The sequence below is a fragment of the Aegilops tauschii genome, chromosome 3 (assembly GCF_002575655.3).
Source record: "Aegilops tauschii subsp. strangulata cultivar AL8/78 chromosome 3, Aet v6.0, whole genome shotgun sequence".
NCBI lineage: Eukaryota > Viridiplantae > Streptophyta > Magnoliopsida > Poales > Poaceae > Aegilops > Aegilops tauschii.
Genome location: NC_053037.3, coordinates 491,396,605 through 491,468,507, shown reverse-complemented (window position 1 = coordinate 491,468,507; position 71,903 = coordinate 491,396,605). Strand labels below are relative to the sequence as shown.

At 44.8% G+C, this 71,903-nt stretch overlaps 5 protein-coding genes across 9 annotated transcripts; 4 read left to right on the top strand and 1 right to left on the bottom strand.

The window, feature by feature from the left end:
• Window positions 1-14,303: 14,303 nt before the first annotated feature.
• LOC109743851 (serine/threonine-protein kinase Nek5) lies at window positions 14,304-20,720 on the top strand. 3 transcript variants are annotated; one of them, XM_020302929.4, is made up of 15 exons: window positions 14,304-14,659; window positions 14,990-15,202; window positions 15,280-15,346; window positions 15,436-15,501; window positions 15,585-15,631; window positions 15,729-15,774; window positions 15,862-15,942; window positions 16,022-16,064; window positions 16,166-16,215; window positions 16,318-16,399; window positions 16,522-16,571; window positions 17,569-17,642; window positions 18,124-18,175; window positions 18,270-18,926; window positions 19,007-20,720. In XM_020302929.4, exons 2-15 carry the CDS (start codon window positions 15,093-15,095, stop codon window positions 20,459-20,461), a joined length of 2,880 nt encoding a protein of 959 aa, XP_020158518.1. In that variant the 5' UTR covers window positions 14,304-14,659; window positions 14,990-15,092; the 3' UTR covers window positions 20,462-20,720. The 3 variants fall into 3 exon arrangements, with proteins under 3 accessions (XP_020158518.1, XP_020158519.1, XP_045090980.1); XM_020302930.4 differs by lacking the exon at window positions 14,304-14,659 and adding an exon at window positions 14,732-14,900; XM_045235045.2 differs by lacking the exon at window positions 14,304-14,659 and having other exon boundaries at window positions 15,585-15,621.
• Window positions 20,721-21,243: 523 nt separating this feature from the next.
• On the top strand, window positions 21,244-21,912 carry LOC109743855 (NDR1/HIN1-like protein 10). Its single transcript, XM_020302937.1, has one exon. The coding sequence runs from the start codon at window positions 21,244-21,246 to the stop codon at window positions 21,910-21,912; it is 669 nt and encodes a 222-aa protein (XP_020158526.1).
• Window positions 21,913-23,866: 1,954 nt separating this feature from the next.
• Window positions 23,867-27,521, bottom strand: LOC109743854 (uncharacterized). Of its 3 annotated transcripts, none has more exons than XM_020302936.4 (4): window positions 27,383-27,508; window positions 24,766-24,824; window positions 24,620-24,670; window positions 23,867-24,518 (listed from the first exon to the last, which is right to left on the bottom strand). In XM_020302936.4, exons 2-4 carry the CDS (start codon window positions 24,772-24,774, stop codon window positions 23,964-23,966), a joined length of 615 nt encoding a protein of 204 aa, XP_020158525.1. In that variant the 5' UTR covers window positions 24,775-24,824; window positions 27,383-27,508; the 3' UTR covers window positions 23,867-23,963. The 3 variants fall into 3 exon arrangements, 2 of the variants coding, with proteins under 2 accessions (XP_020158525.1, XP_020158524.1); XM_020302935.4 differs by lacking the exon at window positions 27,383-27,508 and adding an exon at window positions 24,921-25,169; XR_012205412.1 differs by lacking the exon at window positions 24,766-24,824 and having other exon boundaries at window positions 24,217-24,518; window positions 27,383-27,521.
• A 1,330-nt stretch (window positions 27,522-28,851) lies between these two features.
• LOC109743852 (acidic endochitinase) lies at window positions 28,852-30,202 on the top strand. Its single transcript, XM_020302933.4, has one exon. It carries the CDS (start codon window positions 29,066-29,068, stop codon window positions 29,987-29,989), a length of 924 nt encoding a protein of 307 aa, XP_020158522.1. The 5' UTR covers window positions 28,852-29,065; the 3' UTR covers window positions 29,990-30,202.
• A 5,022-nt stretch (window positions 30,203-35,224) lies between these two features.
• Window positions 35,225-36,251, top strand: LOC109743853 (NDR1/HIN1-like protein 10). The gene has a single exon (XM_020302934.4). It carries the CDS (start codon window positions 35,314-35,316, stop codon window positions 36,028-36,030), a length of 717 nt encoding a protein of 238 aa, XP_020158523.1. The 5' UTR covers window positions 35,225-35,313; the 3' UTR covers window positions 36,031-36,251.
• Window positions 36,252-71,903: the final 35,652 nt, after the last annotated feature.

The following is a 71,903-nucleotide window of genomic DNA, read 5'->3' as shown; positions in this document are numbered from 1 at the left end:
ACAAGCGGTTGTGCAACCCAGACATTCTGAGTATGTGCTCACTAACAGAACTGTTCTCCTCCATTTTACAGCTGAAGAACTTGTCGGAGACTTCATATCTCTCGACCCGGGCATGAGCTTGAAAAACCAGTTTCAGCTCCTCGAACATCTCATATGCTCCATGTTTCTCAAAACGCTTTTGGAGTCCCGGTTCTAAGCTGTAAAGCATGCCGCACTGAACGAGGGAGTAATCATCAGCACGCTGCTGCCAAGCGTTCATAACGTCTTGGTTCTCAGGGATTGGTGCTTCACCTAGCGGTGCTTCTAAGACATAATCTTTCTTGGCTACTATGAGGATGAGCCTCAGGTTCCGGACCCAGTCCATATAGTTGCTGCCATCATCTTTCAACTTGGTTTTCTCTAGGAACGCGTTGAAATTGAGGACAACGTTGGCCATTTGATCTACAATACATAGTGTAAAGATTTTAGACTAAGTTCATGATAATTAAGTTCATATAATCAAATTATTTAATGAACTCCCACTCAGATAGACATCCCTCTAGTCATCTAAGTGAAACATGATCCGAATTCAACTAGGCCGTGTCCGATCATCACGTGAGACGGACTAGTCAAGATCGGTGAACATCTCCATGTTGATCGTATCTTCTATACGACTCATGCTCGACCTTTCGGTCCTCCGTGTTCCGAGGCCATGTCTGTACATGCTAGGCTCGTCAAGTCAACCTAAGTGTATTGCGTGTGTTCCGAGGCCATGTCTGTACATGCTAGGCTCGTCAACACCCGTTGTATTCGAACGTTAGAATCTATCACACCCGATCATCACGTGGTGCTTCGAACAACGAACCTTCGCAACGGTGCACAGTTAGGGTGAACACTTTCTTGAAATTATTATAAGGGATCATCCTACTTGCTACCGTCGTTCTAAGCAAATAAGATGCTAAAACATGATAAACATCACATGCAATCAAATAGTGACATGATATGGCCAATATCATCATGCTCCTTTGATCTCCATCTTCGGGGCACCATGATCATCTTCGTCACCGGCATGACACCATGATCTCCATCATTGTGTCTTCATGAAGTCGTCACGCCAACGATTACTTCTACTTGTATGGCTAACGCGTTTAGCAACAAAGTAAAGTAAATTACATGGCGTTATTCAATGACACGCAGGTCATGCAAAATAATAAAGACAACTCCTATGGCTCCTACCGGTTGTCATACTCATCGACATGCAAGTCGTGATTCCTATTACAAGAATATGATCAATCTCATACATCACATATATCATTCATCACATCTTCTGGCCATATCACATCACATAGCACTTGCTGCAAAACAAGTTAGACGTCCTCTAATTGTTGTTGCAAGTTTTTACGTGGTTTGTAGGTTTCTAGCAAGAACGTTTTCTTACCTACGTATGACCACAACGTGATTTGCCAATTTCTATTTACCCTTCATAAGGACCCTTTTCATCGAATCCGTTCCGACTAAAGTAGGAGAGACAGACACCCGCTAGCCACCTTATGTAACTAGTGCATGTCAGTCGGTGGAACCTGTCTCACGTAAGCGTACGTGTAAGGTCGGTCCAGGCCGCTTCATCCTACAATGCCGCCGAAACAAGAAACGACTAGTAGCGGCAAGAAGAATTGGCAACATCAACGCCCACAACTTCTTTGTGTTCTACTCGTGCATAGTAACTACGCATAGCCTGGCTCTGATACCACTGTTGGGAATCGTAGCATAATTTTAAAATTTTCCTACGTTCACCAAGATGCATCTATGGAGTATACTAGCAACGAAGGGAAGGGAGTGCATCTACATACCCTTGTAGATCGCGAGCGGAAGCGTTCCAATGAACGTGGATGACGGAGTCGTACTCGCCGTGATCCAAATCACCGATGACCGAGTGCCGAACGGACGGCACCTCCGCGTTCAACACACGTACGGTGCAGCGACGTCTCCTCCTTCTTGATCCAGCAAGGGGGAAGGAGAGGTTGATGGAGATCCAGCAGCACGACGGCGTGGTGGTGGATGTAGCGGGTCTCCTGCAGGGCTTCGCCGAGCTTCTGCGAGAGAGAGAGAGAGGTGTTGCAGGGAAGGAGGGAGGCGCCCAAGGCTGTTGTGTTGCTGCCCTCCCTCCCCCCTTTATATAGGCCCCCTGGGGGGGCGCCGGCCCCAAGAGATGGGATCTCAAGGGGGGGCGGCGGCCACAAGGGGGGGAAGGGGTGCCTTGCCCCCCAAGGCAAGGGGGAACTCCCCCCTAGGGTTCCCAACCCTAGGCGCATGGGGGGAGGCCCAAGGGGGGCGCCCCAGCCCACTAAGGGCTGGTTCCCTTCCACTTTCAGCCCACGGGGCCCTCCGGGATAGGTGGCCCCACCCGGTGGACCCCCGGGACCCTTCCGGTGGTCCCGGTACAATACCGGTAACCCCCGAAACTTTCCCGGTGGCCGAAACTGGACTTCCTATATATAATTCTTCACCTCCGGACCATTCCGGAACCTCTCGTGACGTCCGGGATCTCATCCGGGACTCCGAACAACTTTCGGGTTTCCGCATACATATATCTCTACAACCCTAGCGTCACCGGACCTTAAGTGTGTAGACCCTACGGGTTCGGGAGACATGCAGACATGACCGAGACGCCTCTCCGGTCAATAACCAACAGCGGGATCTGGATACCCATGTTGGCTCCCACATGTTCCACGATGATCTCATCGGATGAACCACGGTGTCGAGGATTCAGTCAATCCCATATGCAATTCCCTTTGTCAATCGGTATGTTACTTGCCCGAGATTCGATCGTCGGTATCCCAATACCTTGTTCAATCTCGTTACCGGCAAGTCTCTTTACTCGTACCGCAATGCATGATCCCGTGACTAACGCCTTAGTCACATTGAGCTCATTATGATGATGCATCACCGAGTGGGCCCAGAGATACCTCTCCGTCACATGGAGTGACAAATCCCAGTCTCGATCCGTGCCAACCCAACAGACACTTTCGGAGATACCCGTAGTGCACCTTTATAGTCACCCAGTTACGTTGTGACGTTTGGCACACCCAAAGCACTCCTACGGTATCCGGGAGTTGCACGATCTCATGGTCTAAGGAAAAGATACTTGACATTGGAAAAGCTCTAGCAAATGAAACTACACGATCTTTTATGCTATGCTTAGGATTGGGTCTTGTCCATCACATCATTCTCCTAATGATGTGATCCCGTTATCAATGACATCCAATGTCCATAGTCAGGAAACCAGGACTATCTGTTGATTAACGAGCTAGTCAACTAGAGGCTTACTAGGGACAGGTTGTGGTCTATGTATTCACACATGTATTACGATTTCCGGACAATACAATTATAGCATGAACAATAGACGATTATCATGAACAAAGAAATATAATAATAACCTTTTATTATTGCCTCTAGGGCATATTTCCAACATACACCTCCAAGAGTTTTCCCCGTGGGATTCAAATGGGTTTTTGTTCGTAAAAGAAACGAGAACAACGAGGTGGTGAGATATAAAGCAAGGCTTGTAGCCCAAGGTTTCACGCAGAAACCCGGCATTGATTTCAATGAAACATATTCTCCAGTAATGAGTGCAACCACTTTCCGATATCTTATATCTTTGGCAGTGCAAAATCGTCTATCTATGCAGTTGATGGACGTAGTGACCGCTTACCTTTACGGTTCACTTGATTCACACATATACATGAAGGTTCCTGATGGAGTACCAATCCCGAATCCAAACGCAAAACGCAACGCATATTGTGTAAAACTAAATAAGTCTTTATACGGCTTAAAACAGTCGGGTCGCATGTGGTACAACCGACTCAGTGAGTTCCTTTTGAAAAAAGGATACTCTAATAATGATGATTGCCCATGTGTTTTCATAAAAAAGTCCGCAACTGGATTTTGCATTATTTTTGTGTATGTTGATGATCTGAACATCATTGGAACCACACAAGATATTGATGAAGCACGCAATCACCTAAAGACGGAATTTGAGATGAAGGATTTGGGTAAAACCAAATTTTGCTTAGGATTACAACTTGAGCACCTTCCCTCGGGTATTTTGGTTCATCAAACCGCCTATATCCAGAAAATATTAGAGAAATTCAATATGGACAAATCCTATCAATCCAAAACTCCTATGGTAGTTCGATCTCTAGACGTAGAGAAAGATCAATTTAGACCAATGGACAATGGAGAAGAGATATTAGGACCTGAAGTTCCATATCTCAGTGCCGTTGGAGCGCTCATGTATCTTGCAAATTGCACCAGGCCTGATATTGCATTTGCAGTCAATTTACTAGCTAGACATAGCGCAGCTCCTACTAAACGCCATTGGACGGGAGTTAAGAATATCTTTCGATATCTCCAAGGCACAAAGGATCTTGGCCTATTCTTTCAATTTCAGAGAAATTTGAACATTGATATGATTGGGTATGCTGATGCTGGCTACTTATCTTACCCCCCACAATGCCAGATCACAAACCGGTTTTGTGTTCCTACATGATGGGACAGCCATATCATGGAAGTCTTCCAAACAGACTCTAGTGGCTACATCCACCAATCATTCTGAAATAATCTCTTTATTTGAGGCAACACGTGAATGTGTATGGCTTCGCAGAATGATAAACCACATACAAAAATCATGTGGTAAAGGTTCTATCGAATCTCCAACCATTATCTATGAAGATAATGCAGCTTGTGTTGCTCAAATGCAAACAGGTTACATAAAGAGCAATATCACTAATCATATTTCTCCTAAATTATTTTTTCCCCATCAATTACAAAAGAAAGGGAAGATAAACATTTTGCAAGTCAAATCATGTGATAATCTAGCTGATCTATTCACAAAGTCACTCCCAGCTTCAACATTTGAAAAATATGTTCATGGGATTGGTATGCGACGACTTCGAGATTTGCAAAGATCAGGGGGAGAGTCTCTCTGAACCATAACCTGTTCAAACATTATATTGCACTCTTTTCCCTTTATGAGTTTACTCTCATGGTTCTCATCAAGGTTTTTAATGAGGTAATATCAACATAAGAATATATGTCATACATCCTATTTTTCCCCATCGTGGTTTTTAATGAGTGTATACAAGACATATTAATTGTCCTCTAAACTTACCAATGAGTTTTATCCTCAAGGTTTTCTCATATAAGTTATCAAAGAGACGATAACATATGTTGTAACATTTTTCTCCTTATTTTTCCTATTAGGTTTTAATGGAGTTTTAACAACATATCAAGTTCTATTCTCCTCATATTTTTCCCACGGGGTTTTTGGAGGAGTTATTCCAGATCATATACGCTTGTGATTAAGAGCAATATTCTCAAAGTTATACAAGGATGCAAGACATAGAAGAAGCAGCTTTATAAAGGGGAAGTGTTAAGAATAAAGCGACGTCATTAGCACTAAGAGTCGTACGTGTGTCCAAAGCGCCGTACGGACGCGAACGGGCGTCTTCTCGCGCCACAGGCGCCTATTGTAAACGGACGCCTCTCCGGAGTCGCCCCAACTCCTTGTATAAATAGGGCTTTGCCCAGAATCAATAAACACAAGTTTTCTTACAAATTCTTACAGTTTTATTTTGTGAGTAGGAAGGAGGTATTAATTTGTAGCACAACGGTACAATAGAACTTCTGGGCTGACCATGTTTTTGTGTCGGACATTAAAGGCCACATATAGAAAAACTACCGTATGGGCCATGAATATGGGCTAAAGTACACATTGTGGCTCGCTTTGAATTGGAAAATCGATTTTTCTTATCTCAAAATAAAATAAAAATTCCCTGAAAAAAAAGGATTTTGAAAGCTTGACCCGTAGCTTTGAATCTGCTGCGAAAAGTTTTTGTTTGAACACAGTACGGACACATTCGTCGAAAATCCTGAAATAAATCCACGAAAATTCAAGGACTTAAACCCTAATGGGCTGAGGATACCACTGCTCACTCAACCATCCAACCACAGGCTGATTCATGCTGCGAAGAGCTTTTGAGACGTTATGATAGTCTAAGCAGCAAGTTAAGAAAGCACAATTGCTTCATCTTTGCGGACGTCAACAGGGCAACACAACTAGCAAATCTAGCCTCCTTTTCTTTTGAAATCATCTGAGGTGTTTCGGGCGAAGGTCAAGTACAGGAGAGAATTCCTTATTTGGCCATTTCTTAAATTTTGCTTCCTTATTTGGCCTAAAATAAAATTTTCTTTCCTATTTGACACCTAAAGTAATTTTCATTCCTTATATGACACTTCCATCCATTTTAGGCACTAACGGGATTAAGTTTGACATGAAAAGACCATTTTGCCCCTAGTGCATTGTGTAACTATCTTGGATGTAGTTAAAAATCAATCAGTTCACCCATGTTTTAGGGATGTTAAACAGATGCTGCGCATGTATATGTATACTCCAATATTTTGTTTCTTAGATAAACTGTATGTGTGCCTAAAAGCCGTACAATACATCTATGATTACTTTTTTTTGTGTGGATAAATACAGTGCCATATAAGTACTTTCCGGCGAGATGCATGTGCTTTTGGACGATACGTAGCTTGTAATACAGCCGAGTACTTTCCGGCGAGATGCAGTACGAGCTAGCCGTGGCTGATTACTTTCCGTCCGCCTATCGGGAGACTCGCGTACAAGTACATAAGCAGCTGGATAGATTTGCACTAGAATGCACTTGAACGTACTAAGTACAAGTCGCCGACTAGTAGATCGATGGCACAACTCGAGACACAGGCACGCGAGAACAGGGGAGGACGCCTGATTGCCACGGGAGCGTGTCGCTCTCATTAATTTCTTAATTGCCTTTTTCTCACGGTATACAAGTTATCACATATATATACTAGCTTATATAGGATTTAGTTGTATGTGACTGTGTAATTCTATACTTTGCAACGTGTAATCAAATCCAGGACAAAGCGCTAATTGGATGATTTAGTGGTATGTGACTATGTGTAATACTGTGCTTTAGAACATGTTGAACTAATCAAAATATGGTACTGTACTGATCATAGATGTGCTAGTACAAATTCTATGGATGTTTTGTACGGCTTTTACACACACAGACCAGATTACCTAAGACAAAATAGTGGAGCATCCTTTAAACGTCCCTAAAACATGGGTGAACTAATTGCTCTTTTACTTCACCCAGGACAGTTACAAAATGTATTAGGGGCAAAATAGTCTTTTCATCTCACAGTTAACACCGTTAGTGACTAAAATGGACAAAAGTGTTATATAAAGAACAAAAATTACTTTACGTGTCAAATAAGGAAGAAAATTTATTTTGGGCCAAATAAAGAAGCAAATTTTAAGAAAGGACCCAATAAGGAATTCTCTCCAAGTACATTGCCTGCCGATGTGTGCATGCATCATGACTCATTCCTCAGGACTGGGCAAGAGCGTTCTCCTGCTGCGCACTCGAGAAGTCGAGAAGGAGAGTAGATCGATACTCAAGATACGTAGTACAAAGAGAAAACAGAAGAGAACATGGCCAGTTTCATCAGGGCGGCTGGCTTCCCCCACATGCCACAGCGTCGCCGATGATACCGATGCGTGCAGAAAATTTGTCCTCCGGCCACCTAACAGACTTCTTCCACTTGCCGATCGACGGGGAGCAATAACTAGGAGGGCGGGCCGCAGGACGGATGAACGAAGGTCGCTGCGCACGGGGACGGTGGGAGGGGGAGCCCTCGATCGCTGCCGCCGATCAACGAGCCGTGGACCACCGCACGTTTCCACGCCAACGATCGCCTCGCCGGTGGCCCAGCCAGCCCAATCATGGGCGCCGCGCCGTGCGGTGCGTGCGGCCGGTCGCTGGCTGGTCATCGACGTTTACAGTAAGAGAACGTACTCCAGCGACCGGCCGCGATCACCGGTGACTGCCGCTCAATCATGGAGTACGCGTCACCGCCGCCCGACGCTCTACCCGTCCTCCCTCCCTTGATCAAATCCCGAAGCCGCGTCTTCTTGGTTTTGCGGTGAAGACGACTAGACGAGACGCTACGCCACCGCGTGAACCGGGCGCGCGTCCCCGTCCGTCCTGGCGATGCCTGTGGACTGGGTGCCGGGCGCGCGCACATGGCGCCCCACACATGGCATGGCATGGCAGCCTGGCGCCATTGATGGATCCCCGCTGGCTCCGAGTTGGCTGGATACGGTACGGCGGGCGGAGGTATTGCGTGTATCCTTCTTGCGCTGGGGGCTGGGTGGGGCACATGGCGGACGGAGATGCTCCTCTGACCGGCGATGTAGTACGCTTGACCAGCAACCATTGGTTTGGTCCCGAACTAGCGGTAGCACTAGCACCAGCACTGCCTGCTCTCCCCGCGCATCATGGACTCCCATCGGAACCCACAATTTTTTTCTATTTCTGTTACAAGTTGCAACTACTGTAGATTGCACTGTACTGCAGAGAAAGTGGTTTAGAACTTTGGATTAGCGCAGAGGCTGCTGTCGATCGGAGTGGCCTTGCTACAGGATAGGCATGTACTACCAGCGATAACAATAGGTCAGGGAACTTAATTCAGACGTGCCAACAGTTGGGTAGACCGTAGCAGCTTACCTAAGCAGGGCCACATATTACGGTAGACGTACAACAGCTTGCACAGTGTGCCCCTTCAAGAAAACTACTCACTCCGTCATAAATATACGGTGTTCTAATTTTCTTTTTGAATCATATATAGGCACACACACACATTTTAGTTTGTCTTTGTTTACTCATCTTATATTTGTGAGCGGATGGAGTATTACAAATCTAGATCATTCATGTCACCAACTAGGGATGCAGAGCGGCTTCGTCTTAGACCTACTTATAATTTTTATTTTGGCCAAGAGTGTTCTTTCCTTGCGGGGAGGTCAGGAGTGTTTTTGTAAGGTTCAGATTTAGTTAGCATGACTTTTTCTGACTTCAAAAAAAGATTATTCATGTCATTCATTGTTAACTGATCGTTAAGATATGAACTGAATCACCCCATCGATCTCGCTGGGTTCATGTTTGCTCGTCCCTCTGTTTCTTGAACTTATAATAGTGGTCCACAGTGCAAGCTTTCTCATAGATGATTTTTCTTTTGAGGATAGTTGCTGCACCATCATTCTCTAACCTCGTTTTTTAAATGGGTGCCAAGTGTTCCGAGTTTCCGGTATGAAAGTGGGCAACTTACAAAAGAACCAGGCATCTACTTTTTTGTTAGATTTTTTTAAAAAGGAAATAAAATGATTTAGGCATCTTGCTTTCCTATCGACCCCGACGGTACACCTACCCTCAGATACGAATACGATTCGTACAGTATTCAATTCAAACTAGCATCAGCAAGTTAGTTCTGGAAATCCCTGCAAAAAAAAAGTTAGTTCTGGAAATGAGGACATTTGCAAAAAAGAAAAAAAATCTGATAATGAGGAGATCAGATACGGTTACTTTCTGGTCGGAACTGTAGTCTTCAAAAATCAAAAGATGGCCATCCTGATCATTGCACTGATACGAATTCTGTGCCACGGTACTTGTACAGCCATTAACTAAGATTATGGTGCTAGATGCTCAAGTAGTACTACCGGAGGCACCCTCATCAAGGGCCTCCGCTTTTCGGTTTGGAGAGAGGTCAGAACTCAGAAGCACTGGCACTAAATTCAACCTGTGGTGTCCGGAGACCTACGGCCATGATGACTCCAAGGACTAGGAAAACTTTGCTGGGGCCATGATTGTGTCTTCGACATCGATCATTTGTTTACGTTCAGTACAACATTCATGAGCACACTTTACAAAACTATAAAACTTACAATGACATCGTGATCAATTTTTGTTTAACATGGAGATGAAGGCAATGGAGTAATGGTCCCGATCTACCCACAATGGACATGAGTATTTGACAAAAAACTATCACTTTTAAGATTGGCGTCCCACAAAACTACTCCCTCCGTTTCTAAATATAAATCTTTTTAGAGATTTCGACATGGACTACATACGGATCAAAATGAGTGAATCTATTCTAAATTCAATATTTAGGAACAGACGAAGTACAACTTTCAAAATTTTGATAAAAAACTACCATTCTTTTGTAATTCTTCCCAAAAACTATAACTTTCGGTTGAAGACCGCTTTCGAGATTTTAACGCGTTTATGGCATATGGGACCCACTTGTCAGGGTTGACATGCCGGCAAGTCAACTCCGTTTATTTTGACCGTTATGTTTGCTGTTACGACAGGTGGGGCCTGCACCGCATCAGACCCGCGTCTGCGGCGTGCTCCAGGTACTTGACCAGCACTATGCAGCTATCCCACACCACGGCGCCCGTGACCCCCGACGCGCCCCTGAACTTGGCCAGCACCACGGCGTCTCGGGCTCGGGCTCGGCCTCGCAGTGCACAACGGCAGTGGCGGCGGCCTTCACAGAGCGGCGGTTGATGGCTAGCGCGGGCATGTCGTGGGGCGCCGGCGTTGGCCGAGCCAGGCACCAACAGCTACTGCGGCGGCTCGTGGCGGGAGCTCCCTGGTGCTGCTAGGCCCTGCCCGATTCGGTAGCCAGCGTAGCGAGTCGCCGGAACTCCCTTGCTTCCCATGCACATAATGTGTTCGAGAGAATGCCAAAGAGAAAGAGGGGAGGATGAGGAAGGAGGTTGCTGATGACATGTGGCTCCCACCTGTCATAATGGTCAATTTAACGGTCAAGATAAATGATGTTGACTTTTCTGCCACATCAGCCCTGATAAGTGGGTCCCGCTTGTCATAAATGTATTTAAATCCTCTAAAACGGTTATCAACCAAAAGTTGTAGTTTTTTAGGACGGATTACGAAAAAAATGATAGTTTTCAGTCAAAATTTTGAAAGTCATACTTCTGTGGGACGCCAACCTTAAAAGCGGTAGTTTTTTTTAATCAAATACTCAATGGAAAGTGGAAGAGTCCATTTGTATTGGTTTTGGAATGGGAAGTGAAGAGTATAGCTAAAACCTACTATGACAGCTCTCAGCAGTCAGTACTCGGTACTGTACTGCTGTCCCAACTTATCTGCTGTTCTTGTCCATCTTGGACTTATCCTGATGGACAACCTGCCACACCTGCCCCTAGCCACCGGGTCCCACTTGTCATCAACTTAGGTGGAGATCTCGAGAGCTACACAGCCGGTGGAAGCAGCTGAGCTATTTGCTTCTCCTGCCATTACTGTGCTGACGGCTCTTCTTCTCCATTGAATGGATATCACGCTCGTCGTCCATGGAAATTTAATCACAGAGCGTCAGGAGCAGCAGCTACCACTAGACTACTACCGTATTCATGTGAACTCTGAATGTGGTCAAGAAGTCAAGGAACAGAATCATGGCATATTCCCGTGTTTTTGTACTCGATCGCCGCCTCTAATTCAAGCTCGGGTGTCGGTGTGGCGCAGACGTATGGAGGAGAGCCATCAGCAGCAGTAACCAGCAGTTGCCATTGGGAAGACGGGTCCTACGGCCATTCAGTACTGGAGTACTACACACTAACCTGTTGGAGGACAGATGATTAAGAAAGGGGCGGTGCATTAGCCTGAACCTAACCAGGTTTTCCTATGGATAACTTAAAAAAAAAATGACCCCAGCCTATGCATACGAGAGATGCGTGCAGTCATTTTATTAATTATTCACAAAGACCTTACAAAGTAATACGTAAATATGTCTGAAGCCGCCGTCTTGGCAACATCTGTCGCTACTCCCATCCGTTGATGAAGGGGTGCAGAAAGTGTGAGCCGTATATACAGACTTCTGACCTAGCCTAACATCTAAAGCCGGAGGGCCGACCAAGCCACATGTCGGGTCTGGGGCACCAACCGATCCGACGCACTCTTAGGTCAATCCATCTTCAGAGCAGGTACTGACTCATCGACCTTACCAGGCTTGCCATCAACGCCCCCACGGCGCCAGACAGCCCTCCTCCTTGCGCGCGTTCATCATCACACATTCGTCGCCGAGACTTTGCTGCGCCTCGTCGCCGAGACTCCACGACGTCGATGCGTCACAAGGAACGCCGCTCCACCGCAGATGTCGTCCGTTGGTCCCTTGAAGCTATGCACACCTCCAAGAATGACGCCCTCAAGAGGGGTACGACACATGAGCGCCGCTGTCATCCGATAGGATTTCTCCCAGAGGTAGCGGATAGGGGGTCTAGAGCTTCTCCATGATGATGCCTTCAAGAAGGGGACGACGCGGAAAAACGCCGCCATCGCCGACCTTGGCAACGTGCCAAGAGTAGGGTTTTCACCTGGATCCACTCGAGGACCCTCCATCCAGCATCGTGTGCACGAGACCGCCACCGACCACCGACGCCGCGCATGGAAGATGCCACAGGCCTGATCAGATCTGATCGGAGACATGCACACCATGCCGCCACCGCAGTTTCCAGGTTAGATCGGATCTGGCCTGCCGCCGCCGTGGGCACGCAGCCAGCGTACAACGAGCCACCCCCACAACGTCACCGTCCCGATGAGGACGCCGCCGCTGCTGCGCAGCCGGTCCCCGCACCCGCCCGACTCCGCCACCTGGCGAGACCGCCCCGCACCGGCCCTCCCGAGGCACGAAGAACAGTACCCCGCCACCGGCCACCGCGAGGGGCTTTGCCCCAGCGGTGTGGGTGGGGGGAAGGTGGTGAGGAGGCGAGGGGAAGGAGATGGGCGCCGCCGCCCGAGTCGCCCCCGCGCCGGGGGGGGGGGGGTAGGTGAAGCTTACAAATGGGAAAGATTTTCACTTTCCGGCCTCTGCATCAAGTAGGGATGCATACAATCATTTTAATATGAGTACCAAGATAAAACATGGTCCTCGGAATTTTTTTAATGAGTATCAACATTTTTTTGAGCTTGATCCTCAATAAATGAGGAAAAACCCTTGTATATCACTTATCAATTCTAGGAATTGAAGTCAGGTTGTTAGACTGCACAACCATATGCCCAACCACTAAGCCAAGGCTCCTTTTGCCCCTATGGATAACTTGGGCGATGGCATAGAATAAATCCATTATCATCTCCACTGTTCTTTTGCGGGAAGGCAGAGAAGCTTTTGTTCCGAACAAAAAGGCAGTCAAGAACTGCTGAGCTATACAAGTAGACAATAGGAGAAGAATTAGAAGAAAATGTAATGGGGGTTACCTTTGAGCTGCAGTCTGCGACGCTGTACTGACTGATTAAGCAATGCGCTGGCGCTGCCGACACACCAGTGGCAGTACGTACGTCCCACTAGCCGTATCAGTGCGTCTGATTTGACTTGCCATAAACAAAACGCATCCACTAAAAGAGCATTAGAGTGCAAATGACTTGTACATAAACTATTAGCAACTGTCTAGAAGGAAGGAACTATATGTTTTATTACTATCAATGGGGAAGAAACAAACACTCAAATTCAAGCATAAGAATTTTTATTTCTTTCAAAAAAATGGATAACCGCGACACACACAACCATAATTCAAGCATAAGATAAGATCGCTTCGTCAGCATTCGTATACACCACCATGTATTTGATGGCAAGGAACAAAAGCTTGTTTGGAATCGTATAAAAGCCATAGTGCCGCAGACCGACCATACCAACCAACCAAGGGCGAAGACGTTGAACCATCACCTCACCATCCTCTTGCCATTAATAGGCCCTCTTTTTTGCTCGACTGCAACAGGATAAGTTTTATCAGCTGCTTTCGGATCGCCAAAGTGTTCCCGTGAAGCCAGAAAGCATCATTCACACACACGCGAAACTAAAGAAAGAAGAGAAAACCACCATAAAAATGTATGGGTGCTTTGGCTGCACATAGCAAGCGATACGCGCGGATTTATGAAATCATCGCGCACGGGCACGGGCACGGGCACGAAACGCATCGTGATGTGACCTCCAAATCTAATCATGCTCATCAAGCTCCCCAATTAATTTGCATCACTACGTGATGTGTACCAGTCTAGACCATAATTTGACGACGACGATTTAAAAATCGGGTGGAAATGAAGAATTGGGTGCGGGATGACGAAAACCCCTTTCGGTTTGGACATCAAATCAGTACGGATATTTGGAATTAATGCTGATGAGAGTGGTTATTTCGCTACTCAGTATATCGTCATTAGCACAAACATAAATATACTGTTGCAAATTAGGCGTACCACTATACTACTGTAGCAATAAGCTGTCGTAAATAAACATAAATAATCTACTCCCTCTGTAAACTAATATAAGAGTGTTTAGATAACTAAAATAGTGATCTAAACACTCTTATATTAGTTTACGGAGGGAGTAGTAATTAAGTTAATCCCTCCTCACTAATCACTACAGGCGGCCATGGCGTCGTATATAAGCAGGCGCCCCCACTTCCCCCATTTGACGATTTAAATAACCGAAAGCACGCCGCAACAAACAAACAAGGAGAGAGAGAAGCAAGAGCGAAACCAACAGGCAACAGTAATCAAAATCCCAAACCGGAGGGGGCAGCATAGCAGCCGAGGCCGCGGGGGCACCGGGACCTCGGGCGCGCCGCGGGAGAGCAGCAGAGGCGTCGGCGCCGTGACGAGACGCCGCCCCGCCCTATCCTCTCGCCCGCGAGTTCGGCCGGAATCGGAGCCCAGCCGCCGGGGAGCGGCCGCGGCGTGGCCGGAGCAGTCCCCGCCCGTGACGGCCAATGCCGGCGGAGCGAGCCGCGGTAAGGTCCCTGTCTGTCCCGGCCAGTGGCGGTTGGTGCCAACTGCGCGGTAGTACAGTTGCCCAACTTCTCGCTTTTCCGCGTGAAAATGGCTTTTTACTCTTTTTTCCTGTGCCAAGTACAGCCGCGAAACTCCGCCCACGGATTTGTGTGGCCATATGATATGCTAGTTGTTTACTGTTCTCGCCTGATTTTAGTTAGGTGCTTAGGATTTCCCCCGAAAAACTAATTAAACAAACAGGTGTTTAGGATTCTATTGGATGGAACAGGAGTAGGTTTGATTAAATTCGAATGCGAGGTTTTGATTTACGGCTGTATATGCTTTTGCAGAAATCACCTAGGGCGCGGAGCTGATCGGAACTGTGCTGCGTACAAGATATGGGAAGATTTGGGTATTAGGGATTGAATTTTGCTGTGGCAGTTGTGTACCAAGATGTTGGGCACCATGGAGTCACGGATGGATCAGTACGAGATTATGGAGCAGATTGGCCGCGGCGCCTTTGGTGCCGCCATTCTGGTGAACCACAAGACCGAGAAGAAAAAGTATGATGGCTTCCTCTATTTAGTTACGGAGTCTGTTTCCCCTCAAAGAAGGTGGTTGATATATGATTGGGTTGCAGGTATGTGCTGAAGAAGATCCGGCTCGCGAGGCAGACAGAGAGGTGCCGCAAGTCTGCTCATCAAGAGGTCAGTGAAGCATGAGAAACCATCAGGCTTTATTTGGTTCGTCTATTAGTATTGATTTCAGGAACTGACAGATGAAAGGAAAATTGCAGATGGCCCTTATTGCCCGCCTTCAACATCCTTACACTGTTGAATTCAAGGAGGCATGGGTTGAGAAGGTTTGTTCTCTAGGAGCATGCATCAGCATCTGCCTTTTGTTTTATTACATCTTTCCTCTGGCTTACTGTGTGAGTGACGGCAGGGTTGCTACGTTTGCATTGTGACGGGATACTGCGAAGGTGGCGATGTGTGAGTGTAATTTACGGGTTACGGGAGTCTGGGAGATTAGTTTTTGTTGTTGACTCACTGTTGACTCTGTTTTGTTTTGCTGTGCTCTTTCTGGTAGGGCTGAACTGATGAAAAAGGCAAATGGGACATACTTCCCGGAAGAGGTTATTGCAATTTTTTCAACTTCTTTTGTTTCATGCTTTAGGTAAACAATATTCAGAAGTGTGCTAACTGTTGTGAACAACCATCAGAAACTGCTGAGATGGTTTGCTCAATTGGCTCTAGCTGTTGACTACTTGCATTCGAACTATGTTTTGCACCGGGACCTCAAGGTAAGTGACAAAGAATGCTGCTGCTGTCATTTAGTTCATCAAGAACCAGTAATATAGTTTGCCCTTGTCCTCTCTGCAGTGCTCAAACATATTTCTCACAAAAGATCATGACATCCGTCTTGGTTAGTGCCTCACATTGACTCAAATAACTCTTATCTTGTGTTACGTCTGCACCCCGCAATGCTTCGTTGCTGGAGTTTAAATATCTCTAGTTTACTTGCAGGGGATTTTGGCCTTGCTAAGACCTTAAAGGCAGATGATCTAACATCTTCAGTAAGCTTCTCTGTGATGTCCTTCTGTCTCAGATACAGATACTGATTAATCATGTTCTTTTTTATTGCCTGAATCTTATGTGTTAGCATGATGCTTTCTTAGGTTGTGGGAACACCAAATTACATGTGCCCAGAGCTTCTTACTGACATTCCTTATGGATTCAAGTCAGACATATGGTCTCTTGGTAACTACCTACTGTTATGGAGATACTTTAGGAAATTTGTGCCATTTGGCTTTATTTATAAACCTTGTTTCTAAAAACCAATGTCATATAGCCTAGTTTTTAACTGGTATATGTCTGTACAGGATGTTGTATGTATGAGATGGCTGCTCATCGACCTGCTTTCAAGGCTTTTGTGAGTTCTTATCAGCTCATGTTCTTATATCACTACGATCTCCTACCTAACAGTAATTATATTTCCATGGAATCTACATAGCTTGTAATCAATGCGACATAGCTTGTATTTAGAAAGTGCCTGCCGACTCCCCATAGAAGGATAAGATTTACTAGAACACTTCAAAATAGTATGTAGGTTGCTATCAACAAACAGAATGGAAGATATAGAAAACCTCAAGTGCACTTTCTTGTGGAATTACAAATGGTCACGAACCCAATGTACGGACCATATGGCTTCCAGCCTCTTTTATTAGTAGGGAAAGAGTGATCATCGGCACCTTCCATTTGAGAGGTTGTGGCATTTGTATCTCCATCGAATAATTTGTTCTTCCACTTCTATTACATTCATTGAAGTTAGCTAAGGAAAACCACTCGACAATTAAGAAGCACTGATGTCTTCATTCTGTGTAGAACTCTTCGCAATATCGACTTTTGTGTGTATGTGCGCGCACGCGCACAATTTTCATGCACATGTCTAACATTGTGGTATAAGAGAAGGATGGGTTTCTTTTCCAGATTCATACCATACTGGAACATACTTATCCACGATCCATCCAGGAAATTCATTTCTGGATTTATGTGAATGATGCAGATCTTTTGTCTCGTTGACCTTCAAAAATATGTTTGAAGAGGTCTACTGCTCTCTCTTAAGTATGAATATTTTGCTTTTACGCAGATCCATGTTTACTTAAACTAACTCAAAGTCAAGATTTCTTTGGAAAAAATGATGCTGATTATTAGTTTCCCTGCACGTTATTTTTGTCGAATTGCTGGACTGTAGTATCTGTTCCATTTTCTCTCTTAAATGTTCATACTAGTGAATACAGTTTACCATTATGATGGCGTTATTGGTTTCTCTTAAATGTTCATACTAGAGGATGCAGTTTACCATTGTGATGGCGTTATTGGTTTCGAAATTGTAAAAGCTTACCTGTGCTTAAATTTGCTCCTTTCAGGATATGGCTGGACTGATAAGCAAAATAAATCGCTCCTCCATTGGCCCTATACCTACTTGCTACTCTCCATCTATGTAAGTGCACCTTCATGCTATATATACTCCCTCCGTTCCTAAATATAAGTCTTTTTAGAGATTCCAATATGAACTACATATGGATGTACATAGACATATTTTAGAGTGTAGATTCACTCATTTTGCTCCGTATGTAGTCCATATTGGAATCTCTAGAAACACTTATATTTAGGAACGGAGGGAGTAGTAGGCATGCATGGAAGTCTGGTTTTCCTTATCATTCTTGTTTAAAATAATTTCATTCTTCTATTGTCATATTTGTTGTTGTCATAGTATTATGGACCATTCTATCCTTTCTAAACCTACCATTTAATTCTTAGATACGTTGTCTTTCAACTTCTTCAAAGTCAAGCGATGTCTGCTGGAAAATGCAGCACTTTTTATCCCATTACAAAACATCACATTGTTCTATTGTCATATTCTGATGAGCTTCCTAGTCCATTGTTAGCTAAAAGGTTCCCGTTTTGGCTGTTGATTGCAGGAAAATGCTTATCAAAAGCATGTTGAGGAAGAATCCTGAACACCGGCCTACTGTAAGTTACTATGCGCATGGAAATCTCACTACAATACCTGTTTACCAAATTTACTCGATTCTGACATTAATTATTTATTACTATTTGTAAACAGGCATCTGATATTCTGAAAAATCCATACCTGCAACCTTATGTTGATCAGCACCGCGCATTTACCGCTGTACCGCATCCCATGCGATCACCAGGGAAATCCATTACCAGTTCACGGAGCAGTCGGAGGAGCATGTCTGGGAGCCAATGTAGCAGCATTTCTGGCACTGGCAGTGATTTGGACAGTATACAATCAAGTGAAAGAAACACGTCAGGGCTAGCTACAAGTTCAAACAACACCGCCATTGGTACTGAAGGTGCTGAAGCTACTGATGATGCGTCAGTTAAAACCTGTTCAACACCACGTGATCTTAAAAGCCATAAGGACATAGATAGTCCTGAACTGGAGAGACAAGACTCACCTAAATCCATACATGTTGATCAGCGTCCCAAATACGGGAGTAAGCAGCCAAAAATCATCAAGAAGATACTAACAACTCTAAGAGAGGAGACTAGTAAGCTCAGGGTAAACAATTCACCTTTGAGAGCTAGCCGTGTAAAGCTACATTCACCTAGTCACAGAGAGCTCTTGTCTGATGATTCAGAGCATAACAGTGTTTCCTCCAGTGTGAAATCTAGTGAAGTGACGCCACATGCACCAGCAAAGGTCAACCGCGATACTGTGAAACACATACAAGCATCTCCTCCCCTGAAGTATTTGGTGAGGAATGAGGATTAATCATTTTCTTGTGTTGAATCACCTTTTTTTTGCTAATTTTTTTTTCTGATCATGTCCTGCAGTCACCAATTGTTGAACATTCTCCAAAAGTTAAGATCAAAGTGGATGAGCCGCAGCAGCTAGACCCTACCAAGCAGACAATTGAAAATGTTGATGCCGCTGAAGGGAAAGTCAAGAATAGGGTTCTACCCAGTTTTAGTAGACGCCCTAGCTTCCCTCCCCGGAGGCAAGTGGGAGCAGAGAGTCCACAGCACACTGGGACAAAACGAGCTCACAGCAAGGTTACCACTGAGCATGCAAAAAGCCCTTCTCGACCTGTCCATAGTCCAAAAAATGCTTTCACTGAGCTTCCAGGTGTTCTAATGGCTCCTCCAAGCCCCCTGGGGGGTAATCAAATGAAAGTTGGCAATTCACAGGCGGAATGTGCTCCACCCAGAGATGTAGCAACCAAAGAAGTTAGCAGTGCTTGCTCCAGTTCCATGATTGATTATGCTGACAGCACCAAGCAGTCTGAACCATCTGAACCTGATTCACTAACCCACTTGGATTCATCTTGCAAATGCTCAACCCTGGACACAGCCATACAAAAGCATGATCAAACTGATATGCCAAGCTCAGAGCTCAACACCACCAATTTTCAGAAGAGTATGCCTAGTAATGATGATAGTAGTGTAAGCTCAGGCTTGGACCCATCTGTTGATACAAATGTGCAAGAATTTATTTGCAAGGATGATATTCCCTGCAGTAAGACGGTGCAGAGCACTCCCACTATCACTGTACAGAGTGAGGAGGATAAGTTCACAGTACAAGAACTGCTCTCATCAGTACCATATATTGCTCCTGATGATTCAGCAACAAAAACCATTGCACTAGACAAAGGATCCAATTCTATCCATCAGTCATCAGAGAAATCACCAGGTCCTCATTCGGGCCCTCCAGTTGAGGACATTATACATGTCATAAGGCCCAGCAGTTTCAGCGTCAGCGATGAGCAGGCAGTAACACGGAATGCTGAAATGGAAGCCCAGAGCACAGATGTTGGCGAACTTGGCGATGTTATAAAAGAAGAAGTGGATGTGAGAAGCATCACACCAAGTCTTATACCTTCCGGACTTGTTGGTTCTGCCACTGTGAAGCCCAACATTTCAGAAGATAATACCATCGGTCCGAAACTCGCCAATTCAGATGTGCTAAAATTGCCCGCTGTCCCAGAAGCAAATTCTACTTCTCCGGAGACCAACGGTGGGTTCAAGGAGGAGGCGACCCCAGCAAAGGAAATACCGGCAACCTCAGCAAAGGAAATGCTTGATGTTAAGTCCTTCAGGCAACGATCCGAGGCTCTTGAAGGGCTCTTGGAGCTTTCTGCTGATCTGCTGGAAAACAACAGGTTGGAGGAGCTTGCGGTGGTTCTGAGGCCGTTTGGGAAGGCGAAGGTGTCGCCGCGAGAAACGGCCATCTGGTTGGCCAGAAGTTTTCAAGGGATGATGAATGATGAAGCGAGTCGCAGCTCAACGTGAGTGCCCGTAACATTAACCTTTTATTTTTATTTTTTATTTATGCTCTGAAATCTCCAAATCTGTAAAGTTTGACCACCTCACGCCCCCCTCATTTCGTGTGCTATATGTATAGTAGTCCCATGCTTGTGTGGTGTATACGGTACATTCTGTAAATAGCCCAGACTTGTAAACAGAAATAAGACGTGTAAAAAATAATGTTAAATCTGCATACCAAGGTATGCATATTGAAGGTCCGCTATTTATCCATCTGTTTATCAAACTCGCCCGGATTCGGGAGGATGTGTTTATCATGCTTGCTGTCAAGTATATTCTGCTTGTGGACAACTCTTGTCACCCACACAGTAGCATTGTAAACTAATTATCCAGTTAGCAAACTTCAGCATCGCTGCATCTCATACTCTGATTCCTGATGTTATCACTTCTCATCGCTCTTATCAATTTCCAAGTGCTTCCACGGTTGTACTACTTTCTTATTTCCACCTTTGTACTCTTGCACTCGTGCTGCCGGAGTTTCTTAAGCGCCTCTTGTCGTCGTGTAATTGCGACACCTGTATTGAAGCTGCGAGCCTTGAAGGTCCCGCCAGATCTTTTCCGTACGTGTTGCACTGGCATTGCATTGTATCTAGCCTTGAAACAACGCCACAGCATCGTATCAGCCTTCTACAACGTCGTCCTCTCCTGTCAAAAAATAAATAAATTAAAATACAACGTCGTCCGCTATATATCTCTATCCATCGGTTCTTCGTGCGAGTCGTGTCACGTCACCTCAGCTGCCTCTGGCCATGCAGCAGCCGCCGCAGGAAATCCACGCCTACGGCTACAGCGCCGGCGCCGCGCCCGCCCACGGCGTCGGCGTCGTGCCAACGGCCGCCGACGCTTCCCCGCGCCCTGACCAGCCCCGGCCTCCTCCCCCGCGCCGTCGGCTGAGCCCATTCCGCATCTTCATCCTGGCCTTCGTCGGGGCGTGCGCGCTCGCCGGCGTCGTCGCGCTGCTCGTCTGGCTCATCTACCGCCCCAGCGTGGTCCAGGTGGCCGTGCACGCCGCGACGCTGTCCCTGCTCGTCGCGAACTCGACGGCGGCCCCGCCGGTGCTGTCGTTCACACTCACCGCCGGCCTGATCATCACCAACCCCAACAGGCGCGTGGCCGTCTACTACGACCTGCTGCACGCCGAGGGCATCTACCGCGGCCGGAGCTTCGACCGGATCTCCCTGCCGATGTCGTTCCAGGCCGCAAACTGCGCGGACCGCGTGCGGGCCGTGCTCCAAGGGACCTCGGCCGACGACCTGACGGCGGCGGTCTTCCCCGTCGACCTGTGGCTCGACGGGAAAGTGCGGTACAGGTACGGCGGGGCGGTGACGACCTCGGCGAGCACGCTGTCGGTGAAGTGCCCGCTGGTGCTGCAGCTCATGGTGCCGTCGAGGAGGGTCGAGTGTACCGTGAATCTGTGATCGGTTCGGTCGGGAATCTCGTTCATGTTAGTTGCTCACTGGCGCGCTGAGTGGAATCTTTGGATCATTTGCTTCGTTTAAATCCTCGCTTTGATTATCTCCCACCTTCTCCCCAGTCGTCCAATCTCTGTTGCGGCCGCTTGCAACATGACTCGTGTTGTGCTTGGGCGTTCACAACAAGAGCCATTGTTGCGCTCAGTCGAAGCGTTTTGTGCCTCCGTGTCCGTGGCGTGGCCTATGTTGCATCCACAACAAACCCCTTTGCAACGCTCAGCTGCCACTTGTTCTGAAGCCCCTTTGCAACATGGACGATGTTGCAAAGCCCCTTCACAACACATATGACATTGCGAACCCACTAACACCCCACCGTTAAGGAGATGAGGAACGGCGTGCGTGGGCCATGGGGCACACGTCACGCACACGAGGACCAACGAACAAAACAATGGGATCAATCGAATGAGTACACGTGTTTAGTCCTCGCTTTGAGTGGAATCTTTGAATCATTTGCTTTGTTTTAGTCCTCGCTTTGAGTATCTCCCACCTTCTCCCCCTCCTGTGAAACTTCCAAGTGGGGAGGGGCACCTTCCATGGAGATAACACAGATCAAATCATCAACAAATGCGACTCTAGCCGTTGGCCAGGTGATTATCGGTTCGGATCGGCCGCTTCGGCAACAGTTGGATGGCGTGCGTGACAGTTGCCCAATCTCTCTGTTGCGGCCGCTTGCAACACAACTCATTGTGCTCGGGTGTTCGCTACAGAAGCCATTGTTGCGCTCAATTGAAGCGTTTCGTACCTCCGCGACATGGCCTATGTTGCATCCACATCAAACCCCTTTTCAACGCTCAGTTGCCACTTGTTTTGAAGCCCCTTTGCAACATGGATGATGTTGCAAAGCCCCTTCACAACACATATGACATTGCGAAGCCACCAACACGCCACCTTTAAGGAGATGAGGAACGACGTGCGTGGGCCACGGGGCACATGTCACGCACACGAGGCGGTGAACAAAACAATGTGATCAATTGAATGAGTACACGTGTTTTCTCAAAATGAAATAGGGCAAATAATCCAACACCCGAGTTTTTTTCAATACAGTACAGATATAGATGCTCATACATATGCACATATACTCATCCCTATGAATGCACGCACGCAAACGCTATCCCTATGAGCACCTTCGAGAGACTGAGCCGATCCAACACCCTGAGTTGTTTTGGTCGTATGGGCGCAAACATGATAGGTATGTGCCTTTCACGGGCCTTGCATGCGGGTTTTCGATGAGCGAGGGATGATCTGGGTCCTGGGATTACGATGTTTATATCATTGACAGTCCTAATGGAATTATATTAATATACTAAAAACAATTAAAAAAGAAATGCATGGACCCAACCGCCCCTTTCTCAACCCTAGTGCCCGCCTAAGGTCTTCATGTTGCCGCCTCGGTCCCACTCTTCTCCCCTGACCGGTTGCCTCATCGATGGTCACAAGAATGGGGAACCTCGATCATGGCTGAGGTAGCTGCAACTTTTTCTTACAAAGGGTGGATTTTTTTAGGGACTGTCTATTTGACATTCGACTGATTTTCAATTAGACATCATTCAAATTCCCGCACCAATAAAAAGATGACACATGTCTATCCACAGAACACCCCGACAAACAGAAAAAAGTGCATGCCAAAAACAACAAAACGGGTCGGGCTATACCTGACCCGGTTCGCCAGGGCAACTAATCACGGCCAAGGTCCTGGAATTACAGTGTATTCGTGTGCAACATACAGTAGTAAAAACCTATGATTTACACTGTACAAATGCACATAATTACACTGTTTACACTGAAATTCTTAACAATGGTCCAATGTAAATAAGGTGTAATTTTCAGAAAACCGGGAATTACAGTGGATAAATGCATGAAAATACAGTGTAAAACACAAAAAGTCCCTCACCCGCAAAAAAAAACACAAAAAGTCCCTGGAATTATAATGTACTTATGTGCAGTGGTACTGCTGATTACAAATATTTTAATTTTTCTGTTTACTGACATTGCTCAATTTACACAAATTGCAGATCATAGCGACAAACAGACTGACAATCCCTAAAGATGTGCAGGTACTTTGGACTAGGGCTGAGGCTAGAGTTGGGGCAAAGAAAAGTGGAGAAAGCAACAATCGTGAAACAAATGAAGACATCCTCATCAGGCAACTGGAGATCAACATCCTTGAGCTTCTTGGCGAAAAAGGACACAGGAGGAGTGCTGGTATGATTGAAATGTGATAAGATAAAATCACGACCAGACTCAGGGTCACAAACAAGTGGCTCACCATCTACTGGAAGGCCAAGGATATCATGTATGTCGTACTTAGTAAGGGGGATAAACTTCATTTTTAACTGTAACTCAGAAGCGAGAACATCAAACCTAGATGCAAGCCACTTAACAAGCCTAAGTGGGACCTCAGTACTCACAAACCTAAGAAGACAATGCATGCCATAATTCTCAATGACACCCTTATACCTAGGACACAAACCATCAACAACAGCTGAGAAGAATTTCCCAGAATATCTAGTGAAGGTTGAACAAACGGGGAAATCAGAAGATCGTTTCTGCCTCTACAAAAAACAAAAAGGAGAAACACATTAAACCTGAGAACCCATGAGTTGGGAACCCAAAAAACAGGATATCCGAAAATAAAAGTAAAAAAGAGACTAACCACATTCCTTCCTGCAGCACAGGATAACTTCCTCTTCAGGTGTTTTACTTTCTGAAAAAAACACACAAGAATCAGTCACAACTAGAAAAATAACACAGAAAGATTGATATAGTACAACACGTAAAAATCAGAACTAGAATACAGACATGGTTCATATAGAACTGGAATAGAGCTTTGTCAAGTACTCCATCATCACTCGTAGCCTCTTGAAAAGATAATAAATAACACAAAAAATTTAAAAACTAAAAAGAGGAGAATAAAGGAGAAAATAAAGCTAATGAATAAAGACATAAATAACTACCAAAGACATAACATTAGCACCATCTTCCGCAAAGTCATTGGGCACAAAGGGATCTTGCAAAAAATCAAACTCTCAATAGAAGAAGCTTCTGGAACATCCTTGTGAGAGACTTTCCGTAGCCTCCCCATAGATAATGAAGCTTAAAACTAAAGAGGACTAAACTATTAATACTGGTCCAAATTAGACCATCAAGGCAGGAAGTAGAAAAAACTAGAGCAAATTACACTATACTAGTGACCAAAATTACAGAGTAATCAACGCAGTTAGCAATTACACTAAAAATAACTGAATCAAATTACACACGGGGATTACAGTTGTAATACTGGTGCAGATTACACTATAGAACTTACGCATATTAGACTGAAAAGACTGGGAAATTACACTGTAATACTAACCCAACTTACAGAGTAATCAATGCATCAATTACACTGAAAAGACTATGGGAAATTACACTGTAATACTGGTGCAGATTACACTGTAGAACTTATACAAATTACACTGAAAAAGATACGGAAAATTACACTGTAATACTAACCAACTTACAGGGTAATCAATGCATCAAATTACACTCAAAGACACTGGAAAATTACAGTGTAAATACTGGTGCAAATTACACTATAGAACATATGCAAATTACACTCAAAGACTTTGGAAAATGACACTGTAATACTAATCCAACTTACAAAGTAATCAATGCATCAATTACACTGAAAGACTACGGAAAATTACACTGTAATACTGGTGCAAATTACACTATAGAACTTATGGAAATTACACTGAAAGATTATGGAAAATTACATTGTAATACTAACCCAACTTACAGAGTAATTTGCGACAATTACCTGAAATACTATGGAAAATTACACTGTAATACTGGTGCAAATTACACTATAAAACTAATGCAAATTGGACAGTAACATCAAGGCAGGAATTTAAAAAAATTTGAAGCAAATTACAGTATATTGCTGATCAAAATTACAGAGTAATCAGAGCAGTAATTACACTGAAGAACTGAAACAAACTACACACATTACTTACGCTATAATACTGATCCAACTTACACTATAAAATTCAGGCAAATTACAGTAAAAGAATATGGAAAATTACACCGTAATACTGGTCCAAATTACACTGGAGGGGCATTACACACCAAATAAGGCTGGATGCAAAATTACAGTAAAAAAACTGAGGAGATTACACTATAATACTGATGCAAATTACAAAGTAATAAAAAAGGCATGAATGACACTGCAAATGCTGATACAATTTACACCCAAAAACTGTGGGACTTACACTATAAATACTGATGCAAATTACATAACACAACTGGCGTATTAGACTGTAATTTAGAGATGCAGATAACATTACAGTGAAATTCAGAAAAAATTAGAGATACATTAGACTGTAGTTCTGGCGCATTACAGTGTACTTCAGAGATAATTTACGTAATAACAACTTGATGGATTACAAGTGAAATTCAGATACACATTACAGAGTAATTTCAGAGATACAGTATAACACAACTGGGGCCATTGCAGTCAAATTCAGAGACACAATACAGACTAAAAAAACAAAAGTAGAACTAGTTGAACTACATTGTAGATCAGAGTTACAAATACAGAGTGAATTCAGAGCTAGTCCAATGCTACAGGACCAATGCTACTAACACACCAATGCCAGCTGTAAATTCAGAGCTATATCAGTGCTACTGGACCAAACAATCAACAAGAAAAAGGAATCCTCATGCAATCAACACTGAAACTATGGCAAAAACACTGAAAAGCATGAGGTTGCAGTGAAGCTATACATGACAAGGTACAATGAAGCTATACTGCAGCTAATAGGGTACAATACAATACTAGGTAAATCTCAGTGTAACATACACTCTTATTATGGGGGAACACTGAAAAAAGAAGCATAAAATTCAGGTAGGTACAGAGAATGGAACGTCGAAACAGAGAAATTCAGTAACCAGCGGGATAAAACAACATGGAACAAAAACATGAGTAAAATCAGGGGCTACAACTACAACTACAACCCAATACAGAACAACCAGAACTCGATCTTCAGAAGTCAAGCCACGGGATCCACCGCTGAAAACTAATGCCTACACGCCTACCTACACATCAACAACAGAGAGCTTACGTCTACGCGTACGTCCAAATCAACAGCAGAACACTGCCCAGGGAAATGGCCTACGGAATCCAAACCGGGCGGGAATTGGCCTACGTCCGCAACAAAAAACACAAGACCACGGCATGGAGGACTATGGCGCGCTGCAAGCTCCTACAAAAACTCAGGCGCACAACCATGGCGGACTAGAACACCACGGCAGCAACATGCACCTCGCCGCGGATAAAAAAGTTCACCTACCACTGATCCGCGAAACCAAAAATCACCTAGATCTGGGACTACACAGCCACGAGAGCACGAGCAAAACGCGAGAGACAAGGACAACCAACCAGGGGAGCTGGGGGACGAAGAAGAAAAGGAGAAGAAATCAAAATCCTGTGGTGGATGAGCTTAGAATCGCCATGAACAGACGGAATCGCCCTCCCCCTCCGCCGCTCGAGCTCTCTCTATCTGCCTTATCGAAATGAGAAAGGGGAATGACACCCCGCTCCTAAATTCAAAGACGACAAAAACCTACAGTCCCCGGCCGGGGCGGAGGAAAACGGGCTGAAGCAGAAAACCGCGCCCGGTAAAAAAACCAACCCGAAAACTAGCACAAAGCCAACAGGACCGAGCGCGAATCTCAGGGCGAGATCAAACGGCCAACAATTTGAATGAAAGCGAATTGAAAATCAGTCAGCTGAAAAATAGCAAATCCGTTTTATTATCTTAAAATGAAGCATCAAGAAGATACAAACACCATGAGCACACACCCAGCCCCTGCATAACTAAGATGCACACAGGCAAGACCAACACACACAAAAAATACGCCGACAACTAGCAAAATCATATAAGACCAAAGCTATGTGCAGACGGAGAAAAAGAAAAAGTCCCAAAGCAATTTGATCTGCGATCGACAAACTATAGAAATGACCATATTCACACCAACTATTTCATGACACCACATGAACGACGAAGTTCTTCAACATCAACGCCTTTAGAAAGGGAGTGACGTTCACACGCCGCCGTCATCGGATCCAACAACTAAGGTTAGAGTCAGGGTTTTCACCCTGAAGAATCAGTCTGAGATAATCCAAGCAATGCCTTCAATAAGGTAACAACGCAAAACAACGTCGCCATTGCAGGTATAACCAACTCGGGCAGACCTAGGATTTCACCCTGAATCTCGAGACTGGGTGCCCGTAGGACACCATCACAGTCACTCGTGTAGTCGCCACCACTTTTTCGCGATCTCAGCAACTACTCGTCGCCGCTGCACAACCATCCCTCTGCGTCAAGTCTTTGTCCATAGTTTGCATCTCACCGCCGAAGTCCATCATCAGATCTGGAGAGATGAACCCTCCCCTGAATCTTTCAGTGATCATCCTTGTCGTGGAGCCACAGGAGATCGCTGCAGCATTCTGCAGCCTCCACCATCCGGGCCGATCAGATCTGGATGACATCCATCGAGCCATTCAGACATGAATCAGCAAACCACGCTCGGGTCGATCGTAGACGACGCCGATACTGAATACTCCAGCCAGGTACTCTCTCCGTCCGAAATTACTTGTTGTAGAAATTGATGGAGGGAGTACTTTGCATCCGTTCAAAAGGGGGATCGGTTGCAGCGAGCCGCCGCCTACGCTTTTGAACGAACAATTAGGTCAACCTCGCACGGCTCGTGGAAATGTGCTAGTGGGGGCGCATTGTGGCCTTAACTGAAGTGCACCCCTATCTCGCGCACTGAACCTTTCTGCAAATCAAAGCAAAGTTCAGATGGTATTCGGGGAAGTGGTCCTCGCAGACGTTATTTGGCGTCGAGCGAAGTGGAAGCTGCTCTCAACACGACGATAAGCTCAGAATACTCGCCACTCACTCATGCCCGGCGGCGCCGCAGAACGGTCGCAGACTCTGCAGACCTCTCTCTGGATTCACCTACATATAGAGTTACGGAGAGTCGGAGACCATGAACCTTCGTCCGCATAGCTCTTCACGTTCGGCTATCATCGCTTCATCGGCATCGCCGAGAAATCATGATGGCGAGCGAGCTGCTTCCGGCGGTGCTGCTGATCTCCGTGGCGTCATTGGCCGGACTGGCCGCCGGAGCTGCGCGCGCAGGCGGCGTCGCCATCTACTGGGGCCAGAACGGCAACGAAGGCACGCTGGCGCAGACGTGCGCGAGCGGCAACTACAGGTTCGTCAACGTGGCCTTCCTGTACACCTTCGGCAAGGGCCAGACGCCGCTGCTGAACCTGGCGGGCCACTGCGACCCGGCGTCCAACGGCTGCACGGGCGTGGGCGCCGACGTCAGGTCCTGCCAGCGCCTCGGCATCAAGGTCATGCTCTCCATCGGCGGGGCCGTCGGCAGCTATGGCCTCTCGTCCCGCGCGGACGCCAGGCAGGTCGCGAGGCACCTCTGGGAGAACTACCTCGGCGGCACGTCGCCGTCGAGGCCCCTCGGCGACGCGGTGCTCGACGGCGTCGACTTCGACATCGAGAGCGGCGGGAGCGCGCACTGGGACGAGCTGGCGCGGGAGCTCAAGAAGTACTCGGGGAAGGGGCGCGAGCGCAGGAGGGTGTACCTGGCGGCGGCGCCGCAGTGCCCGTTCCCGGACGCGTCGCTCGGCGGGCTCGGCGGCGCGCTCGGCACGGGCCTGTTCGACTACGTCTGGGTGCAGTTCTATAACAACCCGCCGTGCCAGTACACCACGGACGGCGGGGTGGGCAACCTGGCGCGCGCGTGGGAGCAGTGGACGGCCATACCGGCGAAGCAGGTGTTCCTGGGGCTCCCGGCGGCGCCCGAGGCCGCCGGCACCGGGTTCGTGGAGGCGACAGACCTGGTGTCTAAGGTGCTGCCGGTGGTGAAGAAGTCGAAGAAGTACGGTGGTATCATGCTGTGGTCGAGGTTCTACGATGGGAAGACAGGGTACAGCGACAAGGTCAAGCCCAGCCTGTGAGCTGGTATTAACGGCTACTAAGCTCGGGTCAGGGATCAAGAGCAAGTGCCATTAACATGTCCTCTATCACGTGTCAAGCCTGATACTGAGCAAAGACAAATAACAGGACAGAAATGTACTGTATGATCGTATTCATCACCAAGAACCACTTTCCTCTATCACAGTGCATGTTCGTTTTGTTCTAAGTGAAACTTTGTAAAATTCGATCAGGTTTTTGAAAATCGACATAAAACACTATATGTCATCAAGCTTGCGGAAGATGGGGCTCGTGGGCGGATAGACCTGGTCCGGCTACATTGTGGTGATGGGGGAGCTCCGGCGAGTCGTGTCGTTGCCGGCGAGCTCGAGGCAACAAGATCACCCTTCAAATTTCTGGTTGTAGTTTTGCTTAGATATTTCGATGTTTTTTTCTTCTGAAACACTTTGATTTTTTTTATGTTGCATAGGTTGTTTTCACAACCTTCATCCTCGTGTATGTTCTGCCACAGTACACATGGACGTCATGTCGCAATTATTCTGGCTCATTGCAATGCTGTGTCCACACAACAAAGTTTTTAGTGTTGTCGACCTGTAATTGATGTCGGTTCTATGTTGCTCATAGTGTAATGACTTTTCTTATTGGTTTGCTGCGATCAACCGGGATTTATTGCATATAGAAAAATGGTTTTATAGGTATGCTTGGCATGTTCCAACATTTCTGCATGTTTATGAAATACTGAGAAAACATATTGTGTTGATGTTCCATAAGTAGAAGAAACATGTTGTAGTATGGATAGACTGGGCGTACCCTCCATTCGAACAACGTCTATTGTCTAGTCTTCTTTTGGCGCGAACGTCGTTAGCTAGAGTAGATAATTGATAGACTCATGGTATAATTCCTTCACACGAACCGTTTTAAAAGGCTCAACTTTAAGAAAATCTTATATTTATGTTTTATTTCATAGAAGGTTAAATGCCACATATTAAGTAGCACAAACCATAAATACACACTTACGGAAATTGAAAATATATCTAAATACTTTGGGGTGCTGAAGTCTTCTTCCACCTTCACCCACCTGCAACACGTGGTGAAACAAACTTGTTGTCGCCTCTGGACCTCCATCTCGGCGGAGCAAATTTCTTGAAACCATGAGTTTTGTAGAAGCAATGGCCATGAATTCGTTGTTGTACAGCAGAAAACGTCAACGACCATGATCTACATAGTATTATCGTCGTTCGGAGAAAACAAACGATGAATTGGAGCTATAGAACCCGCGAGGTCCAACTGTTGGGAAATGCAGTAATTTTAAAAAATTCCTACGATCACGCAAGATCTATCTAGGAGATGCATAGCAACGAGAGGGGAGAGTGTGTCCACGTACCCTCGTAGACTGAAAGCGGAAGCGTTTAGTAACGCGGTTGATGTAGTCGAACTTCTTCGCGATCCAACCGATCCAAGTACCGAACGTACGGCACCTCCGTGTTCAACTCACGTTCAGCTCGATGACGTCCCTCGTGCTCTTGATCCAGTTGAGGACGAGGGTGAGTTCCGTCAGCACGGCGGCGTGGCGACGATGATGATGATATTACCGGTGCAGGGCTTCGCCTAAGCACTACGGCGATATGATCGAGGTGTGTAACTGTGGAGGGGGGCACCGCACACGGTTAAGAGAAACTTGTGTGTGTTCTAGGGTGCCCCCTGCCCCCGTATATAAAGGAGGGAGGGGGAGGCCGGCCGGCCCTAGGGGCGCGCCCAAGGAGAGGGAGTCCTACTAGGACTACTAGTCCTAGTAGGATTCCCCCACAAGGAAGAGAGAGGGAAGGAAGGAGAGGGAAGGGGAGTAGGAAAGGGCCCCCCCTTCCCTTGTCCAATTCGGACTGCTAGGGGGGGGGGGCTGCCCTGGCGGCCCACCTCTCTCTCCAATAAGGCCCATGGTGGCCGATTAGTTCCCCCGGGGGGTTCTGGTAACACCTCCGGCACTCCGTTTTTATTCGAAACTATCCGGAACACTTCCGGTGTTCGAATAACATGGTCCAATATACCAACCTTTATGTCTCGACCATTTAGAGACTCCTCGTCACGTCCGTGATCTCATCCGGGACTCCGAACAAACTTCGGTCATCAAAACACATAACTCATAATACAAATCGTCATCGAACGTTAAGCGTGCGGACCCTACGGGTTTGAGAACTATGTAGACATGACCGAGACACATCTCCGGTCAATAACCACTAGCGGAACCTGGATGCTCATATTGGCTCCTACATATTCTACAAAGATCTTTATCGGTCAAACCGCATAACAACATACGTTGTTCCCTTCGTCATCGGTATATTATTTGCCCTAGATTCGATCGTCGGTATCATCATACCTAGTTCAATCTCGTTCCCGGCAAGTATCTTTACTCGTTCCGTAATACTTCATCCCGCAACTAACTCATTAGTCACATTGCTTGCAAGGCTTATAATGATGAGCATTACCGAGAGGGCCCAGAGATACCTCTCGAAACACGGAGTGACAAATCCTAATCTCGATCTATGCCAACCCAACAAATACCTTCGGAGACACCTGTAGAGCATCTTTATAATCACCCATTTACGCTGTGACGTTTGATAGCACACAAAGTGTTCCTCCGGTATTCGGGAGTTGCATAATCTCATAGTCTGAGGAACATGTATAAGTCATGAAGAAAGCAGTAGCAATGAAACTGTAACGATCATAATGCTAAGCTAACGAATGGGTCTTGTCCATCACATCATTCTTCTAATGATGTGATCACGTTCATCAAATGACAACACATGTATATGGTTAGGAAACATAACCATCTTTGATAAACGAGGTAGTCAAGTAGAGGCATACTAGGGACACTTATGTTTTGTCTATGTATTCACACATGTACTAAGTTTCCGGTTAATACAATTCTAGTATGAATAATAAACATTTATCATGAAATAAGGAAATAAATAATAACTTTATTATTGCCTCTAGGGCATATTTCCTTCACCAGCCAGACAGAGTCGGAGAAAGAAGTCTCCCACACTCCTCGACTAGGCTGGATCGAAACTGAAATGGAAGAAGCACCACCGAAACAAGGGCGAGACTAAGAAAATTTATTCCATGCTAACACCAACATCATTGTCTCAACACCGCCGACCAAAGATAAAATCTCAATTTATTTTTAACCCTACCACCACGGAACCGAAGCCCCCGGGGTCCCCACCAATGAGCGACAGAAAAAGTGACAGGTGGTCTGCTGTCTCACTGATGAGGCGTGTAGATCAGCCACCGCAGCCCTTGCCGCCTTGGGCACGGGAGAGGAGGAAGAAAGCAATTCATAATTAAAACATCTGATACTTATGTTAATCAAGTCAACATTTAAATAATGACCCATAGATATGAATCTTTGGATGAGGATCCTCTGACGTATGGCACTGCTGTTCTGCGACTGACATGTGAGCCCACGTGTCAGTGGCCCAACGACACATAGTGCACGGTAGAGGAGCCGCTTACTAAATATTTACCTCTAGAAAATGTCCCCTTTCCTCTTTAATTTGATACTAAGTGAGAATTGACTTGACCAGAAGCCACTTGTTTTCACTGTGTAAGTTATTGTGGGCTTTCTGACTAAGATTTGGCATGATCCTGTAGGTGCGAAAGGACATTGCAGCAACGATGTGTACACTACTACCAGTGCAACCATCTACGGTCAACTTCTGTTACGCGTGACGCTCAACCAAATATAGTAGAAGACATCGGTCTACTTCGGTGAACTTCAACCTCCAAGATGACCTATAGTGCAAACATCTATGGTCAACTTCGGTCTACCAGTGCAAACATCTACCGAACAACATCAACGACTGTGATCTACGTACCAACTCCCCCCCCCCCCCCCCCCCGGCTCGGAGAGTAAACGTCCAAGATGACCTACTGAGCACCGCTAAGTCCGACCAGACAGAGTCGGGGAACCAAATCTCGTACGCTCCCCAAATGAGGCTGTCCAATCTTCATCGGTCGGAACTGGAGGTGGGAGACCAAGACATACAACCAAGTTGTTCCCTCCGCAGGCAACCATCAAGACAAAGCCGTAGAAGAAAAGGTCAGACCGGGAGAACTATATCTCGGGATGGACCATCCTCCACAAGTCACTGCCGAAACAAAGGGCGAGTCAGAGAGACCTTATTCCACGCTGACGGTTACGACATCGTCTCACCCTCGTCGATCGGAGACAAAATCTAAATTTATTTGTAACTCTACTACCATGGGACTGAAGCCCTTGGGTCCATGCCCCCTCTCATTGTTGGAGCGGCGGAGGGAGGGAGAGGGGGCATGCTGCCTCGTAGATGAGCCGTGTAGACCAGTCACCGCCGCTAATGTTGCCTTGGGCACGAGAGAGAAGGAAGACTTCTAAAGTACTTACTAGTAAATGTGTACGTGCAATGCACGTTGATATTAGGCTGGTATTAATTGCACAGATATATTAGATAGGATATTATTTGCACATTAATTATGTGATTAGCGGTGACATCAATATTTGTTATGTAATTAATTGCATGATAAACATGTTGAGCTCTCACCATTTGAAGCAATATAGATTGTTGGATTGACCTGAATTGACGGCTGATATTAGTTGGATCTACCATTTTGAATCTTTTCGTATCTGTGTAAATATAGACATATATTTTAAGTAGGGCTTTATTTAGAAGAAGACCCTCTAAAAAAATGTTCTCTCAACTTAGAAACTTTACATGTTTTTTTGAGGAATAAAATATTCTCTTTACAAAAGTCATCTTTTTTCACCGCGTAAGTTATTGTGGGCTTTTTTTTACACAAGATTTGGCATGATCCTGCGGGTGCGACAGGACGTCAGCAGCAACGATGTGTACACTACGACCAGTGCAAACAATTACGGTCAAACTTCTGATACGCGTGACGCTCAACCAAATATAGTACTAGTAGTACTAAAATAACTGAGTCATTTTCTTAAGAGCGAAGAAAGATCGGTTTTATAAATGGAAAACATTCATAGTGGAGCTAATGAGCAACCAATCAAAACCATCCTCACAAACCGTAAAGATCCCCTGCTTCCGCGAAGTACCCTACTGCCTTCTCTCCGATCAAATCGTCTCTCTCCATCCCGTTGCTCGTAAGTCGCAACCCGCGAAATTTCAACACCAAAAAATCAGGCGAGCCTGCCCAAAGCAAACGCGTCCAGAACGGCCAGGACGCGTCAAGAACGCCGTATAAATACCATCACGAGCACCATCGTTGGTCCATCAGTCACCTATCTCACCAACACATCCGTCGCCTTCTCGAGCAGATCACCAGTTCAGTTCAGGACGCGCAGATGGCCTCCTACGAGAAGCAGCAGCCGCCGCCGCAGCCGCCGGCGAACGCGGCGCCCTACTACGCGTACCCGGCCCCGCAGCAGCCGTACTACGCGCCCCCGCCTCCCCCTCCGCCCGCCCCGCGCCGGAGCGGCCCCGGCTGCCTCCTCTGCTTCGTCTTCAAGGTCATCGCCCTAGTCATCATCGCGCTGGGCGCCGCCACCCTCGTGCTCTGGCTCATCCTGCGCCCGGGCGCCGTCAGGGCCACCGCCGTCTCCGCCACGCTCTCCCGCTTCGACCTGGCCGAAGGCGTACGCGGCGGCGAGGGGGTCCTCCAGTACAACCTCACCGTGGACGTCCGCGTCCGCAACCCCAACCGCTACCGCATCCACTACGAGTACGCCGAGGCGCAGGCGTCCTACGACGGCGAGCGCTTCGGGTACGACCCCGTGGAGCCCTTCTACCTGGAGAGGAAGGGCGAGCGCACCGTCACGGCCGCGTTCGCCGGGTCGTCCGTCGTCGACGACCGCGGCGCGCTGCGCTCGTACCGGAGGGAGAGGGGCGACGGCTTCTACTACGTCAAGGTGAGGCTGTACGCCGACCTCGGGTTCAAGGTCAGGGTCTTCAACGCGCGCCGCAAGAGCAAGATCAGCTGCACGCTGCGCCTGCCGGTGCCGAACGCGAGCGCGACGCCGGTGCCGACGATGCTGGGGACGAGGTGCGCCGTGGACTTCTGATCCGCCCCGGTTCGTCATAACGGGATATGCTTCCGCCGGCTGCCGTGGCAAAGATTATATTTTGTTTGACGCTGGTAGTAGTATGTGTTTGTCATTTTGAAACCATGCATTAGAGAGGGTGGCCGTGATTAAATTATTCTTGTACGCGCGTCTAGATTCTTTCGTCTACATTCGATGTGCATATATTTATGAATAAATCGACATCTCGAATCCGTTTGTTATATTCTTATTACGTGATATTGCGACTGGGTCACTAATAATGTTGGCATTTGTTCCATTTTATTTCAGTTCATCTTTTCTTAACACAATATAGACACAGACGCTCATGTATACGCGTATACACTCATCCCTATGAATACTGGCTGAGGACGCCATGCCTTGCTTGGGTGGAATAAAATTTTTATACGTACACATCTACTGCTATCGCTCGATATCCTCGCTGCCGTGCAGAAAGGTTGCTACGAGAGCGAGAGGTCGTTCGCTGATAACTGGGCCACGCAGACGCAGCCCACGAACAAACCGATCACCCCAGACCCCCCTGAAGCCAGTACACTATGCACGAACCAGCCATAGCGTTGACGCACGAAGCCACTAACCAACTACACACCCACGAAGCAAGGTTTTTAGGGAGATGAAAATCTATCTCCAAAATTTCCAGGGATTCAAGCTTCAATGGGTCAAGAGAGGAGTGAATGGGCTGCTCATGCATGCGCTTAGGACGCGCTTAATATTGCTGTTAGCTCTTTTTCTCTTGATGTAATCCCTGTTTTTTATTTACATTGTACAATCGGATGCAAATCCGCCTAATACTTAAATAAATTGCCGCGAGGGCGGTTCTCAAAACAAAACTACACTCGCACGCAGCGGCAATCCTAGACAGCACGGCGGCGGCTGGCCAGGATGAGGCGGATGACGGGACGGGCGGATGGCCGACAACGGCCGTGGGCAGGCGTGGCCGTCGAGCAAGTGTGTGCATAAAAAACAACGACTTAAGAATTCGCCACACCTTAATTTTTTTCGTCCTTTGCCTCTGCCTATGAAAACACACGCACAGCCTATCCCTGTGAGCACATTCGAGAGACCGAGCCGACATATTATCTTGAGTCGTCGATGGGAACGTCTCCTCCCACTAAAAGCACATCGCCGGAAATCCTGAAATAAATTCAGGAATAATACGAGTATCAGGACTTGAACCCTGACGAGTTGAGGATAGCATTGTCCCACTAACCATCCAACCACATGTTGGTTCGCTCAGGTCATCTTCTTTATATGGTCTCAGTGACGACAACATAAAAGATCCCACAAACAAAGATGACAACATAAAAGAAGAGAGGCTCCCTATGGTCGGACCCCACCTAAAATCAAAATATGAAATACCAATGCTTGCATCATGAAAACACTATGCACAACATTTTCTTACAAGGTTGTAAAAACATACAAATAAAGATATGGTCTCAGTGATGACAACATAAAAGATCCCGCAAAAAAAAGATGACAACATAAAAGAAGAGAGGCTCCCTATGGTCGGACCCCACCTAAAATCAAAATGTGAAATACCATTTCTTGCATCATGAAAACACTATGCGCAACATTTTCTTACAAGGTTGCAAAGACATACAAATAAACGAGGCAACATTTCAAATAAGGTCATGCGGCAAAAAAATCGTGTGCAACAAATCCCTTGGCCATAGGAAATCTCCGAGGGAAAACATTCACGTGTACGCAACAAAAAGTCACCGCTTGCGGAAACGCAAAAACACTTGCAACTAACAACATTTTTGGTACACATCCAAAGTCACCGCAGCATGTCCCCGGCGTGTTTGTTGTCAAACACACATAAGCTTGCAACGTGTCAAAATAACACTGACAAAATAAAAAATAACATAAATCTCTAACCTCATACCATCATCCTCACCTACCTGTCTCCCGGGCCATGAATTCAACTCGTTGGAGCTCTGCAGAAGCCGCATCGGATGACCCTAAATCCCTACCTTGCGACCACGTAGACCTGCACTTCGAACACCACTCTCCAGTCATCCATGGTGGTGAGCTCCCAGACCTGTCAACCTTCAAAGGGGAGATAATTATGTCGAGGAGGGGCCCATATAGGAGAACGACGCAGGAGGAGAAGCCCCATCAAGGCGCTGGAGCAAAATGGTCGGATGCATGAGGAGAGGAACGTATCAGCAGTGAGCGAGAGCGCCCAATCAATCCATATCTGAAAATAACGTCAGCATCCCGGGATCGACACTATGTAAATTTAACAACATCTGCTAGTCTTCACATAATATATATCCCAAGACTCCACCTTCACACAACGTACATGTTAAAATGGGTGTCCCAAGACTCCACCTCCACATTTTCATACCCTTGTTTTGTTAGAGACATACAAAAGCACGATACCGATGGTATTCGATACCCAAATATACTACCATGAATTCATTTTCAAATATTAATAGGTCATATGGCATTGCGAGTATATACTTCATTTATAGACAATAACTGAGATGAGGTACACTACATCCACTAATAATTTTACGTATTAATATATACATTACCTAGAAAAGGTATTAATACATACCCGCACTTCTATGCTGGTTGAGGGTATCTAAGACTCGCAACTTAGAACATTGAAGAGAAGGTATGCACATTAACAACACAATTAATTGGGCCACATACCCCGATTAATGTACATTTCAGTAATTCTCAAGCTGCATTTGCCTCATTAGTAACTTTTTTTTCAATGTTGTATGTCATTTCAGTAACATCACTTTTTGTAGCATTGCCTCATTTGCGACCAGTGTTAAAACTAAGAGGCAACTTAATGTTTGAGAATATAAAAATAATTATGAGTTAATTAGTTTGAGATATTGATCCTGGGTGGTGTTGATTAGAAACTAACTTGATCTACATGATCCTCGGTAGTGTCGATTAGAAACTAACTTGATCTATATGGTCTGGGTAAGGTTAATCACTTGCACATGAATTCAGATTTACAAGCCAAAAGAGGGACTCTAAGGCAAAATAAATCTAAGGAGCATCCTATTGTTCTCTAATCATATATGGAATCATTTTCTAGAAATAGTATAACATATGTCACTGTTATAGCTTGAAGAGTCATGTACGGTCTTTTTGTCCCTTCGTTATCCAATTGAAATGACTATCATGTAGTTGTGTTGTTGTAAATTAAGCACCATTTACCATGATATCGTGTTAAATGAATTCATATAAGTAGTTATTTAAAAAATAAATCTAAGGAGCATCCTATTGTTCTCTGATTATAAATGGAATCATTTTCCAGAAATAGTATAACATATGTCACTGTTATAGCTTGAAGAGTCATGTACGGTCTTTCTATCCCTTCGTTATCCAATTGAAATGACTATCATGTAGTTGTGTTGTTGTAAATTAAGCACCATTTACCATGCTATCGTGTTAAATGAATTCATATAAGTAGTTATTTAAAATTTACCAGACTCTAGTCTCTATCGATTGACATTTTGGATTCGGTTCCCTCGTGTGATCTCTACTACTTACTATTTTTGGGTCGTGGCGATTGTTGGATATACCATGAAAATACAGTGACCAAATATAACACTGGGACTAAGGGTCAAATTGGTAATTTTTCTGCCCGAAACCAAATTGGAAGAAATTTACAGGGATCTTAACCTGGAAAATGCGAGCGAGGACCCCGATGTGCCTGTGGAAGAGCAGGAGGCTCATTCCATGGGATCCCCTGAAAGCACAAAAGCAAACGATGGGGCGAACGAGGCAGGCCCGTCTTCTTTGCGGAAGAGTAAAAAGTTTTTTGATGATTCGGGGTCCAAAGATGATGATTCAACCGATCATCACTTGCATAAAAAAGCCCCTTTTCCACTAGGGAAATACAGTTACTCAATTCATTCGATTTTGAAATAGTGTTCTGGTCATCTGTTGGTAGTAAAAGGTGTTTGCACCAGCTGAAACTTATTGTACAATATGTGATGAACTTAAGAAAATCATTATATAATCTATGAAGAATTTATTTATTTTTAAAGAATTTTCTGTGTTGGCAACATCTTCAGTATAGTCGCCCATCGCTTTTTTAACTGTTATTTAAAAGAAGTGTCTTTCATACACTTCTTCTTTTTAAATGATTCATTACATTGACATGTGTATCTATACATTTGTTCAGGTGGGACCGTGGGAGGAGTACCCAATGCAGCTTGAGAGGTGTAGAGTTGGTCCAGCCCTAAAATAATTAAATTGCAAAATTATGAACTGGTCTTCTATTGGTTTGTGGCATGCTCTGTTGCGCTTGGAGTATTGTTGCTCTCTACATTGTGCTCATAGAAGCAAGTTAGAATTGAAATAATTTGCATTATTTTTTTCTGTATCTTTCTTGTGCTAGTCTTATTGCTTATGTGCTTGCCAATTTCTTGTGCAAGTAATTTGTGGTGGTTGGTAGAAAATCTTGATCCGTGTAATAATGTATGATATTTAAGCTTTGTTTACCAATGCAAATGGTACACAGAATTTAACCAAATGGGCGATGTTAGTAGGAATCTCTTAGGGAAACTCCAATGACGTTCACGAAACATCCGCGATGCCATTCTCGAAATCTCACAAACCTGAAGCAAAGCTAGGAGAGTTTCACGGGTGTCTGGACCTCCGCCATGTAGGCCTCTGAGACCCCCGACTATCGAAAAACCCGGAGCTTCGAATTTCACACTCCATCCCTCCCTCTTGCCCAACATCCGCGTAGTCCAGGAACAACGCCGCCACTGTACTGCACACTCCGCCTTCAAACCTTGTGATGACCGATATTTTTGCACTTATTCCACTATTGTTTAGACTGAATAATCCCAGAGTTTCTGAGAGAACTACTTCGATATTGCCACTAATGACTAATTTTAATGTGTTTCCACATGAAATGGGCTAAAACATGGAAGAATATTGTCACATAGAAGGAAATACAAAGTGTGGTAAATAAGGCAAGTCAACAGGAGGCGCCACATGAAATCTAGAGCACAAGACGATGCATCACTGGTAGAGAAATGACTAGCCACAACATTAGTTGGTGGCACCCCATTTTCATTCAACGCCAGCACTATATTTTCTAAATAGTGCTGGTGTTGTCATATTTGGTACGGCAACTTTATAAGGTGCCGACGTTGATTTTTTCTAACACACCACAAATTCCTGGGCCCGACTGTACTGACCAGTTGGTAGATAGTGCTGGCGTTGGATTTGTATGAACGCCATAGGTAATTAGTCTAGTGGTCGCATTCATTGAATTTGAACGCCATCACTAAGTTTTGCCAATATATATGGGAGTGTTGGCAACACTTGTTTCTCAAACAATTTAACTTCCTTTCTCCACAAAAATCTTCTCCCTTGTTTTGCCTATATAGGAGTCTTTTCTTTTTGAGACTTTTGGTTGTTAAATTAAGAATGTTTATTTTGAACTTATTATTACTTTAATACTTTTTTTGAAACATTTAGTTATTAAAGTAAAAATAGTTATTTTAAGTATATTATTATTGTAAGCCTTTTCAATGAATTTTGAGGCTTTTAGTTATCAAAATAAGAATATTTATTTTGATTTTAGTATTTTGAGACTTTTTTTTAATATTTTGAAACATTTATTTATTCAATTAAAATATTTATTTTGAGATTATTATTATTTTGAGCCTTTAGAATATTTTTGAGACTTTTAGCTATTAAAGTTAGAATATTTATTTTGAATTTTTACTATTTTGAGAGTTTTGTTATTTTATAAATATTTAGTTATTAAACTAAAAATAGTTAATTTGTATCTTTTTACTCTTTTTGGGTTCTTTTTATTGATTTTTGTGTCTTGTATATTTTTTGTATCTTTTTACTATTTTCTGACACTCGCCTATTAGGCCTAGCCCAACATTGCGTCGCACGCTTTCCAGGCAAAACCAAAGGGGCCACGGCCCCCTCGCCCCCCTCGCCCACTCTACTCGTTCCCCTTCGAAGTCGCCGCCCTCCTCTCGATCCCCTTTCTACTTGAAAGGATCGAGAAGAGGTGTCTAGAGGGGGGGGGGGGGGGTGATTAGACCCTCAACAAGCAAAAGTAGCAGTTTTTAAATTCTTCATGTTGAGGTGGAGATTTAGCACAAGTTTAATCATTCGCAATACATTTCAAGCAAGCATGGCAAGAGTATATGAGCAGCAGAAAGTAAAGCATGCAAGTGCAAGAAAGTAAAGGGGTGGGATTGGAGTGTGAAAACGCAATTGGAGACACGGAGATTTTTGGCGTGGTTCCGATAGGTGGTGCTATCGTACGTCCATGTTGGTGGAGACTTCAACCCATGAAAGGTAATGGTTGTGCGAGTCCACGAAGGGCTCCATCCACGAAGGGTCCACGAAGAAGAAACCTTGTCTATCTCACCATGGCCGTCGCCCATGAAGGACTTGCCTCACTTGGGTAGATCTTCACGAAGTAGGCGATCTCCTTGCCCTTACAAACTCCTTGGTTCAACTCCAAAATCTTGTCGGAGGCTCCCAAGTGACACCTAACCAATCTAGGAGACACCACTCTCCAAAAGGTAATAGATGGTGTGATGATGATGAACTCCTTGCTCTTGTGCTTCAAATGATAGTCTCCCCAACACTCAACTCTCTCTCACAGATTTGGCTATGGTGGAAAGATGATTTGAGCGGAAAGCAACTTGGGGAAGGCTAGAGATCAAGATTCTTGTGGTTGGATTGGAATGTCTTGGTCTCAACACATGTGTAGGTGGCTCTCTCTCAGAAAATGAGTAGTGTAAGTGTAGGCACGTTCTGATGGCTCTCTCTTGAATAGACAAGGGGTGGAGGGGTATATATAGCCTCCACACAAAATCTAACCGTTACACACATTTGACCCAACTCGGTCAGACCAAACAGGTGAACTCGGTGAGACCGATTCAGTTCAAAATGTGAAAATTAGGATTCTCGGTGGGGCCGACATGATCAACTCGGTGGGACCGATGTGCTAGGGTTAGGGGAAAAACCTCATCTCGGTGTGACCAATTGCATGAACTCGGTGGGACAGATTTCAACAATGAGCAAACCAGAGAGTTGGTCAGGCAAACTCGATGGGACCGATTGCTTATTTCGGTGAGACTGAAATAATTGCAACAAGCAACAGAGAGTTTGCAAGGCCATCTCGGTGAGACCGAGATCCCTATCGGTGAGACTGAATTGATTAAGGTTTCTGGCAGTGGCTATGTCAAGTGAACTCGGTGGCGCCAGATGGATCGAATCGGTGGGGCCGAGTTTGACTTTGGGTTTTGGACATATTTGGAATTGAGAAAGTGGTTGAGGGCTTTGGAGCATATCACTAAGCACTTTGAGCAAGTAGGCCATTAAGCAACACCTCATCCCCTTTTAATAGTATTGGCTTTTCCTATGGACTCAATGTGATCTTGGATCACTAAAATAGAAATGAAGAGTCTTGAGCTTTTGCCAATCTTTGTCCTTAGCATCTTCAAGGGGTTCCTCATCCTCTTGTCCATGCCACGCCATTGTTGAACTTTCTGAAATATACTAGATGAAATTAGTCCAACAAGAGATATGTTGACATTAATTACCAAAATCACCCAGGGAGCACTTATGCTTTCAATCTCCCCCTTTTTGGTAATTGATGACAACATACATCAAAGCTTTAGATAAGGATATGAAGAGTAATAAGTAAAGCTTTAGAAAGACATGTAACATGCATTGGCTCCCCGTACATGTATGCAATCATGCAAAGATAGAACATGAGAGCATGTGAATGCATAGGCATACCAGAGCAAGCAATGAGCTATACGTATCTTGGCTATATGCATAAGAGTAAATCAGTAGATAAATTAATTGTTCCTTCATGTTCATGAGTCCTTCTTGCAAACAATATGTACATCAACAAGAGATCATCATGTACATGAGTGTGACGCATATACTTACCTTGTGGTCTTGAGCTGGCTTTGAAAGAGGTGAACTTGAGAAAATAGGGTTAGATAACACAAGGACACCTACTAATCAAGGCAAGTTTAGAAAAACCACAAGAGTACCAAGACTGGGATGACATGTAGTGAGTGAGTACTTAGTACTCTATTTGGATATAGACATGTCCCCAAGGATTAAAGATATGCAATGAATTCCAAAGATTTTCTTCCCTTAGATATGAACTCTTTCACCCCCTGAATCTGATATTTGATAATGGGAGAAGGTAGGGTAAGAGAAAATTAGAGTAAAGGAAAATCAGTGCAAGGAAAACATAACATACACTAACATGTCTTTCCCCTCTTAAATACATGTGACTTCTCTCCTCTATTGTTAATAAGCATCTGGAGAAGCTAAGATGTGCTTTCTCTCTTATGTGATAAGCTTTGATGTGCTCTCTCTCCCCCTTTGACATCAATTTCCAAGAAGGGATCTTCTGGAGAATGATTCAAATAGGTTTGGTCCTTGAGTCACATTACAAAGCAACATGTAATTTAAGATGCGAGTAGAGGATAAGAATCATCGAGTGGAGCTGGAGAAGAAATGACAATTGTAATGGCAAAATGTTTTCTCAGTAGTGAAATCGGTAACGCCGATCCAGTTTCATCGGCGACACCGAGTTGGCAGTGTCATAGATGGTGCATATCGGTCAGACCGGGTTCGTCGTTGTCGGTTGTACCGATGAACAGTCTACAAGGTACTTTGTAGTTCTGTCTAGCCGATAGGCAGAAATCGGTGAGGCCGAGTTCAATACAGAGGAATTTTTTTGTCACCTCAGCTCACTTGGCAATTAAGATCTCACAAAGATTTGCAAGGAATTAACTGAAGGATTTGCAATGAATTAGATGCAGAGAATAACATACTAAAAGAGAAGAAATCTAGATGAAGTTTTTTTGAAAAGGGGAACAAAGAAGCAAGAAACATAAAGAAACACTTGAGAACTTCATCTAGAATGGGTCGGCGACAAAGTCACCTATGTTAGAGTATATTGATTGAGGAGTCAAGTGATAACACTTGATCGTAGGTCATACCCATCGTTTAAGCTCAAAATGGGTTACCATTTTTCGTTTAAGCATTTTGATGTATTCACATCTTGTTGAGCTGCTTTGACCTATGACTTGGGGTAAAGCTGCTCTAAGATGGAATAACATACCTTAGGTGGTGGTGTTGATCTTGATCATGTAGTCGAACTTGTGTTGGATGCTCAAGGTTGATGTGGTTCATCAAGAGTTGGGAGCACCACTTGTAGTTTGAGTTCATTTTCCTACGTGGGTTAGTCTTGCAAGGAAGAGCACTTGTGTGTCCAAAATGACAATCATGATACTTGATACCAAATGAAATTTGATATACAGAAATTGTAAAGGATATGTTGAGTGAATTCATGCTTCCTTGTCTTCAACCACCATATTGTAGAAACTTGGTGATGTAGAGATTGCTCAAGATGTGAGGGAGTTGCAATCTCATAGATTTGGGCTCATCCAAGTACCTACAAGGGTTAGATAACATGCAAGGGTACAAGTACATATCCAAGACATATGATCATCATCATAAGAGAAATATCAAGGATTAGTCAAAAGGCTCATGCCTTGCATGTATCCAAATGGAGTTTCTACTCCAAGTTTGAGGCATCAATGATGTTCAACTCACCTCTCAAGCGGCAAAATACTTTCTCGTCAAGCGGTTTGGTGAATATATCCGCCAATTGCTTATCGGTACGAACATGCTTAAGATTGATGTCTCCTTTAGCAACATGATCTCGAATGAAATGATGACGAACTTCAATATGCTTAGTTCAAGAATGTTGCCTGGGATTGTGAGCAATCTTAATAGCACTTTCATTATCACAAAGCAATGGAACATGTTTCACATATATCCCATAATCCTTAAGAGTTTGGGTCATCCAAAGTAATTGAGAACAACATGATCCGGCGGCAATGTATTCCGCTTCGGCGGTGGATAAGGATACCGAGTTTTGTTTCTTGGAGGACCAAGACACAAGAGATCTACCAAGAAATTGACAAGTACCCGAAGTGGATTTTCTATCAACCTTGTCACCAGCATAGTCCGAGTCGGAGTAGCCAGCAAGATCAAAAGAAGACCTCTTAGGATACCAAATGCCAAAGTTTGGTGTATGAATTAAGTATCTCACTATCCTTTTCACAACCTTAAGATGACATTCTTTAGGGTCCGCTTGATATCGTGCACACATGCACACACTTAGCATAACATCGGGATGGGAGGCACATAGATATAACAATGAACCAATCATAGAGCGGTAAACCTTTTGGTCAACCGGTTTGTCATCCTTAGTCAAGTCAAGATGTCCACTAGTAGGCATGGGTGTTTTCATACCTTTGCTTTCTTGCATGTTGAACTTCTTGAATAATTCCTTGGTATACTTTGTTCGGGAAACAAAGGTACCCTCCTTAGTTTGCTTGATTTGCAAACCAAGAAAGAATTTGAGTTCACTCATCATAGACATCTCAAACTTCTCCGACATTAGCCTTCCAAACTTTTCATTAAAATAAGGGTTAGTTGAACCAAATATGATATCATCCACGTAAATTTGGCACACAAATAATTCACCATTAACCCTTTTAGTAAAAAGTGTAGAATCAATTTTCCCAATTTCAAAGCCTTTTTCAATAAGAAATTTGGTGAAGCATTTATACCACGCTCTAGGAGCTTGTTTAAGACCATAAAGAGCTTTGTGAAGTTTGTAAACATGATCAGCTTTCTTAGGATTAACAAAGCAGGGAGGTTGTTTAACATAGACTTCCTCCTCGATTTCACCATTTAGAAAAGCACTTTTAATGTCCATTTGGTATAACGTGATATCATGGTGATTGGCATAAGCAAGTAAGATGCGTATGGACTCAAGTCTAGCAACATGGGCATATGTCTCACCATAGTCCATACCTTCGACTTGAGTGCAGCCTTGGGCGACGAGACGAGCCTTGTTGCGTACAACTTGTCCATATTTATCTTGCTTATTCCAAAACACCCACTTGGTTCCAATGACATTTGGTTGTTGTCCGGCTTTTCTACCAATGTCCACACTTGGTTACTCTCGAAATTGTGTAGCTCTTCATGCATGGCATTCACCCAATCCGGATCATCAAGAGCTTCTTCAACCTTCATAGGTTCAGTGCTAGAAATGAAATGAATAATGTTCACAAAAGTTAGCCAAACAAGTTTTAGAGCGAGTAATTCTCCCGGTTTGAATATCATCAAAGATTTGTTCGACGGGATGATCTCTTGAAACTCTTGCTCTAACTCGTGAGAGCTTTTGTTTGGGTTAGGGTGGAACATCATCTTCATCATCTTGTTCTTCCTCCTGTACTTCTTCATTGTTGGTGTTGTTGTTCTCTTGTGGAGGTGGAGAAGGAGGTTGATGAGGTTCATCTTGTTGTACTTCCTCGTTTCCTTCATCTTGGCAAGTTCCACTTGTGGATGCCTCCAAGTCAACTTGTGGTTCACCTTGTCATGAAGTTGAGGCTTCCACTTGAACGGACGAGGTACTCTCCTTCACCTCCGTTGGGCGAATCTTGCCAATAGATAAGTCTTGAATTGCTTCCGAAGGGTCTTTATCTCCTACATCAATTGGCAATTGCTCTACATGCGAGCCGTTAGATTCATCAAACTTCACATCTACCGTCTCTTCAACCGTTCGGGTGAAATTGTTGTAGACATGGTAAGTGTGATAGTTTGATCCATAACCGAGTAGGAAACCTTCATGAGATTTAGGAGCAAATTTTGAACGACGATGCTTATCAAGAATGTAGCACTTTGAGCCAAATACTTGAAAATATCCAACTTGGGGTTTGTTACCGGTGAGAAGCGCTTATGCCGTCTTGTCGAGAAGCTTGTGAAGATATAGACGGTTTGTTGGATGACAAGCTATCTCAACCGCTTCCGCCCAAAAGTGTTTTGGCGTCTTGTATTCATCAAGCATCATTCTCGCCATCTCAATGAGTGTCCGGTTCTTCCTCTCAACAACTCCATTTTGGTGAGGTGTGTACGTAGCCAAGAACTCATGTGAAATCCCTTCTTCGTCAAGAAAGGTATCCACATTGGCGTTCTTGAACTCCGTTCCATTGTCGCTGCGAACCTTCTTGATCTTCACTTCAAATTGATTTTGGGCCTTCCTAGCGAAGTTCTTGAAGATCTTTTGGACCTGCGATTTATCATCAAGAAAGAACACCCACATAAATCTTGAAAAGTCACCGACAATGACTAAACCGAACGAGTTACCACCGAGACTTTTGTAGGCGTTGGGACCAAAAAGATCCATATGAAGTAGCTCGAGCGGTATTCTTGTGGTCATAATGTTTTTCACAGGATGACTTCCTCCAACCTGTTTTCCTGCTTGACAAGCACTACAAAGTCTATCCTTTTCAAATATAACATCTTTAACACCAAGGATATGATCACCTTTAATAAGCTTATCAAGATTTCGCATGCCCACGCCACCTAGCCTTCTATGCCACAACCAACCTTTAGATGATTTAGCAATTAGGCAAGTTCTAGGTTGAGCCTTTTTATTGAAATCAACAATGTATAGATCACCTCTACGTATACCGGTAAAGACCATATTATGATTATCTCTCCGAAACACTTGGCAATCTACTTCAGTAAATAAGACGTTGAAACCGAAGTCGGCTAGTCTAGATACGGAAAGCAAATTATAGCCAAGAGATTAAAAGGGCATAGCATTTTGGATGGAGCTGTCATGTGAGATGGCCACCTTACCAAGGCCAACCACCCTACCCTTTGAGTTAACACCAAAAGTGACATACTTTCGAGGGTCGTCGTTTTCAGCAAGCTCACGAAACATATCCTTGTCTCCGGTCATGTTATCGGTACATCCACTATCAAGAGCCCATTCCTTTCCTCCAGCCATGTAGCCGCGAAGGTTAGCCATAAGATCAAAGTGTCTCATAGACATGTCGAGATCAAAGTCACTATCATCATCCTCATCATAGTATCCATGTTCAACATTGTCTTGTGATTGATCATCACCTAGAGAGAGTGATTCATTAGATGTATGACCATGACAATGTGCATATTTATGAATTATAATGACTTGAGAGATAATGATACTAATGACTCCAACATCTCCTTTGGCACGCATGAGGTCACGAAGCTCAAATAGACAATCATCAAATTTATGGTCACTAGGTTTCATTCTATGAAAAGCTATGGACTTTTGAAGAATCTCATCTAGATTTTTCAAGGAATAGTTTGGAAAACATTCCTCAAGAAATCTCCATATGGTGTAAGCACATTCAAGAGTAGGTAAGCAAACAATCAAATTTCTAGGCAATCCTCTTATGATAAGATTAATAGTTCTAAGATTGCGGATCATGTCAAGAGACTCATCGGGGGTAGGATGCAAGGGATCATAGGAGGCACACAAGGGCTATCAATATACTTGTTCAAGTGATATTCATTGAAAATCTCAAGCATCTCATTTTCCAAGCACTATAGAACTCTCAATCAAGCATAGTCACTCTATGTCTAAAACTCCCAATCGTAGAGTCATCCATCTTCCTCCAATGGTGATTAAACCAAAGCAATGGAGACCAAAGCTATAATACCAATTGAAAGGATCGAGAAGAGGTGTCTAGAGGGGGCAGGGTGATTAGACCCTCAACAAGCAAAATTAGCAGTTTTTAAATTCTTCACGTTGAGGTGCAGTTTTAGAACAAGTTTAAGCATTCACAATACATTTCAAGCAAGCATGAAAAGAGTATATGAGCAGCGGAAAGTAAAGCATGCAAGTTGCAAGAAAGTAAAGGGATGGGATCGGAGTGTGCAATCACAATTGGAGACACGGGGATTTTTGGCGTGGTTCCGATAGGTGGTGCTATCGTACGTCCACGTTGGTGGAGACTTCAACCCACGAAGGGTAACAGTTGCGCGAGTCCACGGAGGGCTCCACCCACGAAGGGTCCACGAAGAAGAAACCTTGTCTATCCCACCATGGCCATCGCCCACGAAGGACACTACAAAAGAAGACACATCCGTGACATTTTGGGCCGAACGAAAATCTTTTCTGTCATACTTATGACACTTCTATGACGATAATTGTGACAAAACCTGGTATCATCATAGATGTGGTGGGGTCCTACTTCTATGACAAAAAATCATGACAGAAAATGGGCTTTTCATCCTGGGCGGGCCGGAGACGCGGCTGCATGACATTCTTTGGGCCGTCCATGATGGAAAAAACCGTGGTAGAAGCGAGGGCGAGGAAAATATCGGGGTGTTTCTGGTTAGGGTGGGTGGTCGGGGCCGAGCGATGCACGTTTCTCTCATACACGCACGCGCGTGGGTGCGAGGCATTGGGCTCTAACTGAACCCGAGCGAGGCGTTGGGCTATAACTGAACCCGAGCGATTGCACTGCAGGCTACGCGTTACTGAACCCGAGCGATCGATCGATGGCTGTTAACTGAACCCGATCGAGCGATTCCTTCGCTACTGCTGCTAACTGGAGCCGACCGATGCTGCCTCTGGATGAACAGTGAGCTTTGCTGGGGGGGGGGGGTTGGATGAACAGTTCCCGGTGGGGGTGGATGAACAAGACCCTGTGGTGTTGCCTCTGGATGAATAGGACCCTGATCGATTGAGCCGGTTAGGGCTGGATGAACAGGACCCCGTGGAGGGCAGGATGAACAGGACCACCCCGTGGAGGGCAGGATGAACAGGACCACCCCGTGGAGGGCAGGATGAACAGTAGACGGTGGAGGGCTGGATGAACAATAGCCCGTGGAGGGGTGGTTGAACAGGAGCCCATGGAGAGGGCTGGTTGAACAGTAGCCGGTGGAGTAGTGCGCGGTGGAGGCTGGATGAACAGGAGCCCGTGGATGAACAGTCGCAGGTGGAGGCTGGAGGAGGTCGACGGTGGATGAACAGTAGCCCGTGGAGGCTGGAGGGGGTCGACGGTGGAGATGAACAGTATCCCGTGGAGTCCCATTTTGCGGTACGCCACACCCCTCCCCATGAACAGGAACCCCGTTTCGACCGTAGCGCTCCAACACAAGTCCATTTCCTCCGTTTTGCGGTACGCCACACCCCTCCCGATCAATAGGACCCCCGTTTCGACCGTAGGAGGTCTGTTTCCTCCGTTTTGCGGTACGCCAGACCCCTCTTGATGAACAGGATCCCGTTTCGAACGTGGCCGGTCGAACACAAGGCCGTTTCCTCCGTTCTGCGGTACGCCAGGCCTCGTTTCCATCGGCTGTTCCGTCCAAGCCCTCCCGATGAACACGACGACGCATTCCGTTCCGACCCAGCCGGTTGGCTCCCCATGAACACGACGACGACGCTGTTTCTCCGTTTCGACCCAGCCATGTACATGAGCCCTGGCCGTACGTACGCGCGAGTAGGCGTTCGAGACCCCGCCCGTATGTACGTACGTGTCGTATTTACTTTCTTGCACCCTGGCCGCTGTACGTACATGTACATGCTACGTTCGCGCCTCTGCTACGACACGTGCGCGCCTCTACATCGACCAGTATGTACATACACGTTCGCGACCAGAATGATAACGCTACGTATGCTTCGACCAGGTGGGTCCCGACTGTCAGGCATTTCCTTGCGTGCGAAGATGTAGCTGGCGGGTCCCAGCAATCAGGGGGCGAATCATTTTTTTTGCCCGGACGCACTTCCTTGCGTGCGAAGATGTAGCTGGTGGGTCCCAGCAGTCAGGGGGAAACATTTTTTTTCACGAAATACGGTGGCCCGTCCGGTGGGTCCCCGCTGTTAGGTGGAGGAATAATTATTTTGCGCGTAATAAGGAGGCACTTCCTTGCTGCGGCCGTGGACCCAGCTGTCAGCCTCTCCACGTACAGTCAACGTCCGATGGAAGCCGTTCCTTGACCATGTTGACCACGCTGCGCCGAGAGCACCAGGGCGGTGGACGACAGCGAGGCCTAGGAAGGGGACGACGCGGAGCCGGGGAAGACGCGGCAGTGGATGCCCACGCGTAGAGGAGTACGAGGGTTCACTGGTTCGCTGCGGTGTGAGGCTGCCGTCGCTGCAGAATAACAGGGGGTGTGGGTGAGTAGAGGGATGGCCTGGCCAGCGGTGGGAATAGTAGGGGGCGGTGAGGCCTCCGCGGCAGCACAGCCAGCCACGGGAGGCAGGAGCATGCGACACGACCGGCGCTGCTCTGGGCGGCTGGAGCAACAAGACCAGAGGTTGAAGAAGCACTACGGCCGTTGGATGGACAGCATACGGTCACTGGAGCTAGAATCGTTCATATTGACTAAGTTGACAAAGCACTCCGTCCCCGTCAACTTAGTAGGCCCACAAGTCAGCCTCCCACCAAGGTGGGTCCCAACTAGCAGGGGGAGTATTCATTTTTTTGTGCGTAATAAGGAGGCACTTCCTTGCGTGCGAAGATATAGATGGTGGGTCTGACCTGTCAGCGGTGGGAACATTTTTTTCATGAAATACAGAGGCCCTTCCGGTGGGTCCTAGCTGTCAGGTGGAGGAATCATTATTTTGCGCATGATAAGGAGGCATTTCCTTGCGTGCGGCCGTGGACCCAGCTGTCAGCCTCTCCACACACAGTCTACTTCCGATGGTGTCATTCGTTGACCATGTTGACCACTCCGCGCCGAGCGCATCCAAGGTGGTGGACGATGGCGAGGCCCCGGACAGCAACGAGCCAGAGATGGGAAGACGCGGGAGTAGAGTCGTAGACAGAAAGGTGTACGAGGGTTAACTGGTTCTGGTGCGGTGTGGTTCGGCAGTCGGTGGAGAAGACTAGGAGGTGTGGAGGGGTGGAGGGATGGCCTGGCCAACGGTGGAGTAGCGCTTCACAGCTAAGCGTGCTAAGCAGAGCTGCTAGCAGCAGGAGGCGGGAGCAGGTGGTCCCAGTGGCGCTGGAGGAAGAAGACGAGAGATTGAAGATGGATGCCGGTCGTTGGATGTAAATCCAACGCTAACGATATCAGAATCATTTGTTGACTAAGTTGACAACGACTTGCATTGGCTTCGGCCTATTGGCCCACATTTCAGCCTCCAAAAATGTGGCACGTATTCAACCCATTTTTTCAGAATTTACAGTCTTTTTTTTGCGGGGTAGAATTTATAGTCCATTTGATCTCTTTTTCTTTTGAATTGCAGTCCATTAGCTGGGCTGGGTGAACAAATAATGTAGCGTCCATGCGGCCCATTTATGTTTTTCCTAAAAAATAACAGGCCATTTGCACTTTCTCGAAATACACGATTTTGCTGGGCTGATTCTAATTATAATGTTGGGGTGGGTGCAGCAATGTTATAAAAAAATAAACAGGGGCTGAGCATTTTGTTATATATATATATAAATAATAAGTGATTTATTATTAGATTGGTCCTTAAATCTTACCAAGCTTTTGTACACAATCACGAGGATTTTCGTTGCCAAAAAAAATCCAAGATTTTATTGTTAAGAAATTATTTTTATAAGTTAACAAGATGTGGGATATTGTTTTCTTACATATGTAAGTATCTGTTAAATATATGATGACAATAACAATAATATATAATAACATATAAAATAATTTAAATATATATAATATAGTTAGAAGGGAAACATAAGTTGGACCAGGCGTTCCTATTCTTATATAGAAAAATAGAACAGACCTCTGCGTTTTCTTCAAAAAAAACATAAATTGGGCTGCCGATGTTTCAGGAAAAATAAAACCTCGGATGGGAGGTCCATAGGTCGGTCGATACATGAAGGCCCTCAAGAAAATACAAACAGCCTTATGGACCTCCCATCCGAGGTCATGGGCTGCGCATGTTAAAAAACAAAGCCTAGACGGGGAAGCCCAAAACCCAGCTGATACTTGCTGCCCCAGTGATAATAAATGATACCTGCCAGCTCCCCGGCTTCGTTGTGAATTTATCTCCTATAGTAACTACGTTGAAGCACCTAAACAAATGTAACTATGTTGACAAACCCGTGGGCCCCAACGTCAGTATAGCATTAGGAGGAAGTATTTTTTCGATGAGGCACTTGCTTGCGTATGACCATAGACCTGATGGGTCCCGACTGTCCGCCTCTCCACGTACAGTCCTCTCCAGATTCCTCTCGTTTGTTCAGCATGTTCACAACGACAGACAACGGTGTCGCGGCGAGCGCACAAAGGCGCAGGAGGAGATCCGACAACCTGAGGAAGTGCCTTATTAGTAACGAAACAACTGAACTAACCCAGTGGCCGAGTGACACTACCCGACAGCTGTTCCGCCCGGGTTCGATTCCACCTGTGCAGAGAAAATATCTCCAAAATTTTTGCCTCTGCCTTTATTGACATGTGAGTCCCAATTGTCATCTACGCACACCACGTCCTACACTTGCCAAAACTTCGTCCCTCGTTTTCTCTGTTTTTCGCACACTCTACATTGTGTGGGCATTTTGAAAATAGCATATCTTTTTGACTATGCATCATATGAAGACGTGCTATGCATGAATGTCGATCAACATGATGTTAACTGGCTGGTAGTTCAAGTTTCGACCATGAATAAAACTTCCAGCATGATGTTAACACTGTTTGAAAAGGCCGTGTTAATATAAATGCTCTGCCTCTGAAAGTTGCAGTTTCTTATCTGAAACTGAACTTGGAGTTTCTTATCTGAAACTGACCTGTGCAGAGAAAATATCTCTAAATTTTTTGCCTCTGCCTTTATTGACATGTGGGTCCCAATTGTCATCTACGCACACCACGTCCTACACTTGCCAAAACTTCGTCCCTCTTTTTCTCTGTTTTTCGCACACTCGACATTGTGTGGGCATTTTGAAAATAGCATATGTTTTTGACTGTGCATCATATGAAGATGTGCTATGCATGAATGTTGATCAGCATGATGTTAACTGGCTGGTAGTTCCAGTTTCGACCATGAATAAAACTTCCAGCATGATGTTAACACTGTTTGAAAAGGCCGTGTTAATATAAATGCCCTGCCTCTGAAAGTTGCAGTTTCTTATCTGAAACTGAACTTGGAGTTTCTTATCTGAAACTGAAACTTGCAGTTTCTTCTCTGAGAATCACATTGTCTGCACTTTTATACTCCTATGAAACCACATTTTTTTAAGTGCTAAAAATAGATCTCTAGAATTCATAAAATACTTCATATGCTCAATACTACAAATATGAAATTCAAAAGACACTGATATCTGCAAGTACTCTCAAAATACACAACACAAAACACAATTCACAACCTGCAAATACTAACAACCCTAAGCTCCTCCTGACAATTCACAACCTGCCCGACTATTGGTCTAGGGGGGAGGGCAAATCCCTCCTATTCCTCGGTGGCAGACAGCCGCCCCATGAGACAATGTGAACGGCGAGGGAGAGGATGGTGGGGAAGCGTCGTCGGGCCAACTGTTTTTCTCCTCTTGCAGTTGGGTTCGGTCGACGAAGAATCCACCGGCTCGCTCTGGCACGTCACCCTCACAAACGACACCCTGTAGATGCTCGATCCTTCAATCTCTGGTGGATGCTCCATCTGGGATCGATACTCCCACCACCGCTCCCTCACGATCGGATTCAGTGAATCTGTTTGCTCCATGGCCCAGAGGAGCAGCTCTATGTACTCCCGCGCGACTCCCTCTGGGAGTATCGCCGCCTTTTCACTCTGTTGCAGATATTTGGCCATGGATGTCGCCGTCGCCGCTAGTTGGTCCTTGTTGTCAAACCAAGACTGTATCTCCAACATCTCAGCTAGCTTCACAGGGTCGCCGTCTGCGATCCTCACGTATCGGTTGTACTCCTCCATCGATCTACTTCTCCACAGCACCTTCACTCGCCGGTGGTGGTTTTTGAATGGAAGAGGAGAGGAGCAGCGCTGGTTTTGGTTTAGAACGGGAGAGGAGCGACGCTGGTTTTGGATTGGAACAGGAGAGGAGGGGCGGTGGTTTTGAAATGGAAGAGGAGAGGAGCGGCGCTGGATTTAGATTGGAACAAGAGAGGAGTGGCGGTGGTTTAAGAGGAGAAGAGCGGAAGAGCGGCGCTGGTCTTGGAAGTATTTTTTTTGTTTTGCGTATTTTGGGTCAAAGTTTGACCACGTACTGTATTTGACAAGCAAAATGTGAATGCATGTAACCAAAAATTGTATCGTTTGGTTCGTATCTGAATGTACTTTCAAATTATATTATTTTTGCAACGTATAACATATATTTTATTTGCGAAAATCATGGTCAATTATGACCCAGAATAAAAGGGAGACTAGTTAATGTGGGGTCGCTTTCTTAATTGAAGGGTAAATTGATTTTGATTTTGATCCAGTCACAGCGCGCCGGCCCTCTCGTCCAATCCTAAATCGCTGCCGCACGCTCCTCTCCCTCTTCTCCATTGCAAAACCACCTCCTCTCCTCTCCATCATCTCCATTCCAAAACCACCGTCTCGCCTCTCCCTCTTCTCCATTGCAAAACCACCTCCTCTCTCCTCGGACGAGGATCCCCTGACGTAGCCCATCCTGCCATTGAGACACTAACACATGGGTCCCACCAAGCGCGGGGCCCACCTGTCAGCGACTGAAAGGCAGGGGAACCTCTCCCTCTCCATCATCTCCATTCCAAAACCACCGTCTCGCCTCTCCCTCTTCTCTATTGCAAGACCACCGTCTCTCCTCCCATCTTCCAAAGCTAGCACCGGACCACTCAGAAGGACATCTATGGAGGGGAGGCAGCAGCGAATCTGGCAGATCGCCGGCGGCGACCAGGCAAAGTTAGCCAGGTTGAAGGAGATCCTTACTTGGTTTGACAATGAGTGGGAGATTTCGACGACGGTGAGGGCCATGTGGCAATGTATGCGAAAGAGCGAGACGACGGCGATGAGGGCGGCGATGTACTCCTCGACGGCAGTCACGCCGTAGTCCTTCGAGTTCATCGAGTATCTCCTCTGGGCGATGGAGCAGATAGATTCGCCCGAGGCGAAAGTCAGGCGGAGGTGGTGGGCGTATAGGTCGAAGGTCGAGCACCCAGAGGATAACGAATCGATCGAGTATGGTGTGCCGTTCGTGAGGGTGAAGAGCCAGCCGGAGCCATAGGAGTATTCGTTCTCCCACCGCAAGAGGAGGTCGGATGGCGCGACGTCGCTTCCCCGCCATTCTCCACGGTTCCCTCGACGCTCGCCTCGTTTCAACAGCGTCGGTAGGGTTTAAGGTAAACTTCGCACTAACCTAATCTTCCATCTGCTCATGCTTACAATCAGTGTGACAACTAATAAAAATCATGCTTACAATCAGTCTCCGAGTACTACGCCAATCACGCTAAAATAGCTCTGGACCTTTGGGTCAAAGTTGTGACACTGTGTACAAATAAAGAAAAATAGATTGGTGCTTCTTTCAGAAAAGAGTACACCCCTAGAAAACTGCCAATATAAGCTACTAGTATTTTTTAAGTCTAAGCTACTAATATTTGGTTAGAGGATTTGCTGTTGAGAAAGATCCGTCCACAGTGAGCGCCACACACCCCACTGATGGTGGTGGATGCCAATGCTTAGATGGAGCAGGGTTGGTGTCGGTAATTTTTACTTGGCACCTCGCACTCTGCATATATGCCGGTTCCATCCGTACATTTGTGCAGTTCCACCAAAATGCAGCTAAATAACCCTGTTTGCACAGATAATGAAAAGGCATGATTACATTATAGTGGCACTAGTTGATGAAACATACACTAATAAACAGAAGAAAATATTACATCATACTGGAAATCGACCCAAGTCTCCCCGATACACCTTCTGCCAGTGATGAACATCAGTGTACAGCGGTAGTATAAGGAGGGGCCTTGAGACATTCAAATCTCTATTTTTGTGCAGATCAACTAAAATTAAGCACCCCAGTTTGTAGAAACGCTTAAACATTAACGATGGGACTAGTTGATGAAACATACATTAACAAAGAGAAGCACTTTCTTTATCTACATTGGAAATGAAATGATAGAGAGGACACTCGCTCTATTTTAACCGTATTATTACTTCATTTTATCAGTGACACTAGGGTCAAGCAGGTGGCAAATGAGGTGTACCGTGCGTCGCAAGGATGAAGGCCGGGGGTACTTAGACTGGGATGCTGAAGCTGGCTCTTTCAGTCCCTATCTTCCCCCTGATGTTTCTGTGGTAGCATTTGGGTTGTAATCCAAACTTGGTCGAGCTGGTGCTGCGTCCCCCTACCTGCCTAGCTTATGTGGCAAACTTGTCTCCTGCTAATACTCAGTCCGTTCTAGTAGTAGTTGCATAACTGCTCGTTTACACTGAGATGTTGTCGGATAATGGTTCTCTATGGTTGGGTTTCTTTAATGAAATCGGAGGGAACCCCCTCTTTCGATATATAAAAAAATAGTGGCACTAGCGGTGCCAAAGCATTGCCTCAAATTAATAGTGCCACTAGATTAAGGTGCAAAATAATAACATTACTGCTTTATCATGGCAGTGCCAAAACAGTAGCACAAGAGCAGGATCAACATGCAGGATCTTTGGCAAACGGTTAGACCAAAAAGGAACATACCTCGTGATGGAACCATATCTGCAGTCAACGCCATCGTAGAAGGGATGACACTAGTCACCAACATGGATGATTCAATTCATGGGACCTTTTGGTGTAGTTCACCTAAAATGAAGCAATGTCCCATGAGCTAGCAGCTTCTTCTTCTTCTTCTTTTAAGAAAAGGGCTCCAACCCCGGTTCCATTTCCATCAGAAAACGAAACCCACAGAGCTTCTTCATTAGTTGCAATAAAATTGAGCAACATCAAGGTTGGTCGTGAAGCTCCTGGAGAGTAGGCGGACCAGGACAGTTGCATCTCTAACGAAAAGAAGCAACTTATCTTAATGGGAAATTTAGCAGGACATGAAAAAAAGTGCCATTGATTCATATTACTGTAGGCATTACATTGAAAATAACATTGGTTTAACGTGTCCTTACTTTTAACAGTGCGACTGCTACATTTTACCAGTGGCATTAAATAAGAGCGGCTCGGGGCAACAAACATCAGAAGAGGATATCTGGGCTGGTCCCATTTTTGTTCGGTATATAGCCACCTTATACTGTGTGAGGCTAGCAAATCTAGTGCTGGACTTACTCTGTTGACTTGTCCCCCAGTCCCCACTTTCTTTCCTTTTTCAACCAATAGATCGGGTTTATATTGAGTTTGTACTGCATTCCCTTTATTTCCCTATTAGACCTAGAGACCAGTTGGATAGCCAGTCTCTGCTACTTTTCGCCCCCATTATTTCCTCTTTCGACCAAGTCCTAGATTTAGGTAACAAATCTTCCCCCACCCCCACCCCCTTTCTTCCTTGTTTGAACCAAGTACTACTAGATTCGAGTGCATGAACTAGTTTTACCTCTTAACAGAAAAAATTAGGTGGTTTTCGAACAGCTGATCGATCCTATCTACACGAGGGGGCCTGAGAAATAGTAAAAGATACAAATGCAGCGACGTCAGGAGCTCGGGAAGTAGAGCAAGGCCGGTTTCAAAGCAAGTTATACCTGAGGGTCGCCGGGATGTCGCTAGGTGGGCGGCGGGAGGCCGGATCTGCCCACACTACGACAGCGAGGAAGAAGGGGTGGGAGGCCCTCCCTCGCCAGCGATGCTTGGGAGAGAACGGCAAGGCACGCTGATCGGGACGCGCCGGCAGTGGGTAAGAGCCGTCGCCGAGGACGACCGCGTGAACGTTGCACCTTCTCACCTTCCCCGGCGGAGAGGATCCGGCTGGATCTGTGACCAGCGGTGAGTAGAGAGAGAGAGTGTGGCCATCGCTGTCATGTTTAGATCTAGAGAGGACGAGACAGTGTGAAGAGAGCAACACTAGCAAGCAAGCGCGGAGGCTCCTGCCTATATAGTGGAGTACTAGTTTTCTTTTGTCTACCGGCCGGAGCCGGCTTGACCTCGGCAATGACTGTCGAGAAGTCTTCATGCAAGTGCCCCGGAGGCGCAGTTGTTGTCATTTTGATCTGAAGCACCGGATTATAACATATAAGACGAAAAAATGCCACATGACAAGAAATCATAACCTCACTGCCCAAAGGAGACAAGATGAATCCCGACGGACAAACTAGACGAGGATCAAAGCTCAAATTAAAGATAATCTCGTAGAAAAGGGGTCCGTCGATAGATGTCCTAATTAACATAGCCGACTTGACCTAGATGGCAGCCAAGTTTCGTGCATGTGCCCCCAATGACTAGCCCAAGTCAGTTGTCGCTGTTTAACCCTCGCAGTGATCCGAAGCACATGACACCTAGTTTTGCGAGATGACAAGAAACCTTTTTTTAGATTTCTCACCAGAACTACAACCCTGTACAACACAGCATGCACGATATGTAGACGATAGCCAATCCAAGCGTGTCTGCTGGAGTCTGGTCACATGCATGGACGAACTGATCTTCCGTGTCTTGCAGGGATCGTCCAGGTACCAAGGTGGAGTATGTGCTTCTATTAACTCAGCCGACTTGCGGGGCCGGGGAGTGTGCCTATGGTCGGTTCTCAATTGTGGTCCCACATGTGTGTTCAAATGCAATATGACGCGCGTTCCATTCGGAGAGCGGCGTGCCAGACCGACCGACCGTCTGGGGTGCGACGCGAACGCGACGAGCGTGCTGTATACTCCGTACATGTGTACCGCCATTTTCTTAAGGCTTTGCTCCATGGCGCAATCCATGGATACAAAATTAGTATACTATACTATTTAAAAGTCGAGGGCGGGGCTTTTCCCGCGCGGTAGACGGGCAGTGATACGTCTCCAACGTATCTATAATTTATGAAGTATTCATGCTATTATATTATCCATCTTGGATGTTTAATGGGCTTTACTATGCACTTTTATATTATTTTTGGGACTAACTTATTAACCCAGAGCCCAATGCCAGTTTCTGTTTTTTCCCTTGTTTCAGTGTTTCGCAGAAAAGGAATATCAAACGGAGTCCAAACGGAATGAAACCTTCGGGAGAGTTATTTTTGGAACGGAAGCAATCCAGGGGACTTGGAGTGCACATAAGGGAAGCAACGAGGAAGGCACGAGGCAGGGGGCGCGCCCACCCCCTGGAAAACCATCGGGGAACAGAATAGATCAGGAGTTCCGCCGCCGCAAGCCTCTGTAGCCACCAAAAACCAATCGGGACCCTGTTCCGGCACCCTGCTGGAGGGGGGATCCCTCATCGGTGGCTATCTTCATCATCCCGGCGCTCTCCATGATGAGGAGGGAGTAGTTCACCCTCGGGGCTGAGGGTATGTACCAGTAGCTATGTGTTTGATCTCTCTCTCTCTCTCGTGTTCTTGAGGTGATACGATCTTGATGTATCGCGAGCTTTGCTATTATAGTTGGATCTTATGTTTCTCCCCCCTCTACTCTCTTGTAATGGATTGAGTTTTCCCTTTGAAGTTATCTTATCGGATTGAGTCTTTAAGGATTTGAGAACACTTGATGTATGTCTTGCGTGGGATACCCGTGGTGACAATGGGGTATTCTATTGATCCACTTGATGTATGTTTTGGTGATCAACTTGCGGGTTCCGCCCATGAACCTATGCATAGGGGTTGGCACACGTTTTCATCTTGACTCTCCGGTAGAAACTTTGGGGCACTCTTTGAAGTACTTTGTGTTGGTTTGAATAGATGAATCTGAGATTGTGTGATGCATATCGTATAATCATACCCACGGATACTTGAGGTGACATTGGAGTATCTAGGTGACATTAGGGTTTTGGTTGATTTGTGTCTTAAGGTGTTATTCTAGTACGAACTCTATGATAGATCGAACGGAAAGAATAGCTTCATGTTATTTTACTACGGACTCTTGAATAGATCGATCAGAAAGGATAACTTTGAGGTGGTTTCGTACCCTACCATAATCTTTTCGTTTGTTCTCCGCTATTAGTGACTTTGGAGTGACTCTTTGTTGCATGTTGAGGGATATTTATATGATCCAATTATGTTATTATTGTTGAGAGAACTTGCACTAGTGAAAGTATGAACCCTAGGCCTTGTTTCCTAGCATTGCAATACCATTTACGCTCACTTTTATCATTAGTTACCTTGCTGTTTTTATATTTTCAAATTACAAAAACCTATATCTACCATCCATATTGCACTTGTATCACCGTCTCTTCACCGAACTAGTGCACCTATACAATTTACCATTGTATTGGGTGTGTTGGGGACACAAGACACTCTTTGTTATTTGGTTGCGGGGTTGTTTGAGAGAGACCGTCTTGATAAACCTTAGGTCATCCACTTGAGGGAAATTTGCTACTGTCCTACAAATCTCTGCACTTGGAGGCCCAACAATGTCTACAAGAAGAAGGTTGTGTAGTAGACATCAAGCTCTTTTCTGGCGCCGTTGCCGAGGAGGTGAGTGCTTGAAGGTATATCTTTAGATCTTGCAATTGAATCTTTTAGTTTCCTGTTTTATCACTAGTTTAGTATATAAAAGAAAACTACAAAAAAATGGAATTGAGGGTGCCTCATATGCTTCATCTTTTTAATGTCTTTCGTGAAAATAAGGATTCCGATAATTGTGCTCAATTGCTAGAGGAAGAATGCATTAAAATGTTTGGCACTAAATCTTTGAATGATGAGCATGATTGTAATGTTGTTAGTATGAATTCTTTGAATACCCATGATGCTAATGATATGCAAAGCCACAAGCTTGGGGATGCTATGCTTGATGAAGATGATATGTTTAGTCCCCCAAGTTTTGATGTGCAAATTTATTATGATGAGCCGCCTATCTATGATGATTATTGTGATGACACGTATGCTATAAATAATAATGATAACCATGAAACTTGTCATCTTGATTTCAATTTTCAATCCCATGATAGTTATTTTCTTGAATTTGCTCCCACTATTCCGAATGAGAAGAATTTTGCTTATGTGGAGAGTAGTAAAATTTATATGCTTGTGCATCATGAGAATAATGCTTTATGTGATGGTTATATTGTTGAATTCATCCATGATGCTGCTGAAAATTATTATGAGGGAGGAACATATGCTTGTAGGAATTGCAATAATATCAAGTTTCCTCTCTATGTGCTCAAAGTTTTAAAGTTATGCTTGTTTTGCCTTCCTATGCTAGTTGATTATTGTTCCCATAAGTTGTTTGCTCAAAAAATCTCTATGCATAGGAAGTGGGTTAGACTTAAATGTGCTAGTCATATTCTTCATGATGCTCTCTTTATGTTTCAACTCTTATCTTTTATGTGAGCATCATTGAAATCATCATGCCTAGCTAGAATGGCATTAAAGAAAAGCGCTTGTTGGGAGACAACCCAATATTTACCCCTACTGTTTTTGTGTGTTCACATGATTAATCTACTGTAGTAATCATGTTTTATAGATTTTGTTTCAATAAAGTGCCAAGTAGAACCTTTGGGAAGACTTGGGTGGAAGTAATGTGATCTTGCTGTAAAAAACAGAAACTTTGTGCTCACGAGTTTAGCTGTCATTTTTTACAGAAGAGTGCTTTTAAGTTGATTCTTTTTGCAGAAGATTAATAGACAAATTCCTCAGGTCCAACAATTTATTTCAGAATTTTTGGAGTTCCATAAGTATACGTTTGATACAGATTACTACAGACTGTTCTGTTTTTGACAGATTCTGTTTTCATTGTGTTGTTTGCTTATTTTGATGAATCTATGAGTAGTATCGGAAGGTATGAACCATAGAGAAGTTGAAATACAGTAGATATTACAGCAATATGAATTTAGAATGAGTTCACAACAGTACCTAAGTGGTGGTTTTATTTTCTTATACTAACGGAGCTTACGAGTTTTCTGTTGAGTTTTGTGTTGTGAAGTTTTCAAGTTTTGGGTAAAGATTCGATGGACTATGGAATAAGGAGTGGCAAGAGCCTAAGCCTGGGGATGCCCAAGGCACCCCAAGGCAATATTCAAGGACAACCAAGAGCCTAAGCTGTTACTTGAAGCTATATTTTTATTCACCACATGATATGTGTTTTGCTTGGAGCGTCAATTTATTTTGTTAGGATTTGCTTGATGTTATTTAGAACAATGTTTTGCATCTTTTATTTCAATAAAAGTGGCATTGATAGCCTTTACTATGCCTATTTTAGAAGTCTTCATGTTGCAGTTTGAAAACAGAAAGTTTACCGCTGTTGCAAAAATTCCCTAGAAAAGTCAGAATGTGATAAAATGTTGAAACCTTTTGCATAACAAGGTCTGATAAATTTACTACAGTGGGAATTTTCTTTCATAATTGTTGGAGCTAGGGAAGTATGGATCTTGCTGCATTCTTTACAGACTGTCCTGTTTAGGCAGATTGCTGTTATGTTTGCATTGTTTGCATATGTTTGCTTCTTTAATGATTCCATTTGAGGATAGGACTATTAAATATGCAGAGGCATTTAGTATGCAATGTTGAATAAGAATTTTAGTGATTTGCTACAGTAGAGTATGATAAGGTTTTTGCATTGGTTTATACTAACTTATCTCACGAGTTCTTGTTGAGTTTGGTGTGGATGAAGCTTTCGAGATTTAGGAAACCGTGATATAAAAGGAATTAAGGAGACTCAAAAGTTCAAGCTTGGGGATGCCCAAGGCACCCCAAGATAATATTTCAAGAAGTCTCAAGCATCTAAGCTTGGGGATGCCCCGGTAGGCATCCCACCTTTCTTCTTCAACAATTATCGGTTAGTATCGGTTGAGCCTAAGTTTTTGCTTCTTCACATGATGAGTGTCATCCTTGAAATGTCGTTTTATTTTGTTTTGCTTGCTTTTTGAATAATCTACCAAGATCTGAAATTCTTAAATAAGAGAGAGTCTTCACATAGCTACATAATTATTTAACTACTCATTGATCTTCACTTATATCTTTTTGGAGTAGTTTGTCATTTACTCGTGTGCTTCACTTATATCCTATGAGTAAATGGTTGAATGATTTGAATGTAATAAATCTGAAATTATATACGTTTCATATGCCTTTCCCATGGGGAGTAATGCCTTCACATATAAGAAGTAGAGGTGGTAAATTTTTTGAAGGTTAGCAAACATTGTATTGGTCACTTGAACAATTCATGAAAGGATATTGAAGGAAGAGAGATTTCACATATAAATATACTATGTTGGACATCTTCTATGATTGTGAGCCCCATTAATTATTTTCAAACCTGAGCAAATTAGTTGAAGTTGGACAAGGAAGACAACATAATGAGTTATGCTTCGGTATATTTGTATAGAAGTTATATTGTTATGGATCCTCTAACATGTGGTGCTTGCTATTTAGAATCCTTTGCTAGCCAAAATATCTGTACTAAGCGGGAATACTTCTTGTGCATCCAAAATCCTTGAACCAAGTTCCTTCCATGAGTGTCCAGCATATCTACCTATATGCGGTATTTACCTGCCGTTCCAAGTAAATTTGCATGCGCCAAACGCTAAACCTTCAAATAATAATATGTTTTGTATGTACGAATCGCTCATGTAGCGACTAGGGGCTGTCAGTATCTTCCATGCTAGGTGGGTTATTCTCACGATGAGTGGACTCTGCTCATCATTCACGAGAAAATGGCTGGTAACTGGGATGCCCAGTCCTATGATCAAAAGATCAAAAACAAATTCGCAAATAATTTAAACAAAACTCCCCCAGGAATGTTGATAGTTGGACGGCACCCGTTGTTTCGGACAAGCCGTGGAGTGTGAATGTTGGTGGAGGGGGAGTAAAAACTTTACCTTTCTGCGTGGGAACCGCCTATAATGTATCTAGTATGGAAGATATTGGGAACTCTTGGTCGTTATGTTGACAATGAAAGCATACCTCTCAAAATTATTTTCATCTCTGTTTTAGCTTCGAGCTCTGGCACCTCTGCAAATCCCTGCTTCCCTCTGCGAAGGGTCTATCTTTTACTTTTATGCAAGAGTCAATAGTATTCCTTCTCATTCCAACCTACTCTTTAGTTGGCAAGCATCATGTGATGGAAAGATCTAAGCATATATGGCCATTCAAATATATTTGATCATGAATTATTATTGTTGACAATTATCTATATGATAAATTAGTTGGGAGGTGAAACATTAAGCCCCTATCTTTCTCTGTGTTCGATGGATGCTATTTGTTCTAAAAATATGCTTTGAGTGGTAGCAATCATGGAAGACTATATGATAGTTGAGTATGTGAAGTTTGCGAAATCAAAGCTCTGACATAGACTCTTCCTGAAAATAAGATGAATTGTAATTGTTTGATGACTAATAACACGGTTTGTTAGTTTTCAAGAAATTTTATGATCTATACTTTAACATGTGAATAGTTTGTTACTTGATCATGCAATGTTCTATGAGTTGAGCTACTGTTATGACATATAATGATGCTAGAAAAGGTGATTGGAATTATCATTGATCAAACTTATGCACCTGCTAGCATTCACACTTCATAAATTCTTTCTTTTATCATTTACCTACTCGAGGACGAGCACGAATTAAGCTTGGGGATGCTGATAGGTCTCCAACGTATCTATAATTTATGAAGTATTCATGCTATTATATTATCCATCTTGGATGTTTAATGGGCTTTACTATGCACTTTTATATTATTTTTGGGACTAACTTATTAACCCAGAGCCCAGTGCCAGTTTCTATTTTTTCCCTTGTTTCAGTGTTTCGCAGAAAAGGAATATCAAACGGAGTCCAAACGGAATGAAACCTTCGGGAGAGTTATTTTTGGAACGGAAGCAATCCAGGGGACCTGGAGTGCACATAAGGGAAGCAACGAGGAAGGCACGAGGCAGGGGGGCGTGCCCTCCACCCTCGTGGGCCCCTCGTGGCTCCCCTTACCGACTTCTTTCACCTATATATCTTCATATACCCTAAAACCATCGGGGAACAGAATAGATCGGGAATTCCGCCGCCGCAAGCCTCTGTAGCCACCAAAAACCAATCGGGACCCTGTTCCGGCACCCTGCCGGAGGGGGGATCCCTCACCGGTGGCTATCTTCATCATCCCGGCGCTCTCCATTACGAGGAGGGAGTAGTTCACCCTCGGGGCTAAAGGTATGTACTAGTAGCTATGTGTTTGATCTCTCTCTCTCTCTCTCTCGTGTTCTTGAGGTGATACGATCTTGATGTATCGCGAGCTTTGCTATTATAGTTGGATCTTATGATGTTTCTCCCCCCTCCACTCTCTTGTAATGGATTGAGTTTTCCCTTTGAAGTTATCTTATCGGATTGAGTCTTTAAGGATTTGAGAACACTTGATGTATGTCTTGCGTGGGATACCCGTGGTGACAATGGGGTATTCTATTGATCCACTTGATGTATGTTTTGGTGATCAACTTGCGGGTTCCACCCATGAACCTATGTATAGGGGTTGGCACACGTTTTCGTCTTGACTCTCCGGTAGAAACTTTGGGGCACTCTTTGAAGTACTTTGTGTTGGTTTGAGTAGATGAATCTGAGATTGTGTGATGCATATCATATAATCATACCCACGGATACTTGAGGTGACATTAGGATTTTGGTTGATTTGTGTCTTAAGGTGTTATTCTAGTACGAACTCTATGATAGATTGAACGGAAAGAATAGCTTAATGTTATTTTACTACGGACTCTTGAATAGATCGATCAGAAAGGATAACTTTGAGGTGGTTTCGTACCCTACCATAATCTCTTCGTTTGTTCTCCGCTATTAATGACTTTGGAGTGACTCTTTGTTGCATGTTGAGGGATATTTATATGATCTAGTTATGTTATTATTGTTGAGAGAACTTGCACTAGTGAAAGTATGAACCCTAGGCCTTGTTTCCTAGCATTGCAATACCGTTTACGCTCACTTTTATCATTGGTTACCTTGCTGTTTTTATATTTTCAGATTACAAAAACCTATATCTACCATCCATATTGCACTTGTATCACCGTCTCTTCGCCGAACTAGTGCACCTATACAATTTACCATTGTATTGGGTGTGTTGGGGACACAAGAGACTCTTTGTTATTTGGTTGCAGGGTTGTTTGAGAGAGACCATCTTCATCCTACGCCTCCCACAGATTGATAAACCTTAGGTCATCCACTTGAGGGAAATTTGGTACTGTCCTACAAACCTCTGCACTTGGAGGCCCAACAACGTCTACAAGAAGAAGGTTGTGTAGTAGACATCAGGCAGTTCCGCTTAGTCAGTTCATCAGAGACGCGAGAAGATGAGGGAGTAGGCCGCTGCAAACGTAGGGCTGTGTGATTTGACAGTGAGTTACTGCTGGACAGGTGGGGCCTGGTGATTTGACTTGCCATTATCATTTTAACTACGGCGCTATGACCGGCTTGAGTCTCCCGATTCCCGACCACCTCCATACAGGTGCCTCTCCCGATGCTCCACCATGTAGAGGCTGGATCTTGCTTGAGAGCCCACTCCTCCACTTTTTCTTTGCCTCTTTCCCCCACATATGCAAAAATGCCATGTAAAGTGGGCTTATAGCCCACTATTGTACTTGATCCTACAGGTGCTAAGCCTGCCACATAGGCATAAAGTCTGATGTGGCAAGTTAATTAAGAAGAGATAGACTAGTTTGGTGACCCGAGGAAGAAACGGTGCTAAGCGCGTGTACCTAGATGAAGCAAACTTAGCAATAAAAAACTAAGCACCTATGCATTGGGGACTTGAGTTGCTAAGCCATTTAATGCGCATAGCACCTCATCTAAGCACCATTTCATTGGAAGAGGTCACTCCTTGGAAAATGCAATAAATACTACGAAGAAAGAGATAGAGAGAAGTAAACAAAAAAATACTCTTATAGCCAACCTTATAGCTAAACTTGTTGTATGAGTGACTAAGTGATGACTATGTATGACATGCCAACATCAGATAGCCTAACGCACCGTGTTAAATCTCCAAGGGTGCAACCGCGCGAGCGAGGCGACGGTCGTGGTAGGCGCGACCATGATATGGGCTGCTGGCAGCCCTTGGATCTGAGATCGAACGGTCGCATGCTAAGTTGCTGAAAATTTGCAGAATAACCCTCCAGGATAGGATATTCACCCATAGGTCTAGAATCACGCCATGCAACCGTTCGATCTCAGATCCAAGGGCTCTCAGAAGCCCGTATCATGGGAGAATGGAAAGCTTCGTATCACCTGTAATTTTCCCGACGCTTGACATGACATCGAAAGCCATTTAATTGGGCGTCGAGTAGACATGACATCTAATTGGGCCCCCATAGTACTGTGCATGAATCCATTTATCCACCAGGCAAGCCACTACCCTGCCATTCGCACGCCCCCCCACTCGACATTTTTACAATCGATAAACCGCTCCTAGTCGTCCCGTCCTTTCACATTACGGCAGTTCCACTAATCCTAACCCTCCTCCCAAATCCATGGCGTCCCAAATCTCCATGATCGGCGGTGAGTACAAGGTTAGAAACCATCACCGGCGATGAGTTTGACGTCATCTACACCCGTTCTTCCGCAACGGTGAAAGAATGCCTTGCTCGCTTCAAACGCATGTTCAAAAACTCAAATGATGAGTGGGTCGCTGGGCTAGATGTTGAGTACACCACAGTCCTGGGAAGCGAGAAGAAACTAAAGGAGGCAGAGAAGAAGAAGCCCGCCGTGATCCAGGTTTGCGTGCATGACTTATGCTTGGTCTACCACATATGCCATGCCGACGTTGAGTGCGAGGAATTTAAGAAGTTCCTCAAAGGCGGCCGAGTCAAATTCGTTACTTTAGACTTTAGGAACGACAAGGAAATCCTGGGTCGGATAGGCCTCGTTGTAGGCGACCCCTTCGACCTCCAGAAGGAAGGGCTGGTGCCCTCCCTTGATCAGCTTTCAGTGCTGACCCTGGCAGGAGCCATGGTTCATCCTTCGTACGGTAAACTAGATAAACCTTCGTACACGTTTCATCGTCATGCATGGCAGTGGAATGTACTAGATATGGACCACATCCACTACGCTGCAATGGATGGCTACCTTTGTTTCAATATCTACAAGGGTTGGATGAAGAGCAAGAGCCAAGTGTGTGGTTCAAGCAAAGAAGTATCGCCCAAGAGGAAGAGGGACAAGGACGAAGACTCCGAGTAAGGTGGCAGTGTCGTTGCTCATGGTGGTTCTAATGCAGTGTCTACTGGATTAGTTGCTTAGTTCAATTTCTGGTGTGCTTAGTTTTATTTGAGGAGTGTGTTGTGCTGAGCCCCCAGCAGAACTCTGTTATGTTTCTTCTCATTATATTTCGTACATTTCATCTTTTAGTTGGTATAGTACTACCACTCGTTTCTTGACATTATATACGTACAATATATATGGCCAACATCATATAGCTAGCAGTTTAGTTGTCAAAGAATTTCAGGGTGCTTAGTTTTGTCAAAGAATTCCAGGGTGCTTAGTTTTATTTGAGGGGTGTGCTGTGCTGGACACCATTAACTTATCATTGTGAGAATTAGCTTATTTTTGTCATGTAACATGGTCAACGGGGTTTGACGTGAAAATAACAATGTCTAATGGCATTTCTGAGCAAACATCTAACTTAACGATGGCATTTTTAGATATCTAATTGCATTTTTGAGCAGGCATCTCACGGATAGATGGCATTTTTTGAGTAGTTGTAACTTCTAATGGCAAAACTGAGTAGTGATACACAACTAGTGGCATAAATAACAAGAACCCAAGAATTAAATAGGGCTAATTTCTTTATTTCTTTATACCTTTGAGTGCGAAACAATATACGCTGTCTACCGCCAGATTTTCTTTACAGAGGAAACATAGAACTATATGAGTGCCCTGTTAGATTTTGGAATTATTCCGGGTTCGTTTGGCCTTTTTTATACATTTATTGAGTTTCTGGTCATTTAATGTGCATAATTCAAATTTGAACTACAAGCACATGCTCCCGTGCACCAAAGTTGACTGAAAAATCACATGTGTGTCCTCGGGTGAATTTCTAGGTCCCATGCAAGAAATGGGAATGAAATTCAAACATCTAGGCATCGTGGTTTGGCCGAGAACATTGAGAAGCTTGGTTTCAAAATTCTTGTAAATCCAAAACACGCCTGAAAATCATGAAACTTGGCATGGTGTCATGTCATGGTACTACCATGCTGTGGTAAAAAAATGCAGAACATGAACAAGTTTTGGTATAAGTTTCTTGCAAACCAGAGCTTCTCTCAAGAAGGCTCGTGGTTCTGAGAGGGAACGTGTCACCTTTGGGTGCATAATTCAAATTTTAAATACAAGCACATGCTCCAGTGCACCAAAGCTGGTTGAAAAATCACATGTGTGTCCTCGGGTAAATTTCTAGGTCGCATGCCAGAAATGGGAATGAAATTCAAACATCTGGGCGTCATGGCTCGGCTGGAAACATTGAGAAACTTGGTTTTTTAATTCCTATAAATCCGAAACACGCATGAAAATCATGAAACTTGGCTTGGTGCCATGACATGGCACCAAAATGTGTGGTAATTTTGCTATCCGATTTGCGAATGCACACACATTAACAATCAACAAAGTCATTTTGGAACAAGTGCTGTCACGTTACAATTGGAAACACAAGTATTATTGAAACCGTGGGCGTTCTATTTACCATTTACGTGCCGCCAGGCGTCCCTTTTTTTATTAGCTAGGAGGCGCCGTGCAGGGTAGCTATTTGAGTACGGGAGGCGTGCGATCAGACCCCTACGCATGCTTATCGGGAGGAGATCCCTTTGACCTCCATCTGCCGTCCACCTCTCTCCCAAGGTACCATTAATGGCGCCCGAGCTAATGGCGTGGCAATGTCTCACTCGACTGAGATTTAAGAGAGAAAAAAGAAAATCTGAAAAGAAAATTTTGCACGGATCTTGATGTAAGATCCGACGGACCTATATAGCATCTACTACGACTTATAGCAAGACTGATGAATATATATAAGGACGACGAGAGTGGATAATAATTGTCTTACATAATTAGGAAGATAATTAAAAA

Coding starts and splice junctions, on each gene's coding strand:
- LOC109743851 (XM_020302929.4), top strand. CDS start 15,093: ATGTTGGGCACCATGGAGTCACGGATGGATCAGTACGAGATTATGGAG. Junction 15,502..15,584: donor AGGAGGCATGGGTTGAGAAG/GTTTGTTCTCTA, acceptor GAGTGACGGCAG/GGTTGCTACGTTTGCATTGT. Junction 16,400..16,521: donor GTCAGACATATGGTCTCTTG/GTAACTACCTAC, acceptor ATGTCTGTACAG/GATGTTGTATGTATGAGATG.
- LOC109743855 (XM_020302937.1), top strand. CDS start 21,244: ATGCAGCAGCCGCCGCAGGAAATCCACGCCTACGGCTACAGCGCCGGC.
- LOC109743854 (XM_020302936.4), bottom strand. Junction 24,519..24,619: donor GTGCTGCAGGAAGGAATGTG/GTTAGTCTCTTT, acceptor TGTTTTTTGTAG/AGGCAGAAACGATCTTCTGA.
- LOC109743852 (XM_020302933.4), top strand. CDS start 29,066: ATGATGGCGAGCGAGCTGCTTCCGGCGGTGCTGCTGATCTCCGTGGCG.
- LOC109743853 (XM_020302934.4), top strand. CDS start 35,314: ATGGCCTCCTACGAGAAGCAGCAGCCGCCGCCGCAGCCGCCGGCGAAC.